The following is a 72,089-nucleotide window of genomic DNA, read 5'->3' as shown; positions in this document are numbered from 1 at the left end:
TGCATACTCTTCCTTACCTCCATTGTATAGTATTAGGCTGATTTCATTACAGTTTTGTATAGTATTAGGCTGATACGCTGGATCAACCACCCCAGCCAACACTGCAACTCCCTTCTCAGACTGTTGACTTAAAGATAGAAGGAGTGCAAAGTGTCTAGGTGGCAAACTTAACCTCCAGTGTAATGGAATTCTTGTTGTCTCCTGGTGGCAGTGTTCCTCCCTCTGGAATGAAGACTGCTAGGGCAGTCAAATGTAATGTTCGAGAACAGGAGGCAAACATTTTGTTAGTGGATCACTAGGGGTGATGGTGAGTGGTACCACTTCCTCTTCCACCCCTTGATTCCTGGACCCGCAAATCTTGGCTGTGGGAGAAAGAGCACTATATATTGGACAGTAATTCAGAGCATACACGGCCTTCTGGAGAATTATGCCCCAGACCTGTGAAGCATTGTCACCTAGTTGGTGTTGTAATTGTGAATTCAAAAGGCCATTCCAGCATTCTATTAATCCAGCTGCTTCAGGATGATGGAGAACATGGTAAGGTCAATGAATTCCATGAGTATGAGTCCACTGCCACATTTCTTTAGCTGTACAGTGAATGCCTTGGTCAGAGGCAATACAGTGTGGCATACCATGACGATGGGTAAGGCATTCTGTGAGTCCACGGATGGTAGTCTTGGGAGAAGCATTGCATGCAGGATAAGCAAACCCATATCTGTAGTCAGTGTCTAATTCCGGCGAAGACAAGCTGCTGCCCATTCCATGATGTAAGAAGTCCAATATAATCACCTGCCACCACGTAGCTGGCTGATAACTCTGAAGAATGGTGCCATATCTAGGGCTCACTGTTGGTCCCTGCCGCTGGCAAATTGGGCACTCAGCAGTGGCTGTAGCCATGCCAGCCTTCTTGAGTGGAAGTCCATGTTGCTGAGCCCATGAATAATTTCCATCCCCTCTACCATAGCCAGTTTGTTCATGTGGCTATTGGGCGATGACAGGACTGGCTGGGGAATGAGGCTGAGTGGTATTCACAGAACAGGTCATACTATCCACTTAATTATTAAAATCCTCCTCTGCTGAGGTCACCTGTTCATAAGCATTCACATAGGATACAAATATCTTCACAATTTTTGACATCTCAGAGAGGCCCATCCACATACCTCTTCCCCAAATTTCTTTGTCAATAATCTTCCAGTTATGCTTCTTCCAAGTCCCTGACCATATGGCCAAACCATTGGCTACAGCTCATAAATCAGTATATCATTATACATCTGGTCCTCTCACCTTCCAAGCAAAGTGTACAACCAGTTGTGTTGCTCAAAGTTCTGTCCACTGGGAGGATTTCCCTTCACAATTGTCCTTCAGAGATGTCCTAGAAAGTGGCTTTAGTGCTATAGCTGTCCCCTTTTGGAAGGTGCCTGCATATCATGCAGAACTATCTGTAAACCAGGCGCTAGTCTTCTCTTTCTCTGTCAACTGACCAGAGGGAACTCCCCATAAGGCCATTGGTGCAGGCTGGGGGAGATAAGGCAGGGTGACAGGAGTGGAGACCATAAGCATTTGAGCCACTTCTTTTCATAACTTTCTTGTGCCTTTAGGACTTGCTCAAGCACAATCGTGAATATATTACTTCCATTTGATGATGGAATGCTGCTGTGCACACACCAATTTATGGCTAGATGGACCAGAAAGCACCCAGTTCATGATAGTCAATTCAAGTCACATGGTGACTTGATGACCCATAGTCAAATGTTCTGTTTCTTCCAAAGTCCAGTAAAAGGCCAATAGCTTTCTTTCAAAAGGAGAATAGTTATCTGAAGAAGATGTCAGTGCCTTGCTCCAAAATCCTAGAGGCCTCTGCTGTGATTCGCTTGTGAGGGCCTGCCAAAGGCTTCAACCAGCATCTTTATCTGTCACTGACACCTCAAGCACCTTTGGATTTGCTGGGTCATATGGCCCAAGTGGCAGAGCAGCTTGCACAGCAGCCTGCACCTGTTGCAGAGCCTTCTCTTGTTCTGGACCCCACTCAAAATTGGCAGCCTTTTGAATCACTTGATAAATGGGCCATAAGGGCTGTGTTGCCTCCGAAATCCAAGTAGCCCACTAAGTGTTGTGCCTCTTTCTTGATTGTAGGAGGGGCCAAATGCAGCAACTTATCCTTCACCTTAGAAGGAATATTTCAATAGTCCCCACACCACTGGATCCCTAAAAATATTACTGAGGTAGAAGTTCCTTGAATCCCTGGCATGCAAACATCTCACCAATAAGTCCAATGTCTTTGCTACTTCTCACTGGATCCAATCAGCATAATGTCATCAATGTAATGAACCAGTGTTATATCTTGTGGAAGGGAAAACTGAGCAAGATCTCTGTGAACAAGATTATGACACAAAACCAGAGAGTTGATATACCCCTGAGGTAGGACAGTGAAGGGATATTGCTGGCCTTAGCAGGTAAAGGCAGATTGCTTCTGGTAGGCCTTATGAACATGAATGGAGAAAACGGCACTTGGCAAATCAATGGTTGCATACCAGGTACCAGGAGATGTGTTAATTTGTTCAAGCAATGAAATCACATCTGATATAGCAGCTGCAATTGATAACTTGGTTAAGCTTACAATAATTCACTGTCATTCTCCAAAATCCATCTGTCTTCTGTACAGGCCAAATAAGAGAGTTGAACAGGAATGTGGTGGGAATCATGACACCTGCATCTTTCAAGTCCTTGATGGTGGCACTAATCTCTGTAATCCCACCAGGGATGCAATATTGTTTCTGACTTACTATTTTTCGAGGTAGAGACCATTCTAATGACTTCTATTTGGCCTTTCCCACCATGCTAGCCTTTACCCCACCAGTCAGGGAGCCAGTGTGGGGGTTCTGACAGCTGTTAAGTATGATTATGCCAATTATGCATTCTGGTACTGGGGAAATGGCACAGGATGAGTCTGGAGACCCAGCGCACCCACTGTAAGTCCTGAGCCAAAACTCCATTAATAACCTGACTTCCATAAGTTCCTGTTTTAACTGGAGGACCACAATGACGTTTTGGGCCTTCTGGAATCAACATCAGCTCAGGGCCAGTGTCCAATAGTCCCCAAAAGTTCTGATAATTCCTTTTTCTCCAATGCACAGTTATCCTGGTAAAAGGCAAGAGGTCTCCTTGGGGAAGGATGGGAGAAAGGGTAACAGTGTAAATTGCTGTTCTGTAGTGGAGTCCTTCCTCAATGGAATCCAGTGTCCCCTTGATTTAAGGGGTTCTGGTGTGAACTGGTCTAAGTCTAGAAACTGAGTGGTCATGATTCTCTATATTTATAATTGAAATTAGTTTTTTTGTCCACTTTACCCAGGGAATTTTCTACTTGTACAAATTAAGTAAGAATGCAGTAGTCTTCTTATCAATTTTACTTCTAGGAATACCGTGATTAATTAGCCAATGACAGAGCTCTACATGAGTCAAACTATTCTGATTGCTGCTTTGCCTCTGCTGTACATTGCGGTAACTATACCCACCTGGCCTTTGATGGTTGAGTGCTGCCACTTTTTCCCCACAACCTTGGGATCCAATTAATCCCATTGCATTTAAGTTCTTCAATTGTGTGACTGCAGTTCCCACTTTAAGATCTGGCATATAGAGAAGAGCAATTACAAGACTTTTCAAAGACGCAGGTGCTCCCCTCACAAATATGTTTTGCAAGGTATTGGTGAAGGGTATGTCTTCTGTGCCCTCCCAGCTGAGATGAGTAGGTCTAAAGTGACTAATCCACTCTAGCATTCCAGTCTCCTTAAGTCTTTGCATCACTTCCTCTACATTAAAGATCAGGCATTTTCAGCTCACTCACAGTGGGTCATCTTTACAAAGTGTAAAGGCTGATGGCAGTGTGGGTGGGAGAGGGAATGTTGCCACCACTGGGGGTGGGAAGACTGTTTCCTTTGGCAAAAAAAAAAAAAAAAGAAAAAAGAAAAAAAGAAAAACAAAAGCCTTATCCGAATTTAGGAGCTCATTGTCCCCAGCCTCATTAGGGTTTTACCACATGTCCCCATTCCAAGTTGCAGGGTCCCATTTTGTTTCCAATCAATGCCTTCACTTTAATAGTAGACACCTGGTGAGGCTGAGCATGCACCTTTTGTTGCACGTCAGTCACTCGTATGATAAGAGCTTGTGTCTGATTTTCCACAATTTCAGTCCTTTGTATACAGGAGATAAGACTCTCACTTAGGACAATCTTAGAAGATTTGAGTCTCAGTATGTTCTTCTGAGGCCAGGAGTTAAGAGTCCCTGAACTCATCATTTTCTTTTATCACTTTGAAACCACCTTTTCAAAAATTATAACTGAGGTCATTATGTCAGTGAAAGAAATCAGACCTAACTGAGGCCATCTTCCTTCTAAGCTCTAAACTGTCTTTGTTCACTCCATAGTGCAGGCTGAACTAGCCTGGGGAACAATTTCATTTAGTTTAAACTCTGAAACAAAATGGATAATAGCCCTTTCCTGAAAAAAAACCCCTTCTTGCCTGGGGACCAGTCTGCCTTTGTCGGACTAACAAACTAGCCACAAGATTAGAAATTATAGTTTAGGGGCCATGCATCCTCTGGCTGCAAGAGTCTGAACCTCTCCAGAATTGCTCCTGGGAGTAACATCACTATTTAAGATCAGTGCTTGAGATATTTTGCAGACCCAGCATGATAATCCAGCTCAATCATTTCTGCAATCCCACCCAGGAACAGAAACAAGCAAAAAGAACTCACTTCGACCCCAACCAATCAACAATCCCCACTTTCTGAGCCCACACCCGCCAAATGATCCTTCAACACTCTGATCCCTGAATGCTCAGGAGACTGATTTGAGTAATAATAAAACTCCTGTCTCCCACACAGCTGGCTCTGTGTGAATTACTCTTTCTCCATTGCAATTCCTCTGTCTGGATAAGTCAGTTCTGTCTAGGCAGCTGGCAAGGTGAACCCATTGGGTGGTTACAACTTTATTCAGCAAACTTAGGAACAACCAATCAACTTCATGATATTATTTGGTGCTCCACATATGGTCAAAGGTATTATATGCAGAGTCACTAATTCCTTGCTTCTCAAGAACAGTGAATCAGGAGTAGCAAATGTATTTATTTTACACAAATATACAATTCACTCCAAGGACTCTCAGTGTTCTTTATACTATTAGAAGTAGAGTTCTTAGCATTTGGGGGTCTCATCAAATTAAGCAGCCATCTCCATAAACCCCAAAACCAACTCAAGAAATTCATCCTTAAAATTCTGTAACCTCTAGAATCACTCCTAGTACCAAAATTGGTGTGAGTTAGGGTTCTCTAGAGGGACAGAACTAATAGGATAGATGTATATATTAGGGGAGTTTACTAAGGAGTATTGACCCATGCAATCACAAGGTGAAGTCCCACAATAGGCCATCTGCAAGCTGAGGAGCAAGGAAACCAGTCCAAGTCTCAAAACCTCAAAAGTAGGGAAGTTGACAGTGCAGTCTTCAGTCTGTGGCCAAAAGCCCAAGAGCCCATGGCAAACCACTGGTGTTTAAGTCCAAGAGTGCAAAAGCTGAAGAACTTGGAGTTCAATGTTCAAAGGCAGGAAGCATCCAGCACAGGAGAAAGATGAAGGCTTGGAAGACTCAGCAAGTTTGCTCTTTCTACCTTCTGCCTGCTTTTTTCTAGCTGCGCTGGCAACTGATTAGATGGTGCCCACCATGATTGAGGGTGGGTCTGCCTCTCCCAGTCCACTGACTCAAATGGTAATCTCCTTTGGCAACATCCTCACAGACACATCCAGGAACAATACTTTAAACCCTCAATCCAATCAAGTTGACACAATATTAACCATCACATTGCCCTTTTACACAACTACATCCACATCTGTTTTCCTTATAACAGTAAAAATGAAAATGTAAAATGATAAATCATATGTTGTCACTATTCTGTTTATAATTCTTTAGTTCCTTTGTATCTCTTTACACTTAAAATTATTTTGAATCAAGTACCCCCAGTTCATTCTACTTGGTCATTGAGTACCCACCACACTGGGCTTATATCAGCTCCACACTCTTTTCAGCTCATAAATTTTGTAAATGCTTTTAGCACATGTTATTTTTCTTGCCTAGAATGTGCTCTTCCTACTCTTTTCTTTGATAATTTTTCCATATTCTTTAAGTTACCATTAAAACCCTGTTTCCTTTCAGACAACTTTTGGAAAGAGATCATAGAAAATTAATGCCACCCTCTACCATTATTTCCCCTAGGAACACTCATTTATTTTACTTCATAGAAATTATTTTTATATGTTTATTGTATAGTTATTTATTTAATGTCAGTCTCTTCTGCTTAACTGTAGGATCCATAATAATAGGAAATCTTCTGTTGTTCTCTTCTGTTGGTATCTCAGAACTTTGCCCAATGTCTTGAACATTAAAAGAGAGCCATAATCGTTTGAAGAAAAATGAGCTAATTTTATGTGTTTTTATATGTCTAAAGGCTATAAATTTCCTTAATCACTTCAGGAAACACTGCAACCAAGATTATAGATTACAGAATATTGTTTAAAAGTTGTTGCAAAATACATTGTTTTCATTTAGTTATTTGTATTTTCCCTTGCTGATTAGCAGAAATGTTTTGGTTTTGTTTTCTTCCTTAATGTTTAATCTCCATGTGCACTTAAGAAGATACGGGAAATTACACTGTAAGTGTTACCAAATTTTTTTTAAGCATGACATCTATCATGTCTGCATTAATGACATACTCATTAATTAATAACTCATTAATACTATAAGTGTTGGAGTGCTGAAAGAACACACAAGTCTTAAACAGTTTTTACTCCTAGATCTTCTTTATTACAGGCAAAGGGCAGAAAATAGCAACACAAAGGAAAGTTACACATTGAAATGTTTCCTGACATCTCAGGTGCAGCTGATCCTCCCACACTGGGCCAGATAAAACAGGAAGCATATTGCCATCTGCTCTTGAACCATCAGCAAAAGACCTTGGTGCCAGGACACCTAAGACAACTTTTGGTGAAAATATTTATGGTGAACTGGTCATACAGACACATTGTATCTATGTTCCCAGTCCTAATTGTTGAACTTCTCCAACTCCAAGTCTCCATGAAAACCAAGTGGTAGTCATAATTCTTCTTATTATTACTAAACAATGCTGACAAACTAGAAATCATTAGTTTCATGATTTCAAGGTTTGGACAAAATCAGTAACTCTGGAGAAAAGCATGAAATCAATACAAAGTAACTGAAACCCATACTGTGCAAATGCAAATAGAACATAGAGCATGCATAATATTTTACAGTTCTTCCATGCAATACCACATTTAATCATTAAACAAATAAGAAGAAGGTACTATACTTTCCATTACAGTACAGAGGTGAATGTTGAATCCAGAGAGAGTAGGTGATTACTTAGAATCAAATTGTACTAGCTCGTTTTCATATTGCTATAAAAAACTACCTGAGACTGGATAATTTATAGAGAAAAGAAGTTTAATTGGCTCATAGCTCCACAGGCTATATAGGAGGCATGGTTGGGGAGGCCTCAGGAAACATATACTCATGATGGAAGGTGATGTGGAAGCAAGCACGTCTTCCATGGCAGCAATAGACAGAAAGTGAGGGGGAAAGTTCTACCCATTTTTAAATAACCAGATCTCATGAGAACTCACTATCACAAGAACAGCAAGAGAGATAATCTGCTCCCATGTTCCAGTCACCTCCCACCAGGCCCATTCCCCAACACCGAGGATTACAATTCAGCATGAGATTTGGGTAGGGACACAGAACCAAACCATATCACAAATAATTAGCAAACAATAGCCCTGGAAATAAAACTCATGTATTTAGATGTTAAGTCCAGATGATTTTTCTATTTCAACAAAACTGACTGAAGCCATCCACTTTCTCTAGATTTTTCTGAAAGAGCTTTTAAAAAATTGATAAAATAGTAGAGTTGACTGTTGTCAACATTTACATTTATTATGCATTTTTCTCTTATTTTTAATCTGTAACTTGTGACAATTTATCCTATAAATCCTAAAAATTTTATATATCCCCCTATTTGTATTCTCCTATAGTAAATGTGAATAATTAATTTGAAGTCATTCATCAATTCGTGATCTTCATATATCCAAGCTCTTAATTTATCCAGGTCCCACTTTTCAATTTTTGTTGTTGTTGCAATTGCTTTTAAGGAACTAGCAAAAAATTATTTTCCAGGGCTGATATTGAGAAGACTTTTTCTAGATTTTCTCTTAGGATTTTTATATCTTGAAGTCTTACATTTAAACATTTAATCTATCTTGATTTGATTTTTGTATATGGTGAAAAGTAGGAGTTCAGTTTCAGTCTTCTGCATATGGCTAGCCAGTTATTTCATGACTGTTTATTGAATAGAAAGTTCTTTCCCCATTGTTAGTTTTTGTGTGACTTGTTGAAGATCAGATGGTTGTATGTATGTGGTTTTATTTCTGAATTTTCTATTCTGTTCCATTGATTTATGTGTCTTTTTTTTTTTTTTTCCCCCAGTACCATGTTGTTTCGGTTACTGTAGCCTTATGGCATAATTTAAAGTTGGGTATTGTGATGTGTCTGGCTTTGGTCTTTTTGCTTAGGATTTCTTTGGCTATTCAAGCTCTTATTTGGTTCCATACAAATTTAAGAATTATTTTTTCTAATTCTATGAAAATTGTTATTGGTAGTTTGATAGAAATAGCATTGACTCAGTAAATTGCTTTGGGTAGTATGGCCATTTTAATGATATTAATTCTTCTTATTCATGAGAATGAATTATTTATTTATTTGTGTCATCTCTGATTTCTTTCAGCACTGGTTTGTGTTTTTTGTAGACATTTTTCACCTCCATAGTTAGATATATTCTTAAGTATTTTATTTTCTTTGTGGCTATTTTAAATGGGATTGTGTTTTTGATTTTACTCTCAGCCTGGATGCTCTTGAAATAGAAATGTTACATATTTTTGTACACTGATTTTTGTACCCTGTAACCTTGCTACGATCATTTATGAGTTCTTGTAGGTTTTTTTGCAGAATCTTTAGGGTTTTGGGAGTATAGAATCATATCATTAGCAAAGAGAGATAGTTTGACTTCTTTTTTTTTCTATCTGGATTTCTTTTGTTTTTCTCTTTGGCCTGATTGCTCTATCTTGGACTTACAGAACTATATCAAATAGGGATGGTTAGAATGGGCATCCTTGTCTTGTTCCAGTTCTCAAGGGGAAGTTTTCAACATTTTGCACATTCATTATGATGTTGGCTGTGGGTTCGTCATAGATAGCTCTTAATATTTTGAGATATTTTCCATTGATGCCCACTCTGTTGAGGGTAAAAGGAATTGAGTTTGATGGGTCTTTAGTGTGAGGTCTTAGGTGTATCTGGCTAGATGTTAGACTGTGTTTACTGTTTGTTGTAAATGCAGTGTCAATGGCTAAATTTTTCTCTAGTGTCCACCTTTGTCCCTTTTACTGCCTTTGGGTTTTACTAGAGACTACTACAATAGCATCTGAGGGTTACAATATTTTACCTATAATCCTGTGGTATTACACAGAAGCCCCAACATGTGGTGGTAGTTGTAGGGAGAGGGGAAGCACTTATTGACTTATGATTATTTTGTGGTCTTTCATTGAGCCTGAGTTGGACATTTCCCTTTCCTCATATTAAAGATTAAACAGGAAGCTACAGTTCTCTCCCTTCCCCAGATTGGTTAGGCTTTGGCAAAACCGCAGTTGGTAAGGCTTTGACAAAATAGGTTTCCTTGAGTGCATGCCTTATTAAGAAGAACAGAGCATTTTTGTCTTATTTCAAATGGTTAGTCTTTTTCTTTCCTGCTGGAAGCAAAGGGAATTTTTCTCAGATCTTCATAGTTAGAACATGGTAGGGCTCCTGGAAATAAAACTCAAGAAAGTGTTGGGGATCTCCACAGGTCTGGCTTCCCTTTAATCTAGTGCACACTAACTAAGCCTTTAGCAACTTGTCAATGACAGTTTGATCCTATCAATGTGATATCAATAGGATAGGACAATATGATCCTATCAATCCTGATTTCAGCTGTGAGCTTTTGTTCCTCTGCTTTTTCTGCTAATAAGTTGTAATTCTGTACATTCAACCATCTGTCTCTCCAGTTTTGGGGGTAGCCATTTGCAATTCTATAATGAATCTAAAAAGAGTTTTTAACTTTGTACAATCTTTTCATGTTCGGAAGATGGGATTGACTACTTCTAAGTTTTTTACATATTGGACCAGAAATAACTTCAGGTGTTACTTAAAATAACTGCTTACAGCAGTTATTCACTGTACTCCATTGTTGCAGGACCTTTGGCAAATCAAAACTAGGCTCTGGCTAAAAATAAAATAATGCAAAGTAGGATCAAGAATAAAAGAAGCAAAAGATAACTACTTCCTGGTTGACTGAATATTAAACCTTCTGAATATAATAGTAAATTCATAGAGAGGTCTTAATTTACCTAATTTATTCAAATAATAGTAATTTTTTCTACTGGTCATTAGCTTCTTCCTGTAATGTGAATTATTCTCTATCCTTTTTTTTTTTAATAGTCAGGTTATTTGCTGTTCCCTTTATGGGCCAATTTACACCTTTTGGGAGCAGACACAGATAATTTCAGAATGATTTAGGAACCAGCTGGATACATTAACTTGCCATGTATTTTCTCTGCCTATGAAGAGAACATCTGCCAGATATGCTGGAATGGAGTATGCTTTTGTCTTCACAACGAATCAGATGTCTTCTTGTATTTCCATTCTAAAGAGAAAATGTTGCTATGGTGCTTTTAAAAAATTCAACCTGTAAATAACAATTTGTTAAGACACCCAGGCAGAATTACATTTTATTTTAGGGTCTTGAATGGAATGTATTATCACTACACAAAGAGTTTAGGGAAAACAAAATGAGCTGAGATCATGATTGCCATGGTCTTCTTTAGGTTGTTAAATCTCCTGCTGAGAAAACACAGGAAATATTAATAATTTGACAAGAACTGTCAGGGTTCTTATGGTGGTCTTATGCCAAGCAGGCTTAGTGATATTTGAAGGAAAGTAATTATAAACACACTAGAGAAAGGCCTAACTAGAAAACTGTTTTCATTTTACAGTAGCTCTTTTAACAATTAAAAACAATATATCTGCTATCAGCTAATAATTCTTAATACAGAAATACTGATGATTATGTTTCATTCAAATGGTACTAGGTAAAAATTATACACAAATCTATTATATGTACTTAATTTTATCTCTATCTGTCTTATCCTGTCCTTAGTTGAAGCTACCACCATTTCTTCTTTGATACATTGAAATAATCTCTTAATGAATCTCTCCAAATCTATTCTGTCCCTCTTAGATCACTCATTCACATACTATACAGGTGGACCTTTCCAAATATCATATTTGATGTTCATACCCACTCTTTAGAACACACTGACTTTCTATTACTCCTCTTATAAAGACCTACACAGCTCTGCATGCCCTGGCCCCTAGCCATCTCTCAGCTCTCTGGTTCTCTGTGCCCCCTATCACTCAGGTCTTTCCTCTCTTCCTACACATTTGGCTCATATCGCTAGAAGGTCTCCGGCATGTTGATTCCACTGTTTGAGCCCTCTTTTTTTTCCCGTTTGTCCTTAGTTAACTCCCACTCACCTCCCAAAATAGCATTTATTGTTACACCTCTTCTCCTTCAGCATCAGGTCAGCTTGCATCAGCCAGGCGCACCAGCTTTGCAGGTGGGGTTCAGGACAGGCGCACCAGCTGTCCAGGTGCTGGTTCAGGAACTGGCTCTGTAGGAGGCCGCGGCTAGACCAGGCACACCACAAGCGGCTTCTGCTGCGGGCAACAGCATCTGAACCAGGGGAATGTGGTGGCACTCACTCGAAAACTCAAAGACACCAGCAACCTTGGAGCCTCAAGGAGTTGGGGGAGGTGTGCTACAGTTTTCTTGTTTCTACTCTCAACAGCTTGGCTGACAGAGGCATGTTTTCAGCTTGTTCAGTCCCACCGCCTTGTTCCGGCCTGCATCTCCCAGGCTGATCCAGCCCTGCTGCTGCTTCCCGTCATGTGGGGTAGCCATGCCGTGTCAGCAGAGGATGGGCGGGCTATAGGACTACAGCTCTGGCTCAGGAAATACCAAGGTCTGGACCCCTGGAAGGGTCGCCACTCTACACTACCACAGGCCGATGAACGAGAGTGTGTCACTGCCCACAGCATTGTGAGCCATCCAGGAATGCATTACAGCCCTTTTTGCTCCCACTCAAAGCTTGGTGAACTAGCCATGAAAGGGTTACAGCCCTTTTCACGCCCACTGTTTGGCAGGTCCCGAGTTCTTGTACCATGTTCAGGAGGAATGAGGTTATGCAGACACCAGGAGAATGAGCAAGGTGAAGAGTTTATTTATCAACAGAATAGTTCTCAGCAGAGAGCATACCTGAAGTGGACAGCTCCTGGTGCGTTTATGGGCTCAGAATAGAGGCAGTGCATGCTGATTGGTCCATGGGCCTGCCTGAAAAACGTACCATTTGATTGGCTGAAAGGCATCAAGGAAGTTTGCACTCCGGGCTGTGGATTCTACCTGGAACTGACTGCTCAGTTTTCAGGCTTCAGGCTGTCTTTGGCTTGAAAGTCGGGTTTCAGCGGGGACCTGCCCCATCTGCCTAGGAATTTGTCTGCCTCCTGCCACTATCAAGATCTTCTATGACACATTGTCAGTTGCACATACCTTTTCTCTATAGGACTCACTACTAGTGACTATCATGCCATGACAAGAACATTCACCGAACAGATGCATTAGAATCTTATTTGACATTTAATTGAAGAAGGCATGCATGTGGTGAGAAATATATTCCAGGTACATTTTACATGAATGGACATGCACAGGCATACATTAAGACACAGAGAGAGAAAGATTGAAAGAGTAATGTAGAACTGACACCTCCCTAATCAATGATACTTTTTCAAGAAGTTAAAATATATGTTAGTGTTCATAATGAAATGCAGATGGTGCTTTATTGTGTTAGTATATGATATAATACCATGATTATGTATCTCCTTTCACATTTGCTTTGAAAACTAATACAGTTGATCTGCATTATTCAGATTCTGTATTTGCAATTTGTCTTCTCCCTACAATTTATTTGTAGTACCCAAATTATTACTCCCTATATTTTTATGTCATTCCAGACATGTGCAGAGCTGCAAAAAAATTGAGTCCATCAACATATATATTCCAAGCTAAGATTGAACAACAAGACCTCCTGCGTATTAGTCTGCTTTCATGCTGCTGATAAAAACATACCCAAGACTAGGCAATTTACAAAAAAAAGAGGTTTAATTGGATTTACAGTTCCACATGCCTGGGGAGGCCTCACAATCATGGTGCAAGGCAAGGAGGAGCAAGCCACATCTGTGGTTGGCGGCAGATATGAGAGCTTGTGCAGGATCACTCCCATTTTTAAAACCACCAAATCTTATGAAACTGATTCACTATCACGAGATCAGAGCAGGAAAGATCCACCCCCATAATTCAATTACCTCCCACTGAGTTCCTCCCACAACACATGGGAATTGTGAGAGTTAAAATTCAAGATGAGATTTGGGTAAGGATACAGCCAAACCATATCACTCCGCCTTCTTGTTTTAGATCTCATACAGAGATGACCAGAGAATAAAAATGGTTTAGGGCAGGGCAGTGTGGTGCAAGAAGCTCTTGCTCTGGGACCAGTTGGAGCGGGTGTAAAATCCAACTGTGGTACCTGTAGTGGGATGGCCTCAGGCAAGTGATTTAATACTGTCAACTAACTTTTCTCTTTTGAAAAATAAAGAATATATATATATACACACACACACACACACACGTATATGTACGTGTGTTGTATAAATGCAATATCACATTATTACACACACAAAGAATATGTGTGTGTGTGTGTATCTCCAATGCAGGATCAATACACATACACACACATCTGTTTCTCCTAGGAGCAATGGTTGAGTATTAAGTAGTTCAGTGTTTCTGGTGCATTCTAGAATAAAACTAACATGAATAATGAAATGACTTTACGCTAAAAATAAATAAATATAAATTAAAATTCATTGGCCTCTGAAACATACAGTCTATTGGCCATAGGTTGAAAAGTGATGATTTTAACAAAGACTTTAAAATTTAAATAAATTTATATCCAGAGAAATTAAAATAATTTTCTGAAGTCACACAGCTATTTATCCAGATAATATATCTGTAACTCAGATATTCTGGTTCTTTCAGAATGCTAAATTTTTACCATATTACACAGACTCATGTGTGGGTGTGTGTGTTTCAGTTTCTGCTTGTGTCTCCAGTCATTCTCTCTCTCTCTTCAAGAAAGTGATATCCAAAATAAGAAACGAATAAAGAGAGAAAGAACATTAGAGTATAGAAACCAGTATATGAGGTACAGTTGTCTATAATGGTGGAATTTTTGGTTTCTTATTCTCTCAAAGTTCTGTTTGCTTTTTTACAAAATGAAGATAATAGCATCTACCCTGAAAGGTTTTTGTTTTGAGTTTCAAATAGGAATGATTTACAATTTAATCCAAATTTCCAAATGGTACTGGAAATAGTCGGAGGTAAATTAATCTCCTATACATGACTTACTTTCAAAATATAAGCAGGAACAATTTTTGAGTTGAATAGAATTTAAAATCCAGCAACTAATCTTGCAAAATTATCAGACCTGACAAAGTTTTCTAAGAAAGAAATTGATGTTATGACTCAAAATTTAAAGTTTATTGCCTGGTTATTTTGTTTTGCTTTTAACATGCTGTCTTTAATTGAAAAGTAAATATTTACTAACTGGTTTTTTTATTGAATTTTAATTACTGTGATACATGTACAGAACATGCAGGTTTGTTAACATAGGTACACATTTGCCATGGTGATTTACTGCACCCATCAACCTGTCACATACATTAGGTATTTCCCCTAATGCTATCCCTCCCCTGGCCCTCCACCCCAAGACAGTTCTCGGTGTGTGAAATTTCCCTCCCTGTGTCTGTGCGTTCTCATTGTTCATCTCCCACTTATGAGTGAGAACATGTGGTGTTTGGTTTTCTGTTCCTGTATTACTTTGCTGAAAATGATAGTTTCCAGCTTCATCCATGTCCATGCAAAGGATATGAACTCATCCTTTGTAATGGCTGTGTAGTATTCCATGGTGTATATATGCCACATTTTCTTTATCCAGTCCATCACTGATGGGCATTTGGGTTGGTTCCAAGTCTTTGCTATTGTGAACAGTGCCGCAATAAACATACGCGTGCATGTGTCTTTACAGTAGAATGATTTATAATCCTTTGGATATATATCCAGTAATGGAATTGTTGGGTCAAATGGTATTTCTGGTTCTAGATCCTCGAGGAATTGCCACACAGTCTTCTACAGTGGTTGAACTAATTTACACTCTCACCAACAGTGTAAAAGTGTTCCTATTTCTCCACATCCTCCCCAGCATCTGTTGTTTCCAGACTTTTTAATGATTGCCATTCTAACTGGCATGACATTGTATCTAATTGTGGTTTCGATTTGCAATTCTTTAATGACCAGTGATGATGAGGTTTTTTTTCATATATTTGTTGGCCGAATAAATGTGTTTTTTTGAGAAGTGTCTGTTCATATCCTTCACCCACTTTTTGATGGGGTTGTTTGTTTTTGTTCTTGTAAATTTGTTTAAGTTCTTTGTAGATTCTGGACATTAACCCTTTGTCAGAAGGGTAGATTTCAAAACATGTTTCCCATTCTGTAGGTTTCCTGTTCACTCTGATGATAGTTTCTTTTGCTGCACAGAGGCTCTTTAGCTTAGTTAGATCCCATTTGTCAATTTTGGCTTTTGTTGCCATTGCTTTTGGTGTATTAGTCATGAAGTCTTTGCCCATGCCTATGTCCTGAATGGTTTTGCCTAGGTTTTCTTCTAGGGTTTTTATGATTTTAGGTCTTACATTTAAGTCTTTAATCCATCTTGAGTTAATTTTTGTGTAAGGTGTAAGGAAGGGGTCCAGTTTCAGTTTTCTGCATATGGCTAGCCAGTTTTCCCATCACAGTTTATTAAATAGGGAATCCTTTCCCCATTGCTTGTTATTGTCAGGTTTGTCAAAGATCAGATGGTTGTAGATGTGTGGCATTATTTCTGAGGCCTCTGCTCTCTTCCATTGGTCTATATATCTGTTTTGGTACCAGTACCATGCTGTTTTGGTTTACTGTAGCCTTGAAGTATAGTTTGAAGTCAGGTAGCATAATGCCCCCAGCTTTATTCTTTTTTCTTAGGATTGTCTTGGCTATACAGGCTCTTTTTTGGTTCCATATGAAATTTAAAGTATTTTTTTTTTTCTAATTCTGTGAAGAAAGTTAATGGTAGCTTGACGGGGATAGCATGGAATCTACAAATTACTTTGGGCAGTATAGCTATTTTGATGATATTGATTCTTCCTATCCTTGAACATGGAATGTTTTTCCATTTGTGTGTATCCTCTCTTATTTCCTTGAGCAGTGGTTTGTAGTTATTCTTGAAGAGGTCCTTTACATCCCTTGTAAGTTGGATTCCTAGGTATTTTATTCTCTTTGTAGCAATTGTGAATGCAAGTTCACTCATGATTTGGTTTCCTGTTTTTCTATTATTGGTGTGTAGAAATACCTGTAATTTTTGCACATTGATTTTGTATCCTGAGACTTCACTGAATTTCCTTATCAGCTTAAGGAGATTTTGGGCTGAGACGACTGGGTTTTCTAAATATACAATCACGTCATCCACAAACAGAGACAATTTGACTTCCTCTCTTCCTGTTATTTCTTTCTCTTGCCTGACTGCCCTGGCCAGAACTTCCAATACTATGTTGAATAGGAGTGGTGAGAGAGGGCATCCTTGTCTTGTGCCAGTGTTCAAAGGGAATGCTTTCAGCTTTTGCCCATTCAGTATGATATTGGGTGTGGGTTTGTCATAAATAGCTCTTACTATTTTGAGATATGTCCATCAATACCTAGTTTATTGAGAGTTTTTAGTATGAAGGGGTGTTGAATTTTATTGAAGGCCTTTTCTGCATCCATTGAGATAATCATGTGGTTTTTGTCACTAGTTCTGTCTATGTGATGGATTACATTTATTGATTTGTGTGTGTTGAACCAGCCTTGCATCCTAGGGATGAAGTTGACTTGATCGTGGTGGATAAGCTTTCTGATGTGCTGCTGGATTTAGTTTGCCAATATTTTATTGAGTATTTTTGCATCGATGTTTATGAGGGATAACGGCCTGAAATTTTCTTCTTTTGTTGTGTCTCTGCCAGGTTTTGGTGTCAGAATGATGCTGGCCTCATAAAATGAGTTAGGGAGGAGTCCATCTTTTTCTATTCATTAGAATAGTTTCAGAAGGAATAGTACCAAATCCTCTTTGTACCTCTGGTAGAATTTGTCTGTGAATCCATCTGGTCCTGGACTTTTTTTGGTTAGTAGCCTGTTAATTACTGCATCAATTTCAAAACTTGTTATTGTTTTACTCAGGGATTCGACTTCTTCCTGGTTTAGTCTTGGGAGGCTGTATGTGTCCAGGAATTTATCAATTTCTTCTAGATTTTCTAGTTTATTTCCATCACTAACTAGTTTTTCTACTTCTAAAAAGCTATTTTAGAATCCTCTAGCAAAAAGCTGAAATTCACTTTTGACTAATTTTCTTCTATTGTGATAGTTAAAATAAGAAATGTTACGGTGGAAACTCTTACTTACCCACCTCCACTTCTATAATCTTTAGCTGAGTACATGGCTGCCTGCAAACAAAGACTACACTACCCAGCCTCTCTTGCAGCTAGTTGCAACCTCATATAAAAGTTCTGGTCATGGGATTCAATAGAAGTATTATAGGTCAGCTTCTGGGAAATCTTAAATAATTGATGCAGATCTTTTACCTTCTCTCCTCTTCTTCCAGCATCCCTGAAAGTGAAACCTGGCACCACAGTCAGCTTCATGACAGTTAAGCAGTATGATCACACTGGACCCTATGCTTAGAAGGGATCCATACTTGATTTATTGCTCCACTGTAGGCTTCTTGAAACTTTTAATAATTTTCTTTCAACTTGTGTTTTGTAAGTGAAGTCCTCTGGAACAACGGAGCATATGCTTGAGCAGAAGAGATAAATGCAATATGTGTTTCACACTTCTCTCACTTCCTCATATATAGCATTCTGGGTGCCTCATGAGGTCAGAATTACAGTGGATAATGTGTGAGAGTTTCTCAAGAGGCAAAGTGGGTACAAAGTAAACAGGTTATATTATGTTCAACTAAATAAGCAGGAAATACTGTTAGTTTCAGAAGTCAACACTATTTGAGGAAAAAATTAGCTCACATCCAGGGAGAAGGCAATAGCATTCTAAGAGACAAAAAGGACTCAAGAGTCCTATCATGTCCTTTTCTACTTGTGTTACTTCTCTGTATCATTAGTCAACCACTCTGCTGAAAATGATAAAGTTCTTTCTCCTTTCAGTCTTTCCTGATTCATTAGTAAGCTAAACGTAGAGAATATTGTTAGGTCATGTGTGTATAAAAAGTGAAATAAAAACATTTGAGTCAGTTTTATGTAGTGTTTCCACTGTTCTGCATATCTGAACTATGAAATATGAATCATGTAATTTTGGTAAGGTAAACATATGAATTAAATGTTTTTTATGTTTGCACTTAAAACTACCATCATAAGTATAAACAGGGAATGGCAAAATTTATGCTAATAACTTAAAAATTTAACTTCTCTTTACATAGAAGAACATAAAGAGCAAAAACAAACAAACAAGCAAACAAAAAAAACACTCTAACAAGCTAAGAAAAAATCTGGCTGAGGATGGTGGCTCACACCTGTAATCCTAGCATTTTGTGAGGTGGAGTGGGTGGATCATTTGAGTTCAGCAGTTTGAGACCAGCCTGGGCAACACAGTGAAATCCTCCCTCTACGAAAAATACAAAAATTAGCCGGGGCATACCTGTACTCCTACCTACTTGTGAGGCTGAGGTGGGAGGATTGCTTGAGCATGGGTGGTTGGGACTGCAGTGAAATGTGATTGCAGCACTGTACTCCAACCTGGGTGACAAAGCACGCCCCTTTGTAAAAAGAAAAAGAAAAAAAAGAAAAGAAAAGATAAAGAAAAAATCTTCAGAAAGCGAAGTAGATTTATGTTTTAGTATATTTAAATCCATCTTTTTCCTGATTTCAAAAAGGAGTGCAGTATTTTCATTTTACACTTCACTCTGAAAATTAAAGTGCTGGCCCTGCATGGAATGGGTGGCTGGAACTCATCCTTAGTTCATGAGACTGAGGGCCAGACCTTAAGAACGACAGAAAGGAAAACTGGAAATATGCTGGGTCCCGTATGACTGCCAAGACTTATAAGCCAGCCATGAGCTGTTCACATCCAGATTTCTCAGAATAAAAAATAAACTTCCATCATGTTTAACTAGCCATTTAGGGAAGGTTCTGTTATTCACAGCCCCACCTAATTCTAACTCATATAAGCATGGAATTGGAGAAAAGGAATTTTAAAAGGAGCAGATTTAATTGTCCTGCATTTTTCATTACAGACACTACCCTAAAGACACAAAAAGATACTATTTAACAGAAAAATGGTCACAGAGATGAGTGACCATATTCATAATGAGTCTCACGTGACTTACTGATCTGTTGGTCATTTGTTTATTTCTTGATCTACAAAATCTAAATGGCCCTAGACAAAGAGATTTGCTTGAATGTACATTCTCTAATTTCAGTACATTTTTATTGGCTCCTTTTTTTTTTCAGAGACATATAGTTTCTGTATTATTTGAATATATTCAAAACATAGGAAAAGTTTTTACAAAAATAGAGTGACACCTAAGGTATTGTCCTTAGTGTTAAAAAAAATTGTCTAGTGTGGAGACAGGCAGGAGAACACCTAGTAACAAAAACGAAGCAGAATGGAATAGTTTTTAATCTAGTGATGCAGAAACATGCCTTAGGAATAATCGCTTACAAACAAAGAAATCTAGGAAATGATGCAGGTCAGTTGCATTAAAGCTGAGAATTATGAAGATCAATGTGATAGTAGAAGAAAAGAAAAAAATAAATAGAATTTTCAGACAAAGTGAAATGATACAGAGATGTGATATTACACAACGAGGGCAAGTCTGGTCATATTTATGCAGGTGTATTTATTCTGATTTCTACAGGCAATGCTTTCTATACACCCACTACAACAAGTTACTCAATGACCTTACTATAGAAAGTAGGGGAATTTGGAAATTGGAATATTTGGAAAAGGTAAAATATCTGCCTAGGAATAGAAGTGAATAGAATAAGTTAAACATTTTGGATGTTATTTGGTCATAAAGAAATCATCTTCATTAAAATGCAACAAATAACAATACTAAACAAGGTGGAGAGGTTCTGCAGTAGTGTCCTCTCTTGATCGTTTAAAGAAAGGCCATGATCCAATAAAGTTAAAGATAACTCTCCAGAGTTATTGAAAACAGATTAAGGGAAAAACGGGAAGGATTTAGATCAATTAGGCATGTATGGATATGAAATGATATGATAGTGAGTTGGCTTATACTGCAATGAAAATAAAATTGTGAGAATTTAAAGTAACAGAATATATTTTAAAATAAATGTAAGTTTAGGAGAATAATTATATTAATATATTGATTATGAAATTCTCTCTCCTGGGATATGCTTTAAATCTCACCTTAAACTGAGTGATCAAAATTGTTCTCTAAGGAAATAAATAAATAAATCATCAACTGGTGAATAATGAGTTAGCTTGCAGGATTAATTTCTTTTTCCTTAGGATAATTCTTCATAGATGTATTTATTTTCTCAGCTAAAAGTGGGATTGCCCAATATGAAATATAGATAAAAGTGTATGTTTGTAAATTGGCTTTATTTTGCCATTATGCTAATGTTAATATTTGTGCTCTATGAATCAGTCAAAATACAAATTAATTCACTTCTGAAAAGTTAACGAGTAGACTCAGTGTTTATTTTTACAGTAAATATGTGCGTGAAGAGGTGAAACAGTAACATTTGTTGAGTTCCTAGTATGTGCTTATGGTCACACTTCATGTGTATTATCTCTTTTATCTTCACAAAAGCACTGTGGAGGTACACAGTATCATCGTTTAATAAGCCAAAAAGTGGTACCTCAGTAAAGGGAGCTAAGTGCCCAAGATCACATAGCTAGGAAAAAGATTTAAATATGTTATCTTTAGAGTAGACAGAGAGGCTGTAGAAGTAGAAAGAGGAGCTCTAGAATCACATAGCCGTCCAAGTAGAGTGAGCAGCATTAATCGTCTGTGAAAGAGTTTGTGATGTCTTGCACGGATAAATTTTGTGAGGATTAAAAAAGTCTTGATATTTCATCTACAACTTTAATCAAGTTTCAATATGCACTACTGACCCTAGCCACCAGTAAGTTCCACATGAAGCCAGTGGAAAAATAGATCATAAAGACAGATGGAGTCCTTGGATCCATGCACAATTATTGCCTTATGTTCTTTTATATGATCCTTGTAAAAATAGGTCAGCTTAGCTGTCTTACTCAGATGAAAATGTAATAAATATTTACACAATTCATCATTTAAAGAATCTAAATTTAATTTCCTGCTTGGACTTCTGTCTGTAAGAAAAATATGAAAGAAACAGCATGCATTATTTACCTCTTGAGAATGACAAGTTATAAAGTAAGATCTTTGAGATAGGAAGACTAGACATTTCTATAGTTCGTTGTTCCAGTCACTACAGCTGTCAGTGGCGTCAGTATAGATTAATTTGACAACATGGCCAATCTTGCCTATTTATCAATCAGCTTCATTTGAAAAGGTCATAAAAATCACCCAGTTTGTCACTATGTGGCTAGGTATGGAAACATTAATTCTCTTATATAATTAAAATTTCATTTAATTGACCTTTAAGTGGATTACTAGTTTTGGAAATTCATGGCTATAATTTCCACTTTTTTTTGAATGGGAGAGAATATTAGAATTAGGGGTTTCACTAAGAAGTCTTAAATTATTTAAGGCATCATTTATTGATAACATGTTATGGTGGATTTTGAGGGCTCCTTACCGTTCAGAGGCCCTTTTCTATCTCTTGCTTACTGAAATTTCAGTGTTTAAGTTTTGTACTTTCCTTTACTATGTTATAAACTTTTATCCTATAAAAATAGTCTTTGACTGTTGATATATACACCAATGTAAGTTACTATGTTAGAAGTCACTCCTTTGGAAGAGTCAGCTGAAGTTAGGGTGTACTGGTAATGAGTAGTTTGAAAAACAGGTGAGAAGAACACTTAGAACTTAAGTAAAATTTTAAAAAGTAGAGAAGTAAGAGACAAAGAGGTTTTGGAATAATATTAAAGGTAGAATTTGTCCATTTTGTAATATTTACAGCATTTCTGCCTTCTTTTAATAAAATAATATAAATCTGTGTAGGCATTCATATTTTGTCTTTTATTTTATTTTAAGAAAGTTAATAGCCTAAATATTTAGAAGAACTGACAAATATATGTACACAAATGGGATTATAATCAAGTGTTTCTGAAGGAAATATGTTTTTCTCATGCATAGGCATGTTTATTGTGGTAAATACATATATTTGCGGTTCTATGTATGAGTATGTTTTAAACATTAGCAGAGGCTTACCTAAAAAGAAGAAAAATACACTTTGTTTATAAAATGGAGTTGAAAGAGAAAAAATTAAGAATTGTTGTTGGAATTGGGGAATCATCATAGCTGTGGTTAAAATCATAATCATCACGTTCTTTTATAAGAAAAGCAAAAAATAAACCAAGTAACAGAAAAGATTAAAAATAAAAACAGGTGAAAATATAGTTACTTTTCTTATTTAATGTAACTGTCCCTTAAATTTTTATTTTCTATGGTATTTGCTTAAGTTTCTATATTAATATTTTTGCCTGAAATATGGGATGTATTACATATAAAATGGATTTGTTTTGTATTTTGCAAAAAGCAAAGAATCTCAATTTGAGTTTCTTTTCCTTGCCTTGTCTAGATGAAAAGAAATGTAAGTTTAGGAGAATAAGTATGTAAATGTAAAATTATATTTTACGATGTTAACTACATTAGTGTCCTTCTTTCACTTTAAATAAAAGAAAAAAACAAAAACTGCAGATTGCCATTTATTTTATTCTAGTGAATTTAAACTAAATAGTTTTAAAATACCTTGTGTTTTAATATTATTGAGATGTCTGAATACAAATGTCACAAAGAAATAAGACTGCTAATTTCATTTCTGACCATTTCACTGACTAGTTTACTTAGAGCCTTCTAGTTTCTAAATTAAGGAAAATACTGATCCTGGTTCATATTAAATGTTATCTTTTGTCATGTATTTACTCATCAATTTATTGCACAAATATGTGCCAGAGACAAGATATTAAAATTGTGAATTAATCAAAGATAATTTATTTAAAATATATAATGCAATGTCTTCCATGTACTAATATTATGTTATTAGTTTTTGTAGTAATTTGTGTACTAATATTATGTACTAATATTATGTGCTAATTATGTACTAATATACAATTGCTCTTACTATTACTATATTACCAAAAGAAGTTAATACTGTTGTTATCACCTAGCCTCTACTTAAGTATTTTAAAGTACAGTGGCCTTGGTCTCATGCAAAACAAAGGAGTATTTTACTTGTTGAGGAGTTCTGGTAGTAGTATTTTCTCTTTTTGAGTGTAAGATAAAATCTTCTTTCCCATAGTTTGTTACCAAATCTTTTCTTCTCTATTCTTTTTCCCTTTAGGACAATTCAGAGTATTTCCTTACACATACAACACCTTTTAATATTTGAAAACAGTTCTTTACCCCTTTAAATGTTAATCTGGCTTTTTGTAAAATAGGAATTTAAAGTCAATTTCACTGAGAACATTGAAGACTTTTTTTTTTTGCCTTTTAAGAGTCATGCTTATTGTTGGATTAATCAAAAGGTAAAAAGACAGATAATGACCAAAATTTATTGATATCTCACTATGGGCTAGGCACAATTCTATTATGTGTTTCGTGACACATTTTTGTAGACAAATCCCAGCTCGTCTCTTTCATTCTTTTTAATAACTCTTCTGATAAACTACATAGGGAGGGAGACATATTTTGCCACAGTAGTTTCATAGCGTCCTTCTGTTCCTGGGGCTAGGTAGCTACTTAGGACACTGTTCTGCTTCTCCAGCTTTCAAACTAGAAGTCACGCTTGTACTTTCAGTTTTAGCTTACAAACCTGTTTAGCGAATTCTCCATAGGCAGGGGTAGGAGGATGGCAGAGCATGCTGGCTGGCCTAAGTGCTACTTCCAGGCCACCATTTAAAGAGTTCTTGAGGCTCCCTTTCTTGTGTCTACCCATGATGAAATTAGAGTTCCCAAGAATCACTCTTACCTGTGCAGCAGTTTTCACCATTCTTTGTGATCGGCTGTTATTTTATCAACCACAAATCTGATTCATTCTCTCTGTTTCTTTTTCTCCCTCAATAATTATTCTTGCTATCTATGGAGTTATTCATTCTACAATTGTCTTGGATAGTACGTACTATGCTTTTAAGTAGAAAACAAAGTTGATGTTGATACACCGATACTCAGTTCCTTATCTCAAGGTTATCTTAAAGCAAAAATTAAGGTCATAGAGGTTATTCAAGTTCTCTATAGGACTAGAGTTTTAAAGTTCTATTCTTTATTTGCCCTTGGTTTATATAGTCTTAATCCTTACTTCTAACTGTTTCAAAATTCATTTTATTTTTTCCCCCTTTTTTCCCCTTCATATGTTTTTATTTATTTTATTTATTTATTTATTTATTATTATACTTTAAGTTCTAGGGTACATCAAAATTCATCTTAAATCTAGCAAATAGTTAAGAGGAATTAGCAAGAGTTAAGCAACTATAACTATTTGTTCTAGTAAGGGAAAATATTATTTTGAGTATGATTAATTCTAATACGACCTTAAATAGAGGTTAAGTGTCTTTACCAAATGGTTACATGATTTTTAACATATTAAAATTAGAAAATTATTATATAGTCCCTTAATTTTAATCTCAAAACAATGATTCAGTTGGGGCTCCAGCGTAGAGCCTTAGAAGCTACTGCCATTCTTAACACCCCCTCATTTTCGATGCTGCCTGTAGCCTTTTGAGCATATTTCCATTTTATTCTCAGGATCAGCACATTGCTTTGTAGACATGAGTCTCTCTATAAATGCAGGATAAAGAAGAGATGATATATAAAAAAAGAATGGAAGAAAAGAAAGAAAAAAATTATACAAGAACCTCTCAAAGAAACCTCACTAGCCAAAATGATATTCCTGTATTTTTAATGCTTTGTAAATCAGAGAAACCTGTCATATTCACACAAATAAATTTGTGCAAATATTGACCACTTTATTATCAAGTGGCATGATTCCATATATATGAAAGTTGCTTCAAGTTTTCATTAAAAAAAAAAAAAAAAAAAAACAGAGAGAGAGAAATAGGCCAGGTGCAGTGGCTCACACCTGTAATCCCAGCACTTTGGGAGGCCGAGGCTGGTGGATTACCTGAGGTCAGGAGTTTGAGACTAGCCTGGCCAACATGGTGAAACCATGTCTCTACAAAAAATACAAAAAATTATCCAGGCCTGGTGGTGGATGCCTGTAATCCCAGCTACTGGGGAGGCTGAGGCAGGAAAATCCCTTGAACCCAGGAGGTGGAGGTTGTGGTGAACCGAGATTGCGTCATTGCCCTCCAGCCTGGGTAACAAGAGTGAAACTCGGTCTCAGAAAAAAAAAAAAAAAAAAAGGAGAGAGAAAAATATACAGACAAAAACTATAGAGACATTTCTTGTCAGAAGCGTTTATTGAGTACTTACCTCTGCTAGGCACTGAGGAACCAATTGATACTACACTTGTGTTCAGTAAGCCTATAATCTAGTGAATTGAGAGTAAGTAAAAAATTGGTTTTCATACATCTTTGGAATTTGTATGAGAACTAACTTTAATCAAAAGCACAATCACAAGTTTCCTTATTTACTCAGAAACACTAACATTCCTTTTAAAACAACAATAATATCCTTACCCAGACAATGATTATTAGTCATGATGGTGACTTTGGGTACTCAGCCAACTAGAGACAATCTTACCTGGCACAATTAACTAAATGAATGAAAGGAAGGATGAAGAAGGTCAAATCAGGTATTATTTTTGGTAACTCTTTCTCGCTTAGTCCACAGTATATGTAGAAGCTTTTTGTGGCCCCCAAATAGGAAGATCAGGCAGTTAAAATGTGAAACTGCCAAATGTGCGCAATTCAAAATTAAACTGAATTTTCTTACCAGAAGCCTTATTTATATCTCCAGACTTTGTTCAGAATTGTGGGTAAATGAAGGGAAGAAATTTATAAATAGCTTTTAAGTCTGATTTTCCCCGTTTTATTATAATCTCTGTCTGTAGCCTGAAGTTACATTTTATGAATTGAAAACATTTATTGCTTGTAAAACTGGTTGTCAAGTTGTAAGAATGATAGAGAGAAAATCACAGATAAGTTATACAACTTTAAGTAAAATGTCATAAAACATACAGTTTTGCATGGCTTCTAGACTTAAATATTCAGACATTTCACCTAAAATTAGAAAAAAAATCACTGTTCTATTCACAAGGCAACTCAATTGTATGCAGTGAACTGAATCTAAGTCATAAGCACTCATCTATCATGTAGAATTTTGTTTCCTTTCAAAGTTTAACTGTATAAATGCTGAATTTAATTTCATAAGAAATAAGTCAAAGTTTCTGACCGAAAAACAGGAGTTAACAAAATAGAAAATATGGCAAATGAGGAAATTTCTCCTTTCTACATCCCCCTAGCTTCAGCATATTTTATATTACTCAGCATTAATGATACACTGTTTTTTGGTCCTTTATTTTGGATTATTGATTTTTCTCCCTTTTTGCTGACTATTGCACCTTTATCAGTGTCAAAAGTCAAAATTCCAACAAACTTAATTGGCTTTTATTTGCAATTCATGAATCAGGGCAGCTTTCATTCTACAAAACAGAATGAGCACTCCCGTTGAACAATGGCAGAATGGTGGGTTTTGTAAGAGAGAAACAAGAAAACAGAACAATAGAAAAAAAAAAAAAAAGCTGTCTAACATCAGGTTACTTTCAGTGACTTTTTGTAAGGGTTAATGCAGAAGGAACTTTATAACTATGCTGACTAAGGTAGAAGTTGATCTGACTCAGAAAAAGCTGGTCTGTCTTTGAATGATGTGCTTCCTTAAAGTTTCAGTTTGATTACGTGGCATATAGCATAAGCAGCTCCATTTTGGTTAGGTTTGGTCTGTTGGGGCCTCGTGCAGGAGCTTAGCCCCAAACAACAGCCTCCCATAATTTTTGTTTAACATCGGAGTACTAGCAAAGTAAAGTAAAATTAATATCACCCAAATCCATGTTTGTTAGGCAAATGTAGTAAACAATATAACAAAATATTTGGGAATATCTGGGTAAAATAATGTTAACCAATCTAATGTAGAGATTTGTGTTGAGATAGAAACAAAGAACTCTGGAATTGCTGACTTGAATTTGAATCCTAATTCTACATCTTCCTGACTTATGCTAATTTGGGCACCTTGTGTTTCTTCTCCAAACCTCTGCTTCTTCACAGGGACAGTGAGAGTAACATTTTCTAACAATGTCATCATTGGGAATCTCATCAGGTACTACATGCAAACAAAGTCCTTAGAGTGTTATGAAATAAACCCCCACTGGCTTTTAGAAATTTTACAATTTCAGTGATATATTATTTTACACCATGTCATAGAATGAATTGAAGGTGTTCACATAAATGTAAGGATATGTGCACACACACATTGCTAAGATAGTCAGGAAGTTCTCCATCAATATCACACTTTCAATTAAAGTTGCAATCATTGGTTGTTACTACCAACCAATGATTCTTTCTCTGCTTACTATGCTTCTTTCTCTGATCGTTGTTTTTTCTGTTTGTTTTCTGAACATGTTTCCTGCCCAATTCCAAATTCAAAAGTTAATCTTGGATTTAAATTTATAACGTTATGTTTAAATAGCTTTTCTTTTTATGACTGATTTGATCTGAGATCTCCAGCCCTGGCTGGATTCATTTTCTCTCTGAATATGATCACAGTCCCTTGGTCTACACAAAAACAATAATTGGGATTTAGTGTTGTATGATTAGCCCCACCTGTTTCACTCTGACTGGTAAATCTGTTTTCCAGATTTTTGTCCTGCTCATCCATCCTGCTGCAGCCCATGACTTAACATGAGTTTACATCCATAGATGCACATCTTCCACATGTTTATGTGTTTATAAATCACCACAAGTTAAAACGAAATTGTGTCAGATGAAACAGCGTGATAATTTACTCCTCTATGCCTCTCTGATCCTAATGTTAATTTTGAAAGTAAGGATGTCTGTCTTCATTACAGTTAATGACAAATAGAACAATTTCAATATTTTAAGGCTACTACAATAACTAGTCTAGCACATAGGCAAATTCTTACAATTTAGGAAATGAGATAATTTGCTATTTTTTTGTCTCTCCACCACTGAAACTGTCATTCAGACTATAAATTTAGATTGTAGGCTCTCATATTTAGCCATAATTCAATATGAACAAATTACTCTAAAATGGAGATCAATATTATATCAAAATTTAGTGTAGAAAGTAGGTAAGAGATAATAATTTTCAGATAAAGAATCAGAGTCCAGGGATTCTGTGGTGATCAATTACATAAGTGTTAAAACATTGTCTCAAACTCGGTCCTTCTAAATCCTAATCTGGAAATCTTTGTCTCTCATGAGGAGAACTGATGAATAATATCTTTTTTTCTGTTATTTTGACGATGAAAGGTAAGTAGCTTTATTTTGTAGAAAACATTTAAGGGCATTTTTTTTGTTGTTGTTACTTTGTTAGAGTTGATCTGTGATAAGACCAGTCCTGTTTTGTGTTTAAGTGTTAAGTGTTTAGATACTGCAAACTTTTCATAAGGTTACACAATAAGTTGAGTTAAAAAAAAATGCAATTATAATCTGTCTTAGTCTGGTCAGGCTGCTATTACAAAATGCCATGGATTAGATAGCTTATACACAACAGAAATTTATTTCTCAAAATTCTGGAGTCTGGGAAACCCAAGATCAAGGCACCTACAGATTCAGGATCATTTCCCATGGATTAGATAGCTTATACACAAAAGAAATTTATTTCTCAAAATTCTAGAGTCCGGGAAACTCAAGATCAAGGCACCTACAGATTCAGGATCATTTCTTGATTCACAAAGAAAGGCACTATCACATTTAACTATAATTCGGTTTTCACTGTTGTCCTCACAGGGTGGAAGAAGCAAAGCACATCTATGCAATCTCGTTTGCAAAGGCACTACTCTCATCCCTGAAGACTCCACCCTTTTGACCTAATTACCTCCCAAGAGTCCTACCTTCTAATACCATCACCTTGGGAATTAGGATTTTGACATAGGAATTTTAAAAGGACACAAACTTTCACATCACAGCATAACTCCATTATTTTCTACAGTAAAACTCTTTTGGGGTTCATGAGAAAAAAATGCTCATCAAATAGATACACTATGAAACTGTAATTTAGTAATTGTTCCAACAAAACATAAAATTCACTTATTTGAAAATATTAGAGGAGACTGTGTCTGGAAATGAATGAATTACTTAGGTTTGTCCAGGTCGTTCACTGAACCTTCAAGAAGTCTGTGCCATGAATGGCTTCACCCAGCATGTTCAGCTCCCTGATGATAACTAGAGAAGAAAACCAGCTGTGGTACAGCACCTCACACATATGTCACTTTACAGTATTCCAGCTGGAATTTACTTCTGGCAGGTTTCACCTTTTGCTGTTCCCTACTTCCTTCTGGAAGCTTACCCCAATAGTTGGCATTTACTCTGGAGCTGAAATTTCTCTCCAAACAAAACTTACTTCCTTAACTCTGGGTTTTGTTTAGGTCTGATTCACCAGTCTGTACGCAGTGACAACCTTCCCCTCTTCATGTACTCATGTAAACAGATGGAATTCATTTTCCAGACATTCTCATTGACCTGGAATTCAAAGAACAGAGACATCTCCTCAAAAATAAAATAAAATAAAGTAAAATAAAATAAAATAAAATAAATGCCCCCTGAGCCCTCACCACCTTCCCCCTGTTCTCATACTCAGCTGGTCATACTTGGATGGATGGCTCTGGGATCAGCCCCAATAAACAGAACCTATCCAGAGACTCAGAATCTGGCCAACAGATGGGGGCCTGCTTCTGTCTCAGTTAACTACTTAGGGCATTTTCTCTCTTCTGTTCTTTCTATGGCTTTCTCTCTCTGTTTTGAGATCAGCGGTACCTTCTTTTTCTCAGCTTTGTTAGGATAGAATCTATAATCTTCACAGACACCAGGAGAAGCATATAAACATTAATTTCAAAAGAGAGCAATACTGCCTGCCAAAAATCTTGCTCTAACCATTTGGAGAAGGAAAAAGACACACCCCAAGAAATATGAACGTAACTGAAGACTTAAAATATGTGAGGCCCTGTGCCTGTGGCTGCATGTACATTTTACCAAATGTAATCTTCATACAGGTCATCAGAGACATTTTAATCAGTCTCCATTACATAAAGTTAACTGATCTTGAGATAGTTTATACATTTTTATTTACCAAATGTCATTTATATACAAATATGATGATGACGTATAATTTTGACTTCTGTTGCTTTTTCACATCTTTGTGTCATATTACCATTATAGAAAAACAAATTATCCAGTTATCATAGTTTTCTTCATCTATGAAAACAATCATATCTAAGTTTTCCCAGATATGCATTTAGTAAAAATATTACTCATCACTTGTATGCTTCAAGTTATACCTAAGTACCCCATTGATAAAGTACTTGCATTTTTCAGTTTACTCTAAAACTGTAATATTTGTGGAAAGTGAAATTATATTAATATGTCACTTTCAATCACGGTTTTATTATTTACTGAATTTAAAATTTTTGGAAGGCCTTTTTTAAAAATGCAAAGGAATAATGTGTAGGATTGCACAAAAATTCAAACACTTGAAACTTTTCCAAATCCATATACACTTCAATCATTTTTTGCATAATCTAAAACAGATAATAAGGGCATATGAAAAATGATGTGTAGTTTAGTACTAAAGAGGCAAAAAGACTAAATAAATTATTATGATTTAATAATGAAAATTTAACAGTATTTGATGTGCCATTTACTATTTAAAAATGAAAACTGTTGCAATGCATTACAAAACATAAATGAAGAATGTGTATGAATGAATAAATTAATAACTTATTTATCTTGAATCTTTCAATCTGACAGTAAAGGAAGCCCTGAACAATGAGGAAATTGTTTAAGGAGGAACAGTCAATGGCTTTTTAGTGCTAGAAATGGAAAGGTAGCTACATGATGGTTAAGCTCATTCAGCATTGGAAATTCACTCTCTGGATAATATGAAATGTATGTATCAGCCAATGTACAGTAGGCTAAAAGTTCTACTTTTCATTGATTAGCAAAGTGTTATCTCAATCAGATCTTGGAAGGGTCAAGCAGACTAGGTCATTAGAAGTTCATGGTCCTTGATCAGCTTCAGATAATGAACTGGTTGTGGTGAAATACTGTAGGCTTAACATCTTTGATGAATATGGCTGTAAGCAGAAAATATTTTTCATAGTATTTATTCCAATTTTTTAGCATCTTGGGATACTCAAATACTACTAATAAATGCATAAACAATGAAAAATGAATTTCTAAAGTAATATAATGGGAAAAAATAACACCAACAATATATTAATATTATTTTTATTACTGATACTATTGTTAATACATTTGTTATCTAATTATTGTTACTTTACTAACATCCTGACAATGCATAAAAATTTAATCATATTCTGAAAAGTGGTAGTGTTAATTTTGTTTTAAGTCTCAACTCTTAAATGCATTAGAGAAATTATGCAGTTCCTAAGGCATTCTCCTTGAAATGTGATAGCATTTAAGAAATTAAACATGCATAAACCATTGATGGTTATAGAAGATAAAGATGGAGATACCATATCAGAATTACACTCCCAATGTGCTAAATAAAAGTTTCTAATGTGGGTATGTATATATAGTTTTTCAGTTATCTTTTCTTATGATGTTTTTTTCTTCCTAAACATCCTCTGAGTAGTCATTGTTTGTGCAATAATTACTTTTTTAAAAATACACCACTTCTCTACAAGCATTTCCTCCTTAGCCACTAAGACTGTGGTTCCCTTATCTGCCAAAAGAGGAGGGAATGTAGTTTAATGATCAATATTTCCAAGTCTTAATTAGCTAAAATTAATGATTTACACTTCACAAGTAAGTTAGCCTTGCCTCTGTCCACAAATAAAATTCATGTAAAACATACTAATAATAACCACCGATTATATTAATATCTAATCAAAATATAATTACGTTAAAACCAGGGAAGTATAGATTTCACCTTTTTCCTAAATCCTAGTTTTTATTAAGCTATACTTTTATTTGGACTATTTCCACCATCAGAAGCTTTTCCCAGATTCACCCTCTATGTATAATAAAACAAAACAAAACAAAGCACTCTGGAGGCTATCTAGTTTCCTTAGCTTTGCTAAATTAAAAAAAAAAAAAGTGTGGAGGAGGTCACTATGATGTACAAATAAATCTAGACATCAAATATATTTTCTTTATTTCTAATCTGTGTTTTAAGCAATATCAAAACCTTGTAATATTAAGAATTTGCAACTTGGTGGGGGCAGAAGAATGGGTCATTAGCTGTTAATGGAAGATGAAAGTTTTACAAATATTTTATGATTTAATGTGACTACTTCTATTTACATTATTGAAGTAGATGCCCTTCTAATATCAGGTCTAATTCTCAATTTCACACTTATGTAAATATTCATGATCATGAAGAAGTATTGAAAATAGGATAACTCTGGCTTTCTCTGTAAAACTGAAAATAAAGAAACAATGTAAGCTAAATCAGTAAAAATGTTTGAATAATTCTTAGTACCTCTATACAATGGAATAATATGCAGAGGTTAAAGACAAAAAGTACCAATTTTGAATTTTTTTCTGTGTACATTTATTATAATAAAAAAGGAACTGTGAAATATTACATGCTGTATTCTAAATTATGCCAAACATGTACATAAAGTATGCATTTCTATATGTATGTCTCTGTTTGTAAATGCATAAAAATATATTTGGAATTATGTATTTTATTCTGTTTTTAGTGGTTACCTTTAGAATCCTTTATTTGTGTACTTTTGTATTTTTGATACTATACTAACTTTTTAATATTATGTTGGACATGGTTTGGCTGTATCCTCACCCACATCTCATCTTGAATTGTAGCTCCCATGATATCCACATGTTGTGGAGGGACCCGGTGTGAGGTAATTGAATCATGGAAGCAGGTCTTTCCCATGCTGTTCTCATGACAGTGAATAAGTCTCACAAGATCTGATGGTTTTATATAGGGTAGTTCCCTTACACAAGCTCTCTTGGCTGCCACCATGTAAGACGTGACTTTGCTCTACATTTGTCTTCCACCATGATTGTGTGGCCTCTCCAGCCATGTAGAACTCCGAGTCAATTAAACCTCTTTTCTTTGTAAATTACCCAGTCTCAAGTATGTTTTTATTAGCAGCATGTGAACAGAATAATGCAATATCATTTTTTGACAATAGTGTATTTATGTATTTCATGGGTTAAGAATGGAATAAAATCCAAATAACAATTGTGTATATACTATATTGTATTATGTAAATATATATTATATATAATGTACATTTATATACTTAATACACATATATTACTTTAGCTACATTCTTAACAATACCAAATGTTAGAAACATATTAATTATATATAATTAGAAAAACAGTTAATTCTAATAGTGTTTCCTGTCACAGTGGAGTATCATGTATCCTTTTACAATGGTAGTTATCCAACTGTTTTAAAAATATTGGTCAAAATATGAAGGCAAAAGAATGAATAGAATCTCTCCTAATACAAAAATATGTTCCAGTCAATAGAGATAATGATCGGGAAGTTAGAAAATTGTAGTGATCTGGTGAAAAAGTCACATACCTTTTCTGTAAATGAGAGAAAGAAAAATGATTAGCAACTTGAATGGACACATAAAGCTATAAAGGAAATTAATCGTTCAAAAATTAAGCAAAATGTTATCTGATAATTATCACTTTAGCAATCAATGACATGTAGGAAAGGAGATCAATTTGAACTTAACACTGAAACTGCTCTTCTGAGTGACAGTATATATGACTTTTTAAAATGAGTTATTTTACGTTACTTGCTTCAACAGTCAATTCTATTTAGTTATGTTATGAAAGTTGATTTTCAATTTTTTAGAATCAAGCCATTAACAAAACTTGGAATTGAGGTAAATATTGCATGACTTTACAGTGTAAAAGGTATGACATCACACAAATAACTCAGGAGCTAAGTTGATGTGTGGAGGTAAGAGACATACACTAAATTCCTAATTTCCCATGGCAGGGCCCAAAGGACAGTATCTGATGTGAATGGATCCAAAATTTGAGGAATAAATATATTGCTAAAATTTATTCCTACAATTAATAAAAACGATTAATATAAAACGCAGGTTGGAGAAGAAAATTGAGAAAGAGGTAGTGACTGGTAGTTTAAATAAGTTCATTCCTTTGTCTTCCTTAGTGGAACACAAATGGATAATATCAACAGTTGCTTTACTAATAAATTTTTCTGAATTAAGAATATAAAAGAATTTTTTAAAAAACTAAAAAAAATCATTCTGAAGGAGAAAAACTATAGATTGAAGGAAGTAAAGTAGAAATTATTTTATATTTTATGTTAATTTGCTTAATTTTTAATATGTGCCAAGTACTCTTTATTTTAAAAAACTAAAAGAATAATATACCATTACTGTAACTTAGAATTTTACATTATAGACTGGGTGCAGTGGCTCATGCCTGTACTCTCAGCACTTTGGGAGGCCAAGGCAGGTGATCACAAGGTCAAGAGATCAAGACCATCCTGACCAAAATGGTGAAACTCCATCTCTACTAAAAATACAAAAATTTGCTGGGCATGGTGGTGCGTGCCTGTAGTCCCAGCTATTTGGGAGGCTGAGGCAGGAGAATCACTTGAACCCAGGAGGCAGACGTGGCAGTGAGCCGAGATGGTGCCACTGCACTCCAGCCTAGTAACAGAGTGAGATTCCATCTAACAATAAAAAAATAATAATAATAAATTTAAATTACAATAAAAGTTCATTTCAATTATTCTTGACACTATAGCAATCAGTGGTTCAACAACTTGAACCATCCCTTCTGAATCTTTGTATAATAGAGTCATTTTGTTATAAAAGATCATTAAATTTATAGCATGCAACCCAATTATAAAATGAAGTTGAATGTTTTGAAAAACATCAGTAAAAGTAAGTTGCCAGAGACAAGTTATATCAAATAGGTATGGGCAAGATAAATGCTTGGGATTTGATTAATAAATCATAAATGTAGCATTCTCTATTCAGGCACTTCACTATATTTTAAGTAATTATTCCACTTTTTAAGTAAAGTAATTCTCTTATAACAATGCACCATTGCTGTGGTTTACAAAATAAGACAACTAAGAGGTTAACTTTTAAAAGTAAGTTCAACAAGGGAAACACATTATATGTGCACATATACATACACATACACGCACAAACATACATATTTGGCTATATTTCCAAAATAACTCAATTCCTTCTTGAAAAGATTCTGTTATTTGAAAGTTCTTTCTTATACTTAGCCCAAATCTACTATCATATAGTTGCTAACTGTGAATTTCTGTGGTACAATTTGTGTCCAAACTGTTCTCTTTACTATCTGGGTTTCCCATTCTGAATATGTTTATGTGTTTCTCTCCCTCTTAATGTGCAACACCCAGAAAAGAATTCAATATTCAAATGTGCTCTGACAAAGAATGGGGCAAGACTATCACCTTTCTCATTCGTGTTCATTGCAATCTAAATTCTTTACGTCTTTATTAAATCAACATCTGCTAATATGTGTATAAATTTTTCCTATCTTAAGGAGATTTTGATATTTTTAAAACTAAATTAATTTTATCTTGTAACATTTGTTCTATTACTCTAGGCTATCAAACATTGTGAGAGACATACTCTTCCTTCAGCCTAGCTACAATGTTGTTATTAAATACATTAAAAAATGCCTTAAAGAAGTCCAGATACACCATATGAGCTACATTTGATATACTATAACTATACTATTATACTATAGTACACTATAATATACTACCCGTATTGAGGACTGGATCCTCCTACTCATCGTTTCTTCTTCTGGGAGTTAACAATAGGATTATTTAATAGTTCAGTCATAAGATAAGCATGAAGAATACTGCTCTGTGGAATGCACTTTCTTAACAGTTATGAAAATCTGCTTGGCCTTTACCCTTCTTTCATTTTCAAGTTTCTTCAACATTTAAATAAAACCTTAATAATTCAGGAATAATTCTGGATAAAAACACTATCTTACAACTTTTTCCTCTCAAGTAAAACGCACTTTTGAATGGCAAGCATAGTAGTACACGACATGATCATTTTGAGTCCACAACAGAATTATATTTAAAGAAAATATATACATGTAATTTATTTTGTAAAATATTTTACATTGTTGTATAAATACTTATTTTTTTCTTACTTAACTTCAAAAGAAAAGTATCCTTATTGTATTAGTAGAAAAACTACAATATATTTTCACAGAACTATAAATCTGCTGTTGGAAACAAAATTATGTTTCGTGTCCTAACAAAGAATTGTGTTTGCTCTCTTATTTTCTCTTTGACCAAAGCCATTTGCAAAGAAACATCACTCGGGAAAATAAAATTGTTGTGTCTTCTTTATATTTCCCTGCTGTTAAATCACGTTTTCCTCGTATTTCTGTCCATGTAGGACTACTAGGAAGAGAATGGAGGAACATCACAATGTCAGTTTCTGTGATTTTGTTTTCAAACAGTAGTAAATTATTCTCTATTTTTCATTTAAAAGTGATAAACTCTGAACTGTTTCCTTCTAGCTGATTTCTAGTAGTTTAAATCAAATCATAGTACTTTTAATTATCTATCCATAAGCATACAACATTTACAAAAGTTTGCCTCTGATACAACTGTTTTCCAAAGGAAGTTGATTTTTGCCATAGAATCTTTTATTGACTACTTCACAGAATATACATTTTTTTCCTAGAGAACACATTCAATCTCTCTTAATTCTCTTATCTTCTACACCATTTCCATAGGTTCATGGGAATATTGAGGAATTCACTTGATTTGGATGCCAAATATGCATTTGTTTATGGAATACATATTAGTCACTACAAGTCAATTCTCTGGGCAATTATGTGATATTAAGGAAACCAAATCTGTAAGTACAAGTGTTCCTCAATAGTCCCCTGCTCCGTACACAACTTTATAGCTCCAGTTTTCCCTGGGTGACTCTATGCACATTAAAACCTTGTATAATCCCCAAAAGAGCTCACTTTCCAAGCCTTACCCTCATCTTGTCATCTTCCTACCAAAGTAGAATGCAGAGCCTATATTATTCACATTTTAATCAATTCTCAGGCACATTTGCAGAAACATCACCTCTGTTTTGTTATTCATTTCTTTTGTCTTCAGTATTCCAGTATATGTTCCAGTGCTATTGCTAACTGTTGGCTCCCCAACAAAAACAAAACAACAAAAACAACAACAAAAAAACTATTGCTAAAGCAAAACTAAGTGTATTAGGCTTGCTGAAATAAGGTAGAATACCACCTGAATGGAATCTTTATATCTCAAAATGGGAAAGTAAGGCAGAGTACTTATGAGAGTTAAGGTTTCAGGACTGTGTGTGGGAATTTTTTTAAGTAGACCTAGTTAGGCAGGAGATCAACTGGGGTTGAACAGAATTTATAAAATAGCTTCAAATAGGTGAGGGGTAAGAGTAAAGCAAAGATCTTGAAGTGAGTTTTGATAAGAAGGCTCAGAGTCTTAAAAATCAGCTGTTCAGTTGGTTCATCACCTCACTTTTCAGTAACAGTATTTTTTCATGGATGTTTCCTCATTTGTTTCTGATGGAAGCAAATAAATTATTCACTCACTGCCAGCTTTGTCAAAAAATCTAGGATGATAACATGGCGTCTAGTCTCAGTATTGCTTAAGCCTAGTTTAGCCTCAGTTCTTAATATGTAAAATTCCAGAGCCATTTTAATGTATATTCCTTTTTCTCTGTTTTATTTTCTGTGCGTATACTCAATAAATGCTGACTCTTCAAATGCTATTGTATTGCTTACCGCTTAATAGCCACAACCCAGAGTTGTGTCTGCTATAAAATATGTGTTCACTTCAATATTCTGTTGAATAAATTAATCAATCACAAATACTTGGAAGTTATTGAAGAGATTTACTAGTTGTACAGTGAAAGGGAAAAAGCATCAAATTAAAAAATGTGCTATAAATAATTTAAGACTTTGTTTGAAAGATTAATTCTTCTATTTCACAGCTCTGGTCAACATGATATGGTTATTCACTTCTTAAGTCAGCTGAGAAAAGTACCCTAGTTCTTTGTACAACAAAGAAATGACCTAAAACAATTAGATCGGGAGTAGGAGACATTCAAAAATGAGTTCCCTGCGGAACTGAAACACTTAAAATTGAAACTGAAACTATAAGTGGTTACCTAGGCAATTGGGGAATGCATTGTTGGCAAAAGGACAACATACACAAAGTGTATGCCATAGGTTCACCTATAGCTTGTTTAACAAATCAAATAAACTTGTACTTAGAGCTAGGAATCAAGGGGGTGTAGTATAAGATGATGCTAAGGAAGTGGCTAGAAGCCAGGCCTTGCAAGGTCTTGTAGGCTATTGCTATGGTTTGAATATAAGTTGTCCCCCCCAAAACTCATATTAAAATTTTATCTCCAATGTGGCAGTGTTGGGAACTGGGGCTTAGTGGGTGGTGTTTGGATTATGGGAACAGATTATCCATCAGTAGATTAATGCCATCCCTCAGGGTTGAGTTCTCCCTCTCATATGGAATAAATTGGTTTATGTGAAAGCAGGTTACAAAAAGAGAGTCTGGTTTCCTTGGTTTCTCTCTCTTGCTTCCTATCTCACCATGTGATCTCTGCACAGTACTTTCACCTTTCCACTTTATGCCATGAGTTGAACCAGCATGGGGTCCTCACCAGATGCAGCTGTCTAATCTTGAACTTTCAAGCCACAAGATTAATAAGCCACATAAATCTCTTTTCTTTATAAATTGCCCAGCCTCAGATGTTCTGTTATAGCACCACAAAACTAAGACAGTCACGTTAAATAAATGTTGGCCTTTATCCTGAAAACATTGTGAAGTCATTGATATGTTTTGAGCAAAGAAGTGATAATCAGACTTGAGTTTGGAGAAACGTACTCTGTCTACTCTATAGCTCTGTAGAGACTATAATTGGCAGGTGCAACCATCGGTGAAGCAAAATTACTTAGGAGTTATTGTGGTAATCAAGGTGATGGCAATGAATTTGGGTGGTGACCACAGGAATGGGAAGAAGTAGAAAAACTTGAAAATATTTAAGAGGTAAATTAAGTAGAATTTCCCATCAGTATGGGCTGTAAGGGGAAAGAAGACATTCGAAATTTGTGGAACTACATGAATGGAGGTATCATTCCATGAGAATAAGTATACTAGGTCAGTATTGGATTTTGAGTGATGATCCCAAGTTTAGTCTTGTGCATTTTGTATTTTGAGAGATTTTTGATGCATAAAAGTGGAAATGACAAAGAAGTAATAGTTCATATATAGTTGGGGTTTCCATTAAACTCTAGCCAGAGGATGTATATTCATCAGTAATTACTTTATATAACAAACTATAAACGTGGGCAAAATCACCTGGATAAAAATAAATAATAAAGTGAGTCTTATAAAACCACAAATATTCATGGCCAGAGAAGTCTGAGCCAACAAAAGAGGAATAAAATAAGGCCCATAAATGTAGAGATAAAAGCAGGAGAACATTATGCCCTTAAACCCAGTGAGAAAAAAAAAAATATGTCAAGTGTAGAGTAGTCCCTATTAGAAGAGTTTGCTGACAGTCAAGTGCTGTGAGTGACAATTGAAAATGCCATTACCTTTAGAAATATGGAAGTCACTGATGACCCTTCTTCTCTTTTAATAAACCAACCTTAAATTGTTTAATGCTTTATTTTTTTCACTGCAAAAGTGTAATGAAATCTGGAGTCTGAAAGTAAGTTATATCTAAATTACATCTAATAAAGATACCATCATCTAGAAAATGAAATAGAAGATGATATAAACCACAGGGCTATTACTAGAGGCAGATATTGGTGGCAAATATTGTCAATATTTATGGTTTTGAACTTTGGGCTGTTAAATGTGAACTTCAAATAAGTAATTTTAGTACTCTCTTAACATATTATTAATATATTTTCTATCTTTGAATAAAATGGATTAAAATAATAAATAGGCTATCTTTCCTATTCTTGGAGTTACATTAAAAGCAAAAGATTTGGAACTTTGATATTTATATCAGGACATGCAGTGGAACTCAGTGAATTAGTTTCTGAAGCAGGTCCCCTTGTGAAAAGGTGACTTTTGAGATTTAAGATAAAACATAGAAGGGAGAAAGGAATAAAATCTGGCCTCTAGCTCTGTCCTCTTCTGTAAAATTTATCTCTAAAGAAAAACATATATTGTAATCACCAGAATTCTAGATAAATGTAACAGTTCTGAGAGTTGTTTGGTTTTGTTGTTTTTTGGTTTGTTTGCCATTTTGTTTTATTTGATTTAAGTCAGTGCCTACATTTAGTATGTAATGTATCCTGCAGTCTCACCACTCCTCTGAAATTATCACTATGTCACGACATAAAAGGTATTCTCATATGTTATTCAACAAACCTAATCCTAAAGAAGAAAAACTATTTACTTTAAGATTTTGAAATTTATCTAAATCTAAACAATTTAGGAGTTTCTGTGATGTTATTTTTATGAGTTTTCTAGCTTACAAATTATGTGGTATAAATTATAATAATATGGCATGAGATTAATAATGAATATGAGATCGTGTCTTACTTAAACCTATTTGCTTTGCCATAGTAACTTATAACATGGAAAATGTAAAGATAGCTAATATTAATTATTTGGGAATTATTTGGAATGTTTTGACCTTTAACTGTTATGGATAGTTATTTTTAATAGAAAGGAGATTATTTTTAAATAAGCATATGTTTTGGGAGGTGAGTAAACACAATGGTATAACCATTGCATAAACAAGGTGTTCATTATTTTCTTAGGTCACGCTATTAGATCTTGAAGCCTGGAAGTTAAAGAAAATTTTCTGGTGGGTGTGAGGGGACTTTGACATTAGAATCCAAATGTTTATTTCTCTTAAAAGACCATTTTCTTTACTCTGCTTCACCATTAATAGGATCTTTAGCTTGCATTATTTAAAAATATTTTCTATAAAAGAGATTCATTTGCAATCATTTATACCACATATTTTTCCATTTATTTAGTTTCTCACCAAAATTATCTTTTTGAAAATTGGATTTGCTTACATAGAGAAAATATTCTACATATTATAGCAACAGCAGCATGTAAAAAATGTTTCATAAAGAAATTTTTAAATTTGGTGCCAGGCAAAATGTTGGCAATAAAATTAAAATGATGAGCCAGGAGTAAACCACAAATTATACATTTTAAATTTCTCTTGCTGAAATAAACCAGGGTAATAAACCAGGGTCTGCTTTGAGAATTTTTCTAAGTTGTGTCTCTGTATTGACATTTAAAACTTTATTATACTTAATTACATATTTTTCTATTGGTGTCTTTCATTACACTGATCTATTCTTCTTCTATGTCTATTCTGCTGTTAATCTCAAGTGAATTTTCCATAGCACGCATTAAATATATCAGCTCTATAATTTTCAGTTTTATATCTTCTATTTCATTTCTTATTGTGTTCATGTTCCCCTTTAAATGCCTCAGCATACTTGAAACGTTTACAATTGATGTTTAAAAGCCCTTGTTTGCTGGAGAAAGGGAACAGTTTATATTAGACAGCAGGAATTACCATGTGCCCACTACAGTTAGTAATAATGTGCCATGCACATAAAAATTGCTGAGAGTACATCATATTTGATGTATACATCAAAACATCATGTTGTACCCTATAAATATACATGGTAAAAATTAATAACACTTCGCAAGTCAAAAAACGATCTTTGCTACTACCATCATCTCTGTCACTTCTGGGTCTATTTGTATTACCTAATTTTTCTTGTTATATGTCATATCTGCTGCTTTGTGCCCTGATTTGGTGTTAAGCATTGCGACGGCTATGCTGCTGCTTATTTTTGTTTTCTTCTGTAAGACTGCTGAAGATTGGCTTGGGAGGAAGCTAACTTACTTGTGGGTAATTTTAAACATTTAATAGCCTGTTTATAATCTCTGTTTTGATGGGTCTAATATAGCCTTTATGTTAGCCTAGTTTAAGCTTAATACAAGGCATGGCCTTTCTGGATGCCTGGAGTATTCCTCATGGTTTCTCTATTCAGACTGAATGGAATTTGAATGGTTTATTCTGAGAACCTGGGTAATTTATTACCCTTTAATCTCGTGATTTTTTTTTATTTGCTTGGCTTCACGAATTGTAATCCTGTTGCATGTGCAAATTAATATTCAACTAAAGACTCAAGGGCACCTCATGCATTTTCCTGGAGACAGTCTTATAAAACTCCTATCTCTTTGGTCTCTGTTCTGCAAATTCTAGCTGAGTCGGCTTTGTAAAATATATGTGTTCCCCAAATAAATAAATCACTAGGCCGTGCTTCTGTTTTCTCTGCCCATACTACACGTCAGAAAATTGCTTCCAAGTGGTAACCTGTGTAAATTACAGAGCATATTTTTTTGGTTCCCTTTTCTCAAGAAACTAGTCTTATACTTCTTATTGTCTCAATCTCTGAAAGTAGTGTTGTTGTAAGTTTTGTCCAATTCTCTTATACTTTACAATGTGAAAGCCTGTTATAAACCAGGTATTCATTGATGTCCAAAAATTGAAGCCTTATGATATTTTTAACTTTTAACTAAGAAAAAAATTGATTTTTTTTAACACATTCACCACCTTTGACACTATTGCTTTCTCCAAATTTATTTTCCATCTGACATCATTTTCTTTCAGCCTGAAGAAGCTTCCTTAATATTGCTTGTAAAAAAGTATTTGCTACTGGGAGATTCTGTAAGTTCTTCTCTTTAAAATATTTTATATTGCTTTACTTTTTAACTAATAATCTTCATCTTTACAGAAGCTTTAAGTTCACAGCAAAATTGATGAGAAAGTACCTGAAACTCCCATATACTCTCTGTCCTTACAACATGCAGTATTGACATCTCTCACCACAATGGTACATTTGTTACCATCAATGAACTTACAATAGCATCCAAAGTCTATAGTTTACATCAGGCTTTATTCTTGCATATTCATTTTTGAAAGATATTCTTACTGAATATAGAATTCCAAGTAGATAGGATTTTTTGTTTATTTTGTTTTTGTTTTGTTTTGTTTTTGTAAATCCGTTATGTAGTTTCATTAACTTCTTGCTTTAATTCTTTCTGACCAAAAGTGTACAATTTTATCTTTGCTCAACTATATGTAATGTGACTAGAATAATGTCCTAGAGTAAGGGGGGATTCTGGCTAAACTGACATTAACAGGAGTCTTGCTGAAGACAGGACAGGGTAATCAGACATAACCTGGGGGATGGTGAAGGATGAGGAATTCAATCAGATATCAGGGTGATCAGTTATCAAGGGTGGAGGGTTCTTACTAAATTGACTTAGCAGAATTCCTTGCTAAAATTGGATTTTGCAAAGTGGCTAAATGGGCCTAGGAGAAGGTTCAGGAGCCTGAACTTTTCTTACCCACAAATGATATTTTCTTTCTTTGACTCTTTTAAATTTTTTTTCCTCACTGCCACCGAGTTTTATCAGTATGAATATAATGTACTGGATATTCAAACTTTCAAATTGATGAAACTGTGTGTGTGTGTGTGTGTGTGGTGTTTGCATATGTGTGTGTGTGTTTATCTTTCTTGGGATGTGTTTTGTTTCTTTGAATCTATGGATTTACAGTTTCATTAATGTTGAAATGTTTTAGCAGTTATTTCTTTTAATATACTTTTCTGCTGTCCCTTCTCCTAGAATCTTTCTCGTAAGAATAGCTTCACATTATACCATGGGTTACTGAGATTGTTCTTTTCTTTTTTCTCAATTTTATTTCTCTCTAAGTTTCATTTCACACAGTATCAGTTACTTTATTTTCTAGTAAGCTAATTTTTTTTTGGAATGGTCTAATTTTTGAGCCCCCTTAGTGATGTTTTTATAGGATGAAATGTCAAAAAAATTCATCACTAGATTTCATTATTTTTATATTTCCAGTATATCTTCATCTTATGATTATATTTTACCTGAATTGATATACATGTTTCAAATAGCTGTTTTTCATCGTTTAAAAACTAATTTCCCTTACTCCTTATACGAAAATTAATTCAAGATGGATTAGAGACTTAAATATTAGACATAAAACCATAAAAACCCTAGAAGAAAACCTAGGGAATACTATTCAGGATATAGGCATGGGCAAGGACTTCATGTCTAAAACACCAAAACCAACGGCAACAAAAGCCAAAATTGACAAATGGGATCTAATTAACTAAAGAACTTCTGCACAGCAAAGGAAACTACTATCAGAGTGAACAGACAGCCCACCGAATGGGAGAAAATTTTTGCAATCTACTCATCTGACAAAGGGCTAATATCGAGACCTATAAAGAACTCAATCACATTTACAAGAAATAAACAATCCCATCAAAGAGTGGGCAAAGGATATGAACAGACATTTCTCAAAAGAAGACATTCATACAGCCAACAGACACATGAGAAAATGCTCATCATCACTTGCCATCAGAGAAATGCAAATCAAAACCGCAATGAGATAACATCTCACACCAGTTAGAATGGCAATCATTAAAAAATCAGGAAACAACAGGTGCTGGAGAGGATGTGGAGAAATAGGAACACTTTTACACTGTTGATGGGACTGTAAACTAGTTCAACCATTGTGGAAAACAGTCTGGTGATTCCTCAAGGATCTAGAACTAGAAATATCATATGACCCAGCCATCCCATTACTGGGTATATACCCAAAGGATTGTAAGTCATGCTGCTATAAAGACACATGCACTCGTATGTTTATTGCAGCACTATTTACAATAGCAAAGACTTGGAATCAACTCAAATGTCCATCAGTGATAGACTGGATTAAGAAAATATGGCCCATATGCACCATGGAATACTATGCAGCCATAAAAAAGGATGAGTTAGTGTCATTTGTAGGGACATGGATGCAGCTGGAAACCATCATTCTCAGCAAACTATCACAAGAACAGAAAACCAAATATCGCGTGTTCTCACTCATAGGTGGGAACTGAACAATGGGATCGCTTGGACACAGGAAGGGGAGCATCACACACCGGGTCCTATTGTGGGGAGGGGATTGGGGGAGAGATAGCATTACAAGTTATACCTAATGTAAATGATGAGTTAACGGGTGTAGCACACCAACATGGCACATGTATGCATATGTAACAAACCTGCATGTTGTGCACATGTACCCTAGAAATTAAAGTATAATAAAAAAAAAGAAGGAAAAAAACCTAATTTCCTTATCATTGTCACTTTCAAGTATGCTTCTATTGACTTTTTTTCCTCCTAGATTTTTTTTTTTTTACTGCTTTTTATCATACCTAGTAAAGTTTTAGTGAATGCCATACTTTCTCAATGCTACATTGGTTCATATTTGCATTTTAATATTATTATTCTTTAAACATTATTAACTTTTGTTTTAGCTGGCAGTTATATTACTTCCAGATCTACTCAGTTCATTCAAGACTTATGTAAATTAGTGGTAATTAAAGTCTTACCTTTATTTGAGGGTTAGTTTATTTCTAATACTAAAGGTTACTTCTTCAGTCATCTTTACAATGTGATTTCTTCCTCTGGAATATCAAAATCTTATTATCTTCCAGGCTTTCACTCAGTATTATTCAGCTGATATTTGGGAATTTGTTTCCTGGTCTCATGTAGTTTCATATTGTGTATAGGCAGATTAGAATTCAGCTAAAAAATTGCGGTTACTACTGCACATTCCTCTGGAACTCTTTTTCTCCAAAGATTCGTGTTCTCTAGTATATCAATTTCAGTCCCCCAAAACTCTTACCTCTCTCTACATAACTCAGCAAGACCACTTTTTGTTGACTGAATTTCATTTTTCTTATGAAAATTTGTAAATTATCTTCTAACAGAAATGCTTTGCGTTTGTGGGAATTTAGCTTATTTTTGGTTTATTTTTTCTTTAGCTCAAGGTTCACAACCCTGCATACATTCTTATCTAGTTTCTGAAAATGGTGGGAAAACACATGTTGTAGGAGCTATTGCATCGTGATTGCCAATTGTTACCTCTCTATTTTTATTTCTGGCAAACCATCAGTGAGATGGACTCCCAAAGATGTCCACCTTCTAGTTTTCACCAGTTTACATACTCTGTTCCCTTGGGTATGACGGATACCTTGACTTCTTTCCAGCCAATAGACAGTAAAGATAATAGGCATCACTACTATGATAATGTTACATTATGTGACTCTCACTCTCCCTTGGTGGTTTCCAAGAAACAAACTTCTATAAAGTAAGTAACCATTTTTGAAAATCGTACATTGTAAGATACTGTATTTGACCTCTAGGATCTTTGAACAGTCAGCTAGCAAAAAAACTGAAACCTCAGTTTGCAAATCAGAAAGAAATAAATTTTGCCAACAACCTAGATGAAACTGGGAAGAATTTTTCTCTCCCAAGTGAGCCGCCAGATGACAATGCAGCACAACCAACATCATGATTGTAACCTGGTGAGAGAAGGGTAATCTGATCAGTCAACACAGTCTGGACTTCCAATCTGTTAACGCTGTATTGTTTTAGGTCACTAAGTTTGTTTAAATGTGTTGTGCACCAGTAAATAACTAATAATATAAGCAAAGCACCTCTTATTTGAAGTCAGAATAGTTAGATTCATTGACCTACAACATTCTGTTTCAGCTCTGATTCTATCTAGTTAAGTCATTTTGAAGACTAAACTTTAATTCTAGAGGATACTATTTTGGTAAATGAGAGAATACTTGATGGTTAAATTTAAACATTAAATTCACCTTCTTTAGATTTACCATATGCTATGTCTCCTTTTAATATATTTGTCTTTTATGTTTCAATCTAGAAAAGGACTTAAAACCACTTAGAACATTTTCTTCATTTCACAGATTAGTAAAATAGAAAGGTGATCCATCTGTATTATTATTTTAACCAATGACTTTCCAAAATTAAAATCTAGATTTTCTAAGCCACATGCTGTGTATTCTATAATAGTGATAAAAAACATATAAACTTAACCTAATTATAGGAACTATGCGAGACATATGAAGTATTAGGATATAATGTAGACCCATATTTACTAAATTACTGCAATTGGAACATTAGCTGTGAAAGGCCCTCTGAAAGAAATTATTTGCTATTAAACATGTTTGAAAAAATTCTCTTTTATTTTATTATTATTATTTTTTAGAGGACCAATTCCTTGAAAGACACAATCTTCCAAAAGTAACACAAGAACAAATAGACAATAACAATAGTACTATACTACTAAAGAAATTGAATTAATAATCTCATAAAAAAGAAAAGCACAGCCTAAATGAATTCCCTGGTGAAATCTATCAAACATTTAAGGAAAAAATTATGCAAATTCTCTACAACCCTTCCTAGAAGACAGAAACGGAGGGAATACTTCCTAAATCATCCTATGTGGCCAGCATTACTCTAATATCAATGCCAGACAAAGACATTAAAAGAAAATAAAACAACAAACTAACATCTTTCATGAGCATAATGCAAAAAATCTTCAACAAAATACTAGCAAATATAACTTTAAAATATGCGAAAATAGTTATACACCAATATTAAGTGAGATTAATCCCAGTTATGCAAAACTGATTTTCAAAGTTTGAAAATCAATTAATGTAATCTATCACATCAACAGATGATAAAAGATCCAAATGGTCATATCAACAGATAGAGAAAAAGCATTTGATAAAGTCCATCAACCTTGATAAAAACTCACATGATAAAAACTCACAAAAGGAATGGAGGAAAGCTTCCTGAATTTTATAAAGAACATCTAAAAATCCCTACAGTTAACATCATGTGTAATCATGAGAACCTAGGAATTTTCGTACTAAGATGAGGAGCAAGGCAAGGATGTTGGCTTTCACCACTCTTTTTCAGTGTTTTACTGGAAGTCCTAGCACATGCAGTAAGACAAGAAATAAAAAGGGTATATTCATTGGTAAGGAAGAAATAAAACTGTCTATATTCATAAGTGGCATATTATCTATGCAGAAAATTTAAAATAATTGACATATAAGACACCTAGAACTCAAAAGCGAGTATAGCAAGGGTACAGAATAAGAGGTTAATATAGTCAATTGTTTTCTTCTATTTCAGCAATTACTAAATGGGATTTGAGATTTAAAAAATATAATTTACACTAACACCTTCCTTCAAATAAAATACCATACATAGGTAAAATACTATCAAAATATATACAAGTTCTATCTGAGGAAAACTATGAAACTCTGATGAACAAAATCAAAGGAGATCTAAATAAATGGAGAGTTTATGACCATGGATAAGAAGACTCAATATTGCCATTATGTCAGTTCTTCCCAACTTGACTGATAGAACTGATGAAATTCCAGTCAGATCTCAGCAAGTTCTTTTGTAGATATTAACAAACTGATTCTAAAGTTTATATGAAGAGGCAAAAGTCCCAGAATAGCCAATCTACAATATTGAAGAAGAGCAAAGGAATAGAACTGATACAACCCAAAGTCAAGACTTACCTAAAGGAGACAGTAATGAAGGCAGCATGGTATTGATGAAAAGATAGGCAAATAAACCAATGGAACAGAATAGAGAGCTCAGAAATAGGCCTGCATAAATATAATCAACTGATTTTTTTATAGAGGACCAAAGGTAATACAGTTGAACAAAGATAGTTTTTTCAACTAAGGGTATGGAAACACTTGAACATGCACATGCAAAATAAATAAATTTGGACACAGACCTTGTACCATGATAAAAAATGAACTCAAAACGGATTATAGGACTTCATGCAGAATTCAGAATTATAAAAGTCCTAAATGCTAACCTCCCTATGTTAACATATAGATAGACATCATATGGAAGATAATACAGTGATCTTCAATATGGCAGTGATTTTCATATATGATACCAAAGGCATGTTCTGTGAAAGAAATAATTGGTAGGTTTCACTTCATTAAAATTATAAATTAGGGCCGGGCACGGTGGCTCTTGCCTATAATCCCAGCACTTTGGGAAGCCAAGGCAGGCGAATCACGAGGTCAGGTGATCGAGATCATTTTGGCTAACATGATGAAACCTCGTCTCTACTAAAAATACAAAAATTAGCAGGGCATGGTGGCATGCACCTGTAGTTTCAGCTACTTAGGAGGCTGAGGCAGGAGAATCACTTGAACCCGTGAGGGGGAGATGGCAGTTAGCTGAGATTGTGCCACTGCACTCCAGTCTGGGCGACAAGAGCAAGACTTTGTCTCAAAAAAATAAATAAAATAAAATAAAATAAAATTATAAACTTGTGTTCTGTGAAAGATGCTGTTAAGAGAATACAACAAACCACACCACTGGAAGAAAATATTTGCAAAACACACATTTAATAAAGAACAGTATCCAACATGTACATGAAACTCTTACAGCTCAACAATAAACACATAAATAAATAACTTAAAAAATGGGCCAAAGATCTGAACAGACACCTCACCAAAGAAGATATAAAGATGGCAAATAAACTTTAAAACATGTTCAACATCATATGCAATTGGGAAACTGCAAATTAAAATAATGAGGTACCACTGTATACATTTTAGAATGGCCAAAATCTGGAACGCTGATGATGGAGAATGGTGAGGATGTGGAACAACAGGAACTGTCATTCATTGCTGGTGGGAATGCAAAATGTTACAGCCACTTTGGAATACAGATTGATACATTTTTACAAAACTTAACATACACTTACTGTATGATCCAGTAATTGCACTCCTTGGTATTTACACAAAGGAGTTGAAATTTACATCCACACACAAAGAAACTGCACAGATGTGTTTATAACAAGTATATTTATAATTTACAATTTAGCAATTTATAATTGCTAAATTTTGGAAGCAACCAAGGTGTCCTTTAACAGGCAAATAGATAAATATACTATGTTATATTCAGATAATGAATTATTATTCAGTGCTAAAAACCATGAAACTATATAGAATAATCTTAAATGATTGTTTAGTGAAAGAATGCAATTTGACAAGGCTATGTTACCATATGATTTGAACCATATGACATTCTGAAAAAGGCAAAATCATGCAGACAGTAAAAAGATTAGTGATTGCCAATAATGTGGGGTGGGGAAGAATAAAAGTGAAGGACAGATTTTTTAAGCAGTGAAAACTTATCTGGATGATACCATGATAATGGATACATGGTATTATACAGTTTTCAAAACCCACAGAATATACTAAGACTGAACAAATGTAAACTATGGACTGTGGGTGATAACGATGTGCCAGTGTAGATTCATTTATTATAATAAATGTAGCATTGAGATTATATAATAAAAATACACATTTATATTATACATGTTTGTAATACAGTTCCTACAGTTAAAGTCCACCAACAAATATCTCATTCAGCTCAAAATTTCCTGCATGTATGTTACTGCTGGATCCATTTTTATATAACATCTATTTATATACCCTGGTCCTAGGATTCCATACAATATTTTTTTCAAATCATTAGTTTTGAATATAATAGTCATAAAGAAAGTTTATAGAAACCTAATGTATATTTTATTCTTTCTCTGTGTGTATGTGTGTGTATGTATATGTATGTATCTGTATGTATTTCATGAATTTCACAACTTTTTGAAGCAGGCATAAAAATAAGTAATTGATATATGTAAAGTAATAGCAATAAATCAAAGGTAGAATGTTCTCCTATTTCTTGACTCTTAGTGTCAGGACAATCTCACTGTCAAAGGACGCGTCTGTAGTTATTTAAAGGAGCTGAGCAACTTAGAGTTTGATTGTGCTTTTCTTTAATCTACCCCTACAGACACACACACACACACGCACGCACACACACACACACACAGACCCCGATTACCATATTGTGTATAAGGGTCATGGCAGTTGATCTCTGTCTCAGATCTTCACATGAATCCTATTGTGCTTCCCTGGTGAAACTGCCGATTTTAGAGAAACCTGTTCTCTCCCAGTAACTGTGCACTGACATATGCCTACTACTTTTGACTTGACCTTCTGCTCACTTTCAACTTGGTTTGAATCCTGGCACTTAAATTGCTCATTCTATTCTGTCTTTGGTTCCTATCTATTTTTTCCCGCTCTATTTGGAAACTTTGTTGATGACCTCAGGCTATGCACTTGGATTTTACGTCCTGTTTGCTCCTTTCCTGTTGCCACAAAATCATCAGACTTGGAGCACGTCATCTCTCTCCGGACTTGCAATATCTGTGCTGTCTAACCTCCTGTGCTTGGGTCTGTGCCTGCCAGATATTCACTCTCTTCAAGGCCCTTCCATTTGGACTCCTGATCTTGGCTTTCACTGTTCTGCCCCAGCTGGCTCTGTGACAGTTTCCAATACTTAGCAGACATGAGTGAAGGCCTCCATTTCCTGTCACAGCATTTTGTAAGTCAAATATAATACTTCCTGCAAATTCACTGGGCCTAAATACCAACGCAGTGCAGTGGTATTTGCAAATGACACCTTGTAGATGAGGTCTTCCCTCAATATATATTTAAAATGTCAAATTTACCCCCTTATCCCACCTTCATCCCCTTTCCTCACTTTACTTATTTATTTTTATCGAGAACATGTACAACTTTCCATCATACTAGAAAACATACTTACCTATTTCACATAGTTTCTGCCTCCTTGCCTGGAATATTAGCTCCATGAGTTCAGGGTTGGGTTTCTTTTTCTTTCTTCTATATCTCATTCATCTAGAAGTGTGCCTCATCCATAGTAGGCACTTAATATATATGTGCTATGTAAAAGCAAACAAGAATGAATATGACTGAACCCTTGCTATGGTAAATTGCTGGTAATAATGCTGCAACCAACAATGGAAACATGGTGCTCAGACATTTTAAACACTGAAACTGGACCATTGTGGTATTCCCTAAAAACTTAGAAGAAGATTTATACTCTGGGCATCCACGTTTGCTATGATCTCACTGACAGTTTTCGAGCAGGGAAATCAAAATTTTTAGCTTGTTGACACATTCTTAAAAATAAAGTGAGCACCTTTTAAAACATACACAGATCTCAATTAAACAATTGAAAGTTAAAGGCTGTCTGGCTTATTCTCTTTTCATTATCTATTTCATGAGAAGAAATTCACATTACTCAGTGATTCCAAACCTTGAATCTCATGAAAAGGGCAATTTATTTTTCACCATTTCTTTATTCTCCTGCCTTTTGGAACTAATAAGTAACATTTTTAAAGTTTGGAGTCTCTCAGTTAAGAGGAGTGGTTATTCCTCCTTCAATACATTTTTAAGTTTATTTTACTTATTTTAGGAAATATTCATTCACAGAAACTATAGTTGAAAATCTCAGAGTGCTCCTAATTCTTTCAAACCACTGTATAAAAACTATAGCATATTTTGCTCAAGTAAAAGACAATATACCAAGTCAAAGACTACACACTTCTTTAGGAAACTATGTTTGGCACGTGATAAGGCAAAATTAAAGTAAATCTTTTAATTCCATTTGAATTTACTTTTCCAGAATGGTTTAGTATCTGCAAGTCAATAAACATGATACACTACATAAACAGAATTTAAAAAGAAAAAAAAAAACCACGTGATCATCTCAATAGATGCAGACAAAGCATTTGACAAAATCCAGCATCTCTTTTATGATTAATACCCTCAGCAAAATCGACATAAAAGGAACATACTGTAAGGTAATAAAAGCCTTCTATGACAAACCCACAGCCAACATTGTGCTGAATGGGGAAAAGTTGAAAGCATTCCCTCTGATAACTGTAACAAGACAAGGGTCCCCACTTTCACCTCTTCTATTCAACATAGTACTGGAAGTTCTAACCAGAGCATTCAGACAAGAGAAAGAAATCAAGGGCATCCAAATTGGTAAGGAGAGAAAGTCAAACTGTCACTGTTTACTGATGCCATGATCATATAGCGAGAAAACCCTAAACACTCATCCAAAAAGTACCTAGAAGTGAGAATGGAATTCAGCCAAGTTTCTGGATACAAAGTTAATGTACACAAATCAATACCTTTGCCATACACCAATAGTGACCTAGCTGAGAATCAAATCGAGAACTGAATTCCTTTATAACAGCTGCAAAAAGTAAATATAAAATTCTTAGGAAAATACCTAACCAAGGAGGTAAAAGACCTCCACAAGGAAAACTACAAACACTGCTGAAAGAAATCATAGATGACACAAACACATGGATTCATGCTTATGAGTATGAGCATGGATGTGTAGAATCAATGTTGTGAAAATTACCATACTGTCAAAACAATCTACAAATTCAATGCAATTCACATCAAAATACTACCACCATTCTTCACAGAACTAGTAAAAACAATCCTAAACTTCATATGAACCAAAAATGAGTCCTCATAGTCAAAGCAAAACTAAGCAAAAAGAACAAATCTGGAGGCATCATATTATCCAACTTCAAACTATACTATAAGGCCGTAGTCACCAAAATGGCATGGTACTGGTATAAAAATAAGCACACAGACCAGTGGAAAAGAATAGAGAACCCAGAAATAAAGCCAAATATTCACAGTCATCTGACTTTCGACAATGCAAACAAAAATGTAAAGTGGAGAAAATACATCCTATTCAGCAAATGGAGCTGGGATAATTGGCAAGTCACATGTAGAAGAATAAAACTGGATCCTCATCTCTTACCTTATACAAAAATCAACTTAACATGGGTCAGACTTAAATCTAAAATCTGAAGCCATAAAGATTCTAGAAGATAACATTGGAAAAACCCTTCTAGACATTGGCTTAGGCAAAGACTTCATGACGAAGACCAAAAGCAAGTGCAACAAAAACAAAGATAAACAGATACAACTTGTAAACTAAAAAGTTTCTGCACAGCAAAAGAAACCAGAGTAAACAGACAATCCACAAAGTGGGAGAAAATCTTCATAACCTATGCATCTGGCAAAAGACTAATATCCAGAATCTACAAAGAAGTCAAACAAATCAGCAAGAAAAGAACAATCCCATCAAAAAGTGGACTAAGGGCATGAATAGGCAATTCTCAAAAGAATATATACAAATGGCCAACAAGCATATGAAAAAATGTTCAGCATCACTAATTACCAGGGAAACGCACATCAAAACCACAATGCGATACCATCTCACTGCTGTAAGAATGGCTATAATAAAAATAATAATAAAAAAAAGATGTTGGCATGGATGTGGTGAAAAAGGAACATTTTTACACTGTTATTGGGAATGTAAACAACCCACCAACCACTATGGAAAACAGTGTGGAGATTCCTTACAGAACTAAAAGTAGATATACCATTTGATCCTGCAATCCCACTACTAGGTATCTACCCAGAGGAAAAGAAGTCATCACACTAAAAAGTTACTTGCACACACATGTTTATAACAGTAAAATTCGTAATTGCAAAAATATGGAACCAGCCCAAATGCCCATCAATCAACAAGTGGATAAAATGTGGTGTACATATATACATATATACTCACACCATGAAATACTACTCATCCATAAAAAGGAAAGAAATAATGGCATTCACTCAAATGTTTGAGGTGATGGCTATGTTAATTACCCTGAATTTGATCATTACACATGGAATGTGTCTATTGAAATGTCACTCTGTGCCCCATAAATATGTATAATTATTATATGTCAATTAAAAATAAAATTTAAAAAAGTTCTTTATTTGCTAAATTCTATGGCTACATGAATCCTTTGTAGTGTCTGTCTGACTCACTATTTTGTTCTGTTAGAGTGTATTAAGATCAGAAGTTTGCAAACTTTAGCATGCATAAGAAACTCCTGAGCAACTTCAAATTTGCAGAAATAAAGATCAGAAGTCATATCCTTAGAGATTCTGATTGAGTGGGCCGAGGTGTGGATCTAAAATTATTTTAATGAACGTCTAACTCATTCTGATACAGGTCATTTGTAGTTCATACATATAAAATATTGACTTCAAATATTATTTTCCCTTACCTCTGTCTTGATCATCAATACTTACCAGTGTCTCTTTGGGAAACTTCTTTAATACTACCATCTCTCCCCTCCCTTCTAGTATCAGAAATCATTTTGTGCATGTTTATTTCCATCTCTCTTTAATGCTAAAACATATTTTGATTAAATAAACAAACTGATGAAACTGTGTATGATGCTGTTTTCCCCCGAGCTCTAAACCTAAATATCTTCCAGAGGTCATTAATTTAAAATGTATATCACCAAGCCAAACTCAGTATGAGTTTCCTTCTAATAACTGCCAATTTGTCAACATCATCCATGAAATAAGGTTCAGACTAAGGTTAGAAATAAGAGAAATGGGTGACCACCTACCTGGATAAGTAGAATGGAAACAGAGCTGAGTACATTCATGGTCAAAATGGAGTCAGCTAACAAAGATAGCAAATCCTAGCCAGTTGGGGACAATCTAAATCAATCTCAGCAAGAGAAGGCACATGAACGGTATAGTCTTGTGGTAGAACACCTTGGAAAGGACTGTGACTCTCACAAAACATCTTTTCTGGGCTGGATCTGACTTCAGTGTCAAACACAGACTACCTTTCCGGTTCTATCACTAGCTATATCCACAGTAGATGCCCTATCTTTAGGCACTTCATATTAAAATTCTTACCAGTCTTAAAAACACTGTGATATTTTATAACTCAGTGAAGCAGGTTGATTAATTAAATAGACCTGGATTTAATTGTTGGCTCAGTTAATTGTATAGAATCTCTGGAAACTTACCTAAACTGTCTGAACCATCTTTTCCCCATGTCATAAAGATTGACAGTGCTATCCACTTTGTAGCACTATAGATTAACATTTAACTTCTTGTGATATGACATAACATATAACCACTGGTACAGAATTCAAGATTACTAATATTATTAGTTACGACAGTTAAACTTGCACAAAATAGTAATTAGTTCTCTAGTTCCTTCAGTTTATCTTCATTTTCTATTTCTTATTATCCTCAAGTTTAAATGTTTAAAAGTTTTAAAGTTTTAAAAGTTTAAAAATTATTTTAAATATAATATTAAAAGTTTTTAATTTAAAATATTAATTTTTAATTTTTAATATAAAATTAAAAGTTTATTTTAAATACAGATAACAAAAAAGTATAATTCATGTTTATAAAATGATTGCATATATATGTTTGAAGAATATCTAGACTAATACATTATTTTAATACTACCAAGGGTTATTTCTGCATCATAAATTTGGGGTGACTTTAAAAAATATTTTATTTTGAGATAATTGGGATTCACATAGAGTTATAAGAAATAATACAAAGAGAACAAATGTGACCTTCACCTACTTCACCCCAATGACAATATTTTGCACAGCAACAGCAAAATATCACAACTAGAAACTAGGTGTTGATATAATCATTGATTTTACTGAGACTTTATCAGTTTTATGTACCCTTATTTGTGTGTGTATGTATTTGGTTCTATACAATTTCATCACATGAATAAATTCATATTACCATTATCACAGACAAAAACCAGGAAAATTCTGTCATCACAAGATTCACTGCATTGCCATTTTATAATCGCCCTCATTTCTATGCTCACCATCCCTCATAACGCTAGTCTGTTCTCTATTTCTATAAATATTATCAGTTTAAGATTGTTACGTTATTAGAATTATACTTTCCTGAGATTGGCTTTCAGGATTGGCTTTTTACCCACTCAGCATAATTTCCCGGAGATTCATCCAAAGTGTAGTTTTGTTGATTGTTGCTGTTGTTATTTGTTTTAATAAATGCTGGGTAATAGTCCATGATTTGAATGGACTACAGTTAAATTAACCACTTACCTATTGTATCGCATTTGAATTGTTTATACTCTACTACAAATAAGCTCCTATGAACATTAACGTCTAGGTATGTGTGTGAACATAAGTTTTCAATTATTTGAGAAAAACAAAGAACGCAATTGCTGAGCCATTAGGTATCTGCATGTTTAGTTTTATAAGAAATTGTTTTCTGGAGTGTACTATTTTACATTCCACACACAGCAGCAATGTAAGAGCAATCCAGTTTCTCCACAGTATCACCAAAATTTAGTGTTGTCATTACTTTTTATTTTAGTTTTTGCTATAGGTGCAAAGAGTTATTTCATTGTTATTTTAATTTGCATTTACCAAATGGCTCTCCAAGATGTGGGGCAGAACAATGGGTAGTGATCAGGATTAAAAGCTGTCAGCAAACATCAAAAATGGAGAGTGCACAGAGGACATGCTTGTCTATGTAGAAAATCTAAAAGAATCAACAGAAATGTCTGTAACAAGTAAGCAATTATAACATGGTTGCAAATACCAGTTTAGTGTACAGAAATTAATTACTTTTCTATATACCTGCAATGAAAATGTGGAATTTGAAACAAAAAACACAATACCATTTACATTAGCATTCCCAAAACTGACATGCTCAGGTATAAATTTAATAAAGTATGTACAGAATCTATATGAACAAAATTATAAAACTCTGATGAAATCAAGAATGAAATAATGAAGAAATATTTCATTATTCTTGGAGAAGAAGGCTTAGTTTGGTCAAGATGTCAGCTTTTCCTAACTTGATCTATAGGTTCAATGCTGTCCCAGTCAAAACCCAGCAAGTTATTCTGTGGATACTGACAAACTGATTTTAAAATTTACCTGGAGAGTTAAAACCCAGAGTGGTCAATACAGATTGAGAGAAAACTATCCCAGAGAACTGATACTATCTGACTTCAAAACTTACTAATAAAGACAATAATGAAGACAAGTGATACTGGCAAAAAAAAAAAAAAAAAAATAGACCAATGTACCAAATATCCCAATGGCACAGAGTAGAGAACTCACAAATAGACCCACATAAGTATGATAAAGTGATCTTTGACAGAGAAACAAAGAAACTACAATAGAAACAAGATTGTCTTTTCAACAAATGGTGTTGGAACCACTAGAAATCCACATGTGAAAAGAAAAATGAATCTAGACACAGATCTTGCACCCTTTCTGAAAAATAACACAAAATAGATCATAGACCTAAATGTAAAATGTGAAAACAAAAAAACTCCTGGATGATGAGAAAACCTACATGACCTTGGATATGGTGATGATTTTGTAGATCCAACACCAAAAGCATGATATATGAAAGAAATAATAAATAGGCTGTATTGTATTAAAATTAAAACCTCTGATCTTTGAGAGAGAACATCAAGGAAATTAGACGACAAGTCACAGAATTGGAGAAAATATTTGCAAAACACACATCTAGTAAAGAACTGCTATACAAAATATACAAAGAACTCTTAAATCTCAACCATAAGAAAACCTACAACCTGATTTCAAAAATGAACCAAAGATCTTTAACAGACACTTAACTAAAGAAGGTGTAAAGGTAGCAAATAAGCATATGAAAAGGTACTCCACATCATACATCATCAGGAAAATGTAAATTAAAATAATGAAATACACTCCCATTAAAATGATCAAAAACCAGAATACTTTCAGCAAATGCTTGCTAGGATGTGTCACAATAGAAACTCCCATTCATCGCTGGTAGAAATGCAAAACGGTAAAAATAGAAATTCCCATTCATTGTTGGTGGAAATGCAAAATGGTACAGCCACATTGGAGGACAGTTTGCTACTCTTTTACAAAGCTAAACATTCTTGTCAAACAATCCAGAAATAACCCTCCTTGGTATTTACTCAAGAGAGTTGAAGACTTTTGTCCCAAAAATGCCTGCATGTGAACATTTATAGCAGCTTTATTTATAATTGCTAAAACTTGGAAACAGCTAAGATATTCTTCAATAGGTGAATAAATAAGTAAACTGTGGTTCATCTGGGCAATGTATCATTATTCAGTGCTAAAAGTAAATTAGATAAAACACCATGGAAAGACATGGAAGATGCTTAAATGCTTATTGCTCAGTGAAAGAAACCAATCTTAAAAGACTACATATTGCATTATTCCCAATATGTGATATACTGGAAAAGGCAAAACGATGCAGACAGTAGAACAAAAGACAAGTGATTGCCAGGGCTTGAGGATGAGGGATAGGTGAGTAGACAGAGCACAGCAGATTTCCAGGAGAGTGAAAATACTGTATATACAGAGATTATATACTGTATATACAGACAGTATTTTCACTGCCCTAGAACTCTGGGCAAATGTATAATGGATATATGGCATTACACATTTGTCCAAAACCATAGAATATTCAATGCCTACAGCGAACCCTAAGGTAAACCGTGGACTTTGAGTACTCATGGTGTCAATGTAGATGCACTAATTATAACAAGTATACTACTCTGTTTGAAATGTTTCAATAATGAGAAAGATTATGCGTGTGTTGGGGTTGTGGTATATGGGAAATCTCTGTTCCTTCCTTCCAATTTTTCTGTGAACCTAAAACTGCTCTAAAAAACAACCTTGAAAAAATAAATTAAAAAAGTAGGTTTGCAAGCGATAATTTTAAAAATGTTTCTTGAATTTGAGAGTATCTTTATTTTCTCTTCATTCCTAAATAACATATTAACTGGAGGTAGAATTTATAGTAAACAGTTAACTTTTTTCAGAACTTGAAAAGCATTGTTCCACTTCCTTCTGGCCTCTATATTTTTTTATGAGAAACCCATTTTCTTTTACCTTGATGTTCTTCTATTAGTAATCCATTTTTTCCCTCTGGCTGCTTTGAAGATTTCATCTTTGTCTTTAGTTTTTAGAAGTATGATGTGCTTTGGTTTGGAATATTTTGGATTTTTCCTACTTGGGGTTCATTTAGCTTCTGGAATATATAACGTTTGTCTTTCACAAAATTTAGTAACTTTTTTACCTATTATTTCTTTGAATACCATTCAGTCCCACATTCTTTCTCTTCTTTCTTGAACTCTAAGGATACAGATAATTGACTTTTGTTATTTTCCCATTGGTTTTTAGATGTTCATTCATTTTTATTTTCAGTATATTTTCTCAAATTTTTTCAGATTGAATACATTTTATTGATCTATTCTCAACTTCACTGATTTTACCGTCATTGTCATGTTACTTTTGATCTCTTCCAAAGGGCTTTTAAGTTAGTTATATTTTTTTGTTTTTAATCTCCATTTGGTTTACTTTTATAAATAATGTATTTGCTGACATTTCCCATTTTATACTTGTCCCAAATACATGCATAATTATTTGTTGAATTAATTTAATTTTAAGATTGTCTTTTAAAATCATTGTCAGATAGCACCAATATTTGATTCATCTAGATACTTGTGCCCATTGATTTACCTTTGTCAGTTATGTTGTGCTTTACTTGGATCTTGGTATGACAAGAAATTCTCAATTGTATCTTGTGTATTTTGAATATTATGTTAGGAGATGGTTAGTCCTATATAATTCTATTATTTTACCAGGCAGTCACCTTGTTTAATTTTATCATGTGGGTTCTGGCGCTCTCACTCACTCTACCATGTAACTGCTGGGGACAGATTCAGATCCAACAATACTAGCAGGTGTGAGGTGGAGATGGTTTAGTTTACCTCACTTGGTTTCTGTAGGTAGATCATATCACCAATGTTGATTGGCATGTGGTGACAGATAAGTTTTCCTGAGTATTGTCTGTCGGTAGCACTGCTGTAATTAGATTGGATTGCTTTGGCCAGCAGATATGAGGCAAGGGATCCAAACTTTGAAAGCAAAGTTCTGTCTTTCAGAAGGTAATTCCTCTGGAAAGACTGCAATCAGCTAGGAAAATTAGCTGCTACCATTTATTGGATGTTATAACTTTTTATTCAAACCTTCGATATGATATTTTATATGAGATATTTCTGTATATGCCTGTCTCCCTGACAAAAAAATAGTATGTAGCTAATAGATGCTTTTTGAATGAATGACTCTAGGTTGTTATACTAATTTCAGAACTTTTCTATCCAGTATTTTTCCTTGTGCCTTTTGTTCCACCCCTGCCATTGGTATTATGTGGTAAGTCGAAATAATTTTCGAACCACTTGAAAAGTGCTGTGAAAATACAGAACTATTTTAAGCCAGGATGTCTGTTTAAAAGCCTAATATTAAACTGTCTACAGTCTAATTTCCTAATTTGAGGGAAAAAATGGCAGTAATAGAACCCTTCTTCTCAAAGTGTCAAATTAATATTTTAGAAACCTCAAGGTCCTAAAATAAAAGCCTCTAAAACATAGCAAATATACATGTTGCTTTCCTTTCTGTTATTTTATGCTCTGAGAATTCTGAATGGAATACATTGCATTTGTTAGAAACACAAAAATGTAGTTATCATATTTCTCACAACACAAATATGATAGATTGGAAGAGCTTAGTTTTTATAAAAATGATTCACAAATCTTTCCATGTTGTTTTTATACAGCTAAAGAAGAATGAGCAGAGTTTTCTAATTTAGAGTTTACTAATATAGTCTCACTTAAAGTTGTTTTAAGATTATAGTAACAAATAGATTTTAACATAGTACATATTATATGAATTATTAATGTTTATTATTACACAATTAGAGTTCCCTTCCTTTGAGTTTATGCACTATTTTGTTTATACCTCTCTTTTGTCATTTCTAATATTTCCCTATAAATCATAAATTATTCATGTTACCCTCTATTATCTCCTTCATAACTATTCAAACAAAACTACAGAGTGAAACTATCCTCATGCCACTCTTTTCCTTGCTCTGCACCAAGAGCATCCATTTTCTCTTTTCATTGGAATGATTTCATAAAAATGTATAAGTGAGATAAAGCGTGTGAAAAAAATTACAGTTTTCAAAATGCTAAATGCTAGTGACACGTTCCTAAATCTCCCCATGGGAGTACAAGATGAATGAAGCTCTGAAATTGATTTTGGGACTTTGCTCTTGGTTACTTAAAAAATTATGCGGGCTAGGAAAGGGTCTCCTTCCCTTACCCTAATAGAAGGGGTTCCATTTGAAATCATCTTAAACTATTGGTGTCTTTTTCCAGCTAGTGTCTGCATGGAAACTTGCTTATCCATGGGCCACCAAAGTCCTCAAGTAATGAGACTTTTTACCATATCTGTCAAAATGTAGAATGTAAACAGACTGTCTGGCATCTCACTATTCCTTCACAGACAAAGTTAAATTTTAAGCATCACCATTTAAGCAAGGGAGATCAAGGGCTTTTTTCTGTGGTGGAATCTCTACCCTAGAACTTAAACCCTCTGATTTCCCATTGAATCTCCTGTGTCTTTTGTGGGAGGATGAAAATTTGGGGTTTGCATGCCTCTTCTTGGTAATTCTTTTTTATATTTCCCCAACAAATACTGTTTCTTTACTCAGATTGTGTGAAATTATGTCATTCTCTCCAACCTCTGTTATATATTAGATGGCAGCTATATAACACCTCTATGTTTAGTTTTCTCATATCTTTAAGCCTTTGTTTTAGAAAAACAAAACAAAACTCTGTATGTCTCCTACTAAACTATGAAAGAAAAGATTGCTTTTTTCATTTTTGTATATTAAACACCTAGCTGAATTAATGAATACTTGAAGGAATGGCTCCTACTAAACTATGAAAGAAAAGAGTGCCTTTTTCATTTTTGTATATTAAACACCAAAGCTGAATTAATGAATAATCGAAGGAACGGCTATATTCTCATTCCATTTTAAATTCTACCTCTTTTAATTAATTTTTCCCTGATGTATCATTGCCAAATAAATTATAACATGTTTAACACTTTAAAGATAATATTATAACATTCTGGGTTTTTTTTCTAAACATATTGATATATTGTCTTTATATTGAATACCAAACAGGAGTAGTAATATTTTAAAGAAAGTTTATTTGTTTTATATAACTTTTATCTGTATTCATTTGATTGTAACAATATTTACTTGCTAGTTTAAACTTAGGAAAATTGTGAGAAATTCTTCTCTACAAAAAAATTTATAAATTTTCCGGGAGTGGTGGCGCGCTCCTGTATTCCCAGCTACTCGGGAGGCTGAGGCAGGAGAATTACTTGAGTCTAGGAGTCTGAGACCTGTGTAAGCAACGTATTCAGAACCCTGTCTCTACAAAATTTTTAAAAAATAGCCGGGCATGGTGGTGCATGACTGTAACCCAGCTACTAACTGAGAGTTTGAGGCTGCAGTGAACGATGATTGCACCACTGCACTCCAGCCTTAACAATAGAGCAAGACCTCATCTCAAAAAGAAAAAAACATAGGAGGTCTTTTATTATCTATATACTCTACATCCAGTGATAACCAATGTAAAATTTTGTTTATCTTCCCAGTATTTTTATAGAGGTAAAAGTGCTTTACATATATATAATATATATATAATATGTTATATTATATATTGTATAATATCTAACTCTAATAATGCCCCATAAAAATGAAGACCTATGAATCATTTTCTCTCTGTATTAGGAGATATGATCCTGTTGTGCCAATGTTTTCCTAGTGCAACTCTAAATGTTTATATAATAATTTATCACCATCTCTTCTTAAGTATACCTGTGTGCCTTGATGTGTTTCTGACGACATTTATTAAGGAACAAGAGAAAGCAAAACAACAACAAGCCATATTTTTTTTTTTTTGCCCCATGATATTTATAATTAAATTACATAGTATATTTTGGTATAATTGGGTTACTGGTTGAGTTTTGTAAAACAAATAGAATAAATATTGCTTATTATAGTTTATCACATAGTCCAAATAACAGCGAATTCACATACTACATTACGTAAATAATGAAACAACTAATTCATGTGGTCTACAACTGACTTTGTACTACCAGTGAGACTATGGATTTCAGAATCTAGAAACCTTTTCCACACCTAAGGCAGAGTGAGAACTACTCATGAAAAAGAGAAAAAAATATATACTTAAAAATTATCCAAAGGATTCAGAATGAATTATAATAAAATAATTATATTTCAAGCCTTCCTTTAAAGATACAAAATATATTTACTCTATCTTTTTTCTTTTCTTCTCTTTTTTGTTCATAAGAATAATGATATGATTGAAACATTATAAAATATCTTTAAAAGAAAATATTTAAGTAGACGTATTTTCTAACAGTTGAAAACAAACAAAAAAAACGAAGTTGAATATGAAAGTACAAGAAGCAAAAGCTACTTTTGACGGTATTGCTAATAACAGACTTTGAAAGATAGGAAAAGTGTTGAGTTTTGAACAAATGGTACAAAATGGAAAATTCTTTGTTGATTTCTGGCAAGTTCTGCTTCTATTCACTTCTAAATATAGTAATTGTTTCTCTTCCTCATTGATTTTTAAATTAAATATTTTGAGAGTAATCAAAATAAGTAAATACTTTTTTGATATTATTGATATTTTAAAATGGAGAAATTTATTCTTATGCATTGATATTGTTTACAAATAAGGAAAACATTTACTGTACTTATCTAAACAAGATAAAAGGGACTTCCAAAGAAAATTATAACCACATGGACACTCATAATCTAAAAAGGCATGGCGATCTTTACCATTTTCCCTCCTTGTTGGATAATTACTCTCTAATTCATTAAATAGAACTATATTATAATATATTTTGTTGCCATGCATAACCTTATATTTCATTTTCCAGGTTGAATTTAAATGTATATATTGTATAGGTTGGCTATAGAAAAAAAAATGAATAAAAATGTTTAATTTGAAACTTCCAATCAGTTTATGCACAGTTGGATATGAAAGCAGTAGACCATAAAAATGGAAGCAAAAAAACCAAAAAGTGTAAGTGCAAATATTTAAAACCTTGCAGAACAAGTATTAGAGTTATACATTCTGACTCTTTTTTTATGCCATTTTATAAACTAGAAATGAGTTTTTCGTAAAGATTGATGTATTTGAATACCCAGTTTATTTGGAAGCATATTATATCACTTCTTGTGGTTTATTAAATTTGTTTATTTTCTTTAAGAAAAACAATTCTTACATAACTGAAATCACCATATGCTAAAAAGGTAAGGAATACTCTCAAAATAGAAAATAACTATTTGTTTTTCTCACTCTCTTTCCAACTGTATATTAAAACTTTAGTTTCACCCTAAGGCCGGGAACCTACACTGTCCCATGGAATTGTAAGGTTTTAATAATTATTTCTTTCCCTTCTCATATTATGTTTTGAGTTTGGGATCCATCATAAATATTAGTATTGTCATCTGAATCCAATTAAATGTAATGGATATGTAGTTTTGGAAAATAACCTACTTTTGCCTATTAGTAAATAATATTGATTCTTCTTTACACAAATCACTTAAATACTATAACACCTAGTAAAACAATGGTCTTTAATAGTTTGCCCAGAATTATATATAAAGTTTTATTTTCATAGTTTAATTCAGTCTGATTATTTTCATTGTTTTTTACCATAATAGCTATGAGATTACCTACCGACATGAAATATTTTAAACATCCATAATTAAAACCAAGAGGGAAAAAGACAATAAAACTTCAAAACTAGTTTAAAGCTTTGCAGTAATATTTTACTGCCAAAGAAAGCAGATAAGACTTTCACACTGTGCTGAAAACTGCAGGTAATTAATTCCCATGGCAGAGAAGTGAAGGAAAAGCACATTCCATATTCTCAGGGCAAAGTGTAAAAGGAATTTGCAGTAGATCCTGTTAGGTTTCAGTGTTAACCTGTAAGGGACACACAGAGTAGACTGGGGCAGGGAGGGGTTGCTGTTAAAATATAAATTATTTAATTAAAATGTTTCTGGCAGCTAATCATCCACAACAAGAGAAAAAGCTCTAAGTAAGAAAACAAAAAGGACTTAGTACAGAGTCTGAATTCTTCACTGATTTCTCTTTTGACTTTTCTTACTCACCCATATATAATTTCAGGGTTAAGAGTGTCCCTGGCCTTCACATACTCTATCTTTTGATGTATAAAGACTAAAGCTTTTGTCCTTTTAATATACAAAATTCTGATTTTCATTCTCCCTTCCAGTCTGATTTCAAAAGGTACTCTGTAGTTCATCATTAATTCAGGGAAAAATGCGTGATTTCATGAATCCTGGAAATTGTAAAATAAAGACAGAAGTGGTGCAAGCTGGAGAAGACAGAGGCCTGCACAGCATTAATGAGGAAAACTTGTAATTTTCCTGGGTTTTGCCAAGATTTGACTGTTTCAAGCTTTCTGCAAGTGTTTGATACATCAGGAGGGAATATAGTAAACAATACACTAGGGGAGCTAGAGCAGATTCTAGCATCATATACAAGGCATTTATATAATATAGGCTTTCTTTAAATTCTTCACAAGTGGTACTCAGGTGGGCAGCGTTTGAATATCTGATTATGACCATGCGTAGAACAATGAAAACATGTTTTTGCCAGTGAATATTTACAATTAAAAATGCACCAAAACACACCTTGACCAAGGCATTGTCTCTCATATTTAAAGAAATAATGAAAGCAGATATTGGACAAAAAATATACAAATTCTGATCCTTCTTGAGAGACCAATTAACAAACTGGTTCAAAGACATCTGTGCAAATATTTCTAAGAATGATAACTTAGGAAAAGACCTAGACGCTATCACATAGTTATTCCTATTTCTTTCCCTGCACTTCATAAAATTTTAAGTATTCCAGAATTTTAGAGCCTGTGCCAAATAAGAACAAAGGTCCTGCAGCTGCAGGTACCTTGTATACCTATCAAATGCCTTTGAAACTACTGAAAGATTTTGTTCATGTGTGCCAGTAGATTCCTCTGGCAATCTGATTGACCATGCCAAATCATTTGGATAGGTGAACGACTGACTATGCACCATTTGATAAGAAATTGATTGACTATGCTAAATTATTTGATAGGCGAAATCTGATTAAATATGCCAAATTATTTGATAGGTGGAAATCTGATTGAACTTAAGCAACTATTTGATAGGTGAAATCTGATTAATCTGCCAAATCATTTGGATACGTGGAAATCTGGATTGAATATGCCAAATCATTTGATAGGTGGAATCTGATTAACATGCTAAATCATTTGATAGGAATTGATCGAATACAAACTCATCTTGGATAGTGGAACTTGATTGAACCATCTGGATAGTGAAACTGATTTGAAATACGCCAAACTGATTGGATAGTGGAATCTGATTGAACATAAATCATTTGGATAGGTGAAACTGATCGGAACAACCATTTGATAGGTGAAATCTGATTGAACATAAACTATCGATGAAAGGAACCCGATCGAACATGCCAAATCATTTGGATAGGTGAAATCTGATTGAACATGCCAAATCATTTGGATAGGTGAAATCTGATTGAACATGCCAAATCATTTGGATAGGTGAAATCTGATGAACCATCGGATAGGTGAAACCTGACTGGAATACAAACCATCTGGATATGAAAGGAAATCCTGCTCTTCCATCGGAAACAATGCCTGTGGTGCAAGCCATCTGATCTCCCAGAGATCCAGAACCCTCGCATCCTAAGGGGATGAGGAGGACTGGAGCGTCCCGGGCTACGGGTACAGCACCTCCAGGTTCCCTGATGTACTCTTATAATCAGAATACGTTTGCTTTCTGGAGGCTTTCTCTGGAGGGCCCTCTCTATGGCACCTACTTACTCTGGCAAAGGCTGGATCTATGTAGGTTAAAAGATCCAGACCTCGAATGTACATATGTAAAACGAAAAATAAATTGTAAGTGTCCTAATTGTTTTTACTGCGGTACTGTTAGAGTAGACATAAGGAGTTTGCTGTTGTGGTCTTTGTCACTCAAAACGACTGACAGATAAAAAACGATTATTCATATAGTCTTCTCCACTCCGTTGTGTTGATTTAAATTTGGTCTTGTCACTCAATACAATAACTTAATAAGAATACAGCAGTTATTTCTAAATAATGAGAATGACATTCATTAGTTTTCAGAGTTGTGGCTTTCTGTTTCTGTTTTGTTTTGGGTTTAATCTGTATTGAGAGTCACAGCAGGCACAGAATACTCTACAATCATGACAATAAAGTATACATAACATTTGCAAAAGTGAAATGGTCTGAAGTCTGGATGCATGCTTTTTATTCTCAAAAGCTATTATTAATATTAAACTCAATGGCCTTATAAAATCTATTTAAAGTCAGGCAATTAATGACTGTGATGCTTATTATTAGGTACATATCTCAAGTAGATGTCTTAGAACTTGAAGAAATTTAGCCACACAAGTAACAGTGCTGTGTTAGGTACAACAGTATTTGGTTCCAATTTTTCACAGAAGAGTGAGAAAGAGAGAGAGGTAAGAGAAATTGATTCAGCATGATTGATTTCTGACAGTAAAAACTCAAATCTTTCTCAAGTCAGTTTTTCTCCAATAAATAAAAGTTGTTTTGTAGACAGATTTTGGTTATATTGCTATATAAAATACATGGCAACCATCAGGTGTTTCTCTAATGCCCTTTAACCTACCTGCAGAAAAAGGGTAATGTACAAATTTTTATCCACTGTGTTCTCTGTGTCCCCAATAGGTTTGAAATACTTTGTTGGTGCTTATTCTTTTACCAGTCTAAACTATTGACAGGGTACTTTTCACATTCTAGCTTAAAATATAGCTTTTTACAAATAAAGCATCGTATTTAATATGTCTTTGAAAGCCTCACAAAACATAACACAGTTTCCAAAACATTGTAGGCCATATCCATATATCTATCAAACATAAATATGTGTGTACGCACATACACACGTATGAGAAATGCTGAGTTTGGAAAGAAGACTCATGCTACTCACTTTAGTTCGGTCTTAGAAAAGGAAGGAGGTATTTGAGTCATTCACTCTCACTTGACTCATCCTCTACAAATGTGTGATAAAGAGATGAACACAGTGTTCCTGAAAAATGTGGTTTCTAACACAATTCATCTTTCTAGAGGACAAAAATCACACCAAAGTTTGTAACATTTTCCCCAATACAAATGTATTATCAGAGATAAAATAGTGAAAGCACAGTATCACTAATTTGACTCCAGTGAAGTCTTTTGAAAACCCAGAATAAAATGTCTATTTAAATTTGTGGGTAGTAGTTCTTACTGCAAAAGCTGACTTGCTTTCTCCTCATTACTCTCCCTCATTCTCCTTATTTAATTCAAATTCCTTTACTTTTTGTCATGGTCATTAAAACATAGCATTAAAAAAAAGTTTCTTGCTTTCCAAAAGTATCTGAAAGTGTTGGGTTCAATTTTGGTTGCAGATTAAATTGGGATAATTACATAAGTTGTTGACAAATAAATATTCGAGAAATTTTTATGGAAGATAATCTTGGCAAACCACAACAGCTTTTAAATTTTGCTTTAAATTAAAATTCTAGCAGTTTATTATGTTACTTTGTGCCAGGATAAGGCAATAAACCGTTCTCATATTCAAAAGAATGTTTCCATTTAAATTTTACATTTACAAGTCTAATAAGATGTTGGAGCTCATTCTATTCACAGAAAATCTACTGAGTTGCATAACTTAACTTTATTAGAAAACCAATTCACATTGTTTCTTGAATCAATTTCTCTTAGTTAATTTTTTATGACGGAATATTGGAAGTAAAATTAGAGATAATGATGGACTCTTAAAATAAGGTTACCAAGTAGTTTAATATAGACAGATAAGTTATGAAAATCATGTGTCCACAGATGCATCTCTCAAATCAGTTTTGAATTTTACATTACTTTATGACTAGTTTAATTAGATTGTTTAAAATACTCTCTCATGCCCTGTTTAATTTTAGAATATAATTTACAGAAGGTATTTTGAAAACTATATTAAGCATACTAAATTCATGTGGCATATGTTTTCGTCTATGAGCGATGCCTCATTAACTATGATAAATACTATGGCCAATAAGTGTATTACTCATTCTATATAGAAAGTACTAAATTATAGGCCAGTTCTGTGAGAATATGAATTGCAATCCTACTCTTGCAGAGTTTCAAAATTCCAAATTATGGGGCATAATTGGTATATCTGATACTTAAATGCTAAGAAATCATTTTGGCAACTGGGTTTCTTCATGAATAGTATCTAATTTGCAAATGCATACCCTACATCTCTGTGCTTAAGTGATTTAAATTTGTAGTCATTTAAATTATTTAAGCACATTGATCTGTAATTCTCTTACCATGTATATCCTGCACTATACATAGGTATATGTCAGAAATAAAAAGAGAAAAAAAAAAAAAAACCTAATTGGCGACAATGGTAAAACTTAAATCAATTTCTGTGAGAACAGTAAACATCTGTACTTTATGATTATTATGTAAGTGATTCCAAAAAGATAAGTTCTAATGTGAGAGGTAGAGTTTGAACTCCTCCAGAGGATTACAGCCATCTCTATTAAACTCTTTATAGAGGTTACTATTTATTGGATAACCTTACAGGGGCAAGTGTTTACAGTCCATTTATAATCTTCTATTGTATCTTTCCTTATGACATCACAGAAAGTGCATCCAACTGTGCTAAAATGTTTTCATGAACAGAAAGAATACACACACACACACACACACACACACACTCACACAGAGGCATACACAGGCGAACACATGGGGAAGGTTTCCCAAGGTTGGGAAGTAGTAGAGATATGCTATTGAAACTGAAATTAAACAAAGAATGTCTGGCCTATCTTGTGGTGAGTAAACTACCACAGATGATTTAAAACAAAATGGAAGAGATAAAAGATGCTTAAAACTGGCACGTAGAAAAGATATAAAGAAATACAGACCAAATTCTGCTTCTGTATATGTGTGCACATATAGTACAGACTATCATCAATTATTAGTGTGTACTTAATATAGGAAAATAACATTTGCTCCATTTTAACAAATGACAAAACAAATAGAAATAGGCTGTGGCTTATGATCACACAGATGTTTTTAAAGGGCAAACCCATGATTGCTACCCAAATATTACCTCAAGGTAATATCTATCTGTAGTTACACACAGCATGAATGTAGAATGTATGGTTATATAATATTTGTAAAATACTAAATATAGTGCTTGGTATATGGGAGATATTAAATAGTAGCTATACAGGTTTTATTAACAATTAATGCTTACTCTTTGGGAGGTTCTGGGCAATATAAAATGAAATGATTTTGCATATCTCCTAATGTCCACTTCCATTCGATCTACACTGATTAGGATTAGAAATACACTTACAAATGTAATATAAAAAGTGAAAAAATATCATAAACTACACCTCTTCTGCGTGCATTCCAATACTCTGCTTCTGATAGTGACACTAATTGCAATAAAAGTTTGTTACACAATATCCTACTGCCGATCTCAACTAATATGAATTTACTTATAGTAATAATCCTAAGTGCCATTATTTATTAATTATATTTCCATAAACATCTAATGCATTTAAATTCTTCTGGAATTTTTGTCAAAACCTACAAAATGTTTGTTGGGGAGTTAATGTGCAGTCGGAAATAGGGA

This window comes from Papio anubis, chromosome 3, assembly GCF_008728515.1.
Source record: "Papio anubis isolate 15944 chromosome 3, Panubis1.0, whole genome shotgun sequence".
Taxonomy (NCBI): domain Eukaryota; kingdom Metazoa; phylum Chordata; class Mammalia; order Primates; family Cercopithecidae; genus Papio; species Papio anubis.
The sequence above is the reverse complement of the archived record's forward strand: the minus strand, read 5'-3'. Positions refer to the sequence as shown.